The sequence below is a fragment of the Molossus molossus genome, unplaced genomic scaffold (assembly GCF_014108415.1).
Source record: "Molossus molossus isolate mMolMol1 unplaced genomic scaffold, mMolMol1.p scaffold_m16_p_26, whole genome shotgun sequence".
In the NCBI taxonomy this organism is placed as follows: domain Eukaryota; kingdom Metazoa; phylum Chordata; class Mammalia; order Chiroptera; family Molossidae; genus Molossus; species Molossus molossus.
The window spans coordinates 539,992-605,788 of record NW_023425362.1 but is presented as its reverse complement, the minus strand read 5'-3'; the positions used below and the strand labels follow the sequence as shown (position 1 = coordinate 605,788).

The 65,797-nt window shown below is 60.5% G+C and overlaps 6 protein-coding genes and 1 non-coding gene across 12 annotated transcripts in view; 4 read left to right on the top strand and 3 right to left on the bottom strand.

The window, feature by feature from the left end:
• Positions 1-1,478, top strand: part of PANX2 (pannexin 2) — a 7,363-nt gene extending 5,885 nt beyond the window's left edge. Inside the window, exon 3 of the mRNA XM_036278272.1 lies at positions 248-1,478. Within this exon, the coding sequence (XP_036134165.1) occupies positions 248-591 (344 nt within the window). The 3' untranslated portion in view covers positions 592-1,478. The remainder of the gene's footprint in view (positions 1-247) is intronic.
• Positions 1,479-4,817: 3,339 nt separating this feature from the next.
• Positions 4,818-14,762, top strand: TRABD (TraB domain containing). Of its 3 annotated transcripts, XM_036278281.1 has the most exons (10): positions 4,818-4,870; positions 10,762-10,823; positions 11,105-11,228; positions 11,525-11,691; positions 11,871-12,011; positions 12,394-12,504; positions 12,581-12,720; positions 12,998-13,170; positions 13,253-13,364; positions 13,483-14,762. In XM_036278281.1, exons 2-10 carry the CDS (start codon positions 10,791-10,793, stop codon positions 13,658-13,660), a joined length of 1,179 nt encoding a protein of 392 aa, XP_036134174.1. In that variant the 5' UTR covers positions 4,818-4,870; positions 10,762-10,790; the 3' UTR covers positions 13,661-14,762. The 3 variants fall into 3 exon arrangements, with proteins under 3 accessions (XP_036134174.1, XP_036134173.1, XP_036134172.1); XM_036278280.1 differs by lacking the exon at positions 4,818-4,870 and having other exon boundaries at positions 10,495-10,823; positions 11,105-11,213; XM_036278279.1 differs by lacking the exon at positions 4,818-4,870 and having other exon boundaries at positions 10,499-10,823.
• A 4,229-nt stretch (positions 14,763-18,991) lies between these two features.
• SELENOO (selenoprotein O) lies at positions 18,992-33,741 on the top strand. Its single transcript, XM_036278271.1, has 9 exons — positions 18,992-19,560; positions 26,521-26,724; positions 27,134-27,314; positions 27,894-28,024; positions 28,707-28,987; positions 31,271-31,421; positions 32,672-32,857; positions 32,959-33,115; positions 33,215-33,741. Exons 1-9 carry the CDS (start codon positions 18,992-18,994, stop codon positions 33,386-33,388), a joined length of 2,034 nt encoding a protein of 677 aa, XP_036134164.1. The 3' UTR covers positions 33,389-33,741.
• On the bottom strand, positions 32,851-52,922 carry TUBGCP6 (tubulin gamma complex associated protein 6). 3 transcript variants are annotated; one of them, XM_036278253.1, is made up of 26 exons: positions 52,182-52,922; positions 50,417-50,580; positions 46,370-46,580; positions 43,995-44,168; positions 42,793-42,914; positions 41,961-42,021; positions 41,740-41,849; positions 41,342-41,433; positions 41,114-41,253; positions 39,967-40,116; positions 39,467-39,548; positions 39,295-39,383; positions 39,086-39,201; positions 37,959-38,097; positions 37,594-37,665; positions 36,088-37,432; positions 35,879-35,937; positions 35,580-35,730; positions 35,312-35,492; positions 35,064-35,205; positions 34,789-34,983; positions 34,577-34,709; positions 34,274-34,487; positions 33,988-34,187; positions 33,794-33,898; positions 32,851-32,965 (listed from the first exon to the last, which is right to left on the bottom strand). In XM_036278253.1, exons 1-25 carry the CDS (start codon positions 52,920-52,922, stop codon positions 33,807-33,809), a joined length of 5,175 nt encoding a protein of 1,724 aa, XP_036134146.1. In that variant the 3' UTR covers positions 32,851-32,965; positions 33,794-33,806. The 3 variants fall into 3 exon arrangements, with proteins under 3 accessions (XP_036134146.1, XP_036134145.1, XP_036134147.1); XM_036278252.1 differs by lacking the exon at positions 32,851-32,965 and having other exon boundaries at positions 33,732-33,898; XM_036278254.1 differs by lacking the exons at positions 32,851-32,965; positions 52,182-52,922 and adding an exon at positions 52,049-52,112 and having other exon boundaries at positions 33,732-33,898.
• LOC118641203 lies at positions 47,550-47,659 on the top strand. Its single transcript, XR_004961565.1, has one exon. It is a non-coding gene; the product is annotated as a U6 spliceosomal RNA (small nuclear RNA).
• A 557-nt stretch (positions 52,923-53,479) lies between the features above and the next one.
• On the bottom strand, positions 53,480-58,722 carry HDAC10 (histone deacetylase 10). 2 transcript variants are annotated; one of them, XM_036278270.1, is made up of 20 exons: positions 58,580-58,722; positions 58,378-58,512; positions 58,064-58,160; positions 57,721-57,818; positions 57,532-57,636; positions 57,307-57,375; positions 57,000-57,126; positions 56,773-56,838; positions 56,615-56,674; positions 56,449-56,538; positions 56,243-56,349; positions 56,103-56,170; positions 55,759-56,023; positions 55,555-55,639; positions 55,072-55,163; positions 54,874-54,930; positions 54,536-54,614; positions 54,142-54,324; positions 53,898-54,057; positions 53,480-53,731 (listed from the first exon to the last, which is right to left on the bottom strand). In XM_036278270.1, exons 1-20 carry the CDS (start codon positions 58,636-58,638, stop codon positions 53,721-53,723), a joined length of 2,013 nt encoding a protein of 670 aa, XP_036134163.1. In that variant the 5' UTR covers positions 58,639-58,722; the 3' UTR covers positions 53,480-53,720. The 2 variants fall into 2 exon arrangements, with proteins under 2 accessions (XP_036134163.1, XP_036134162.1); XM_036278269.1 differs by having other exon boundaries at positions 57,307-57,636.
• A 2,595-nt stretch (positions 58,723-61,317) lies between these two features.
• Positions 61,318-65,797, bottom strand: part of MAPK12 (mitogen-activated protein kinase 12) — an 8,679-nt gene continuing 4,199 nt past the window's right edge. Inside the window, exons 7-12 of the mRNA XM_036278282.1 lie at positions 65,151-65,265; positions 64,864-64,935; positions 64,662-64,741; positions 64,506-64,584; positions 64,239-64,412; positions 61,318-61,600 (exon numbers count right to left, since the gene is read on the bottom strand). Coding sequence (XP_036134175.1) covers positions 61,521-61,600; positions 64,239-64,412; positions 64,506-64,584; positions 64,662-64,741; positions 64,864-64,935; positions 65,151-65,265 — 600 coding nt within the window. The 3' untranslated portion in view covers positions 61,318-61,520. The remainder of the gene's footprint in view (positions 61,601-64,238; positions 64,413-64,505; positions 64,585-64,661; positions 64,742-64,863; positions 64,936-65,150; positions 65,266-65,797) is intronic.

The window sequence follows — 65,797 nt, the reverse complement described above, 5'->3', positions numbered from 1 at the left end:
ACAGGAAGGTGGCTCAGGCCCTCGAGAAGGTGCTGGAAATCGGTGCTGCTGCCCCCGGGGCCGCTGTGTACTGAGGGTCTGGCCGGCCCCTGCCTGGCTGAGGAGGCTGAGGGAGAGAGGGTCAATCCCTCCTGGGACATTTCACAGCCAGGAACCCAGCTGGCCCTCAGTGGGGACGGGGAGGGGTCAGCAGGGTAAACAGAGGGACCCGCAGGGGTGTGACGTGCGTGTCCTCGGCTGTTTGCAGACACTCCGCTCCCGGAGAAGGAAAGCCTGTACCCGGCAGAGCCAGCCCGGGCCTCTCTTCCCTCTGGAGGCCCCTTCCACGTCCGCTCGCCCCCCGCCGCCCCCGCCACGGCCCCTCTGTCACCAGCCGGCCTGGGCAAGGCTGACCCCCTCACCATCCTGAGCCGCAACGCCACCCACCCGCTGCTGCACATCAGCACGCTCTATGAGGCCCGGGAGGAGGAGGACGGGGGCCCCCGAGCACCCCCAGACGTGGGGAGCCTCATCACCATCCCCCCGCCCCAGCCGATCCTCATTGCCACCTTCGACGAGCCAAGGACAGTAGTGAGTACCGTGGAGTTCTGAGGAGATAGGGCTGCCAGGGCCACCACAGGTCCCTCTGCATGACCAGGGTACGCCGCTGACCCCAGCCCCGCGTGGACACAGTCTCTGCTTCGCCCAGCACTGCCCACCCCAGCCTCTCCCGTCCGCATGCCGCGGGGCTCAGCACCTGCCCCCACCCCTCCATGGCATCGTCGGGGTGCTGGCTGGGCCGGGGGCTGGCTGTGACCCCAGCGGAGCCTCGGCCGGAAAGGCTATGAGCCACCCCCTCCCCTGCATCGGGCGCTCAGATGCGAGATGAAGAGTTTTATTTTTTTAGTTAATTTTGTCTTGGGCCCAGGATGCTGGCTGTGAGGGGGTGGTCTGTGGGGGGACAGCTTGGGTCCAAGGCATGGAAGGAAGCTGGGGACAGTGGTATCACAGGCCAGGGCACCCTCAAGGGGCCATGCTCATGGCTTGCCCCGGCAGGGACCAGGAGCCCTCGGGTCAAAGGTCAACATGCACTTTCTCCTTGTACCCCGACTACCTGTACTTTACTATGGTTACTGTAACTAGCGAGTATCTGTATTGTCAGGAGACTTAGGGTGCATTTAAAATAAAGGGTGTGTGTGTGCGTGTGTGCGTGCGAGTGTGGCCAGAGGGGGAGGGTGTCCGTGTGCAAGTGGACATGTGTGTGAGTGCGTGAGCACGTGTGTGTGAGCAGGCCCGGGTGAGCGTGCACATGTGAGACCAGGTCTGGGCGCCGGCGTGAGCGAGGAAAGGAGTCCAACGCAATAACCACGCCCCTGCCCGGGCCACAGCTCCTCCCCCCGCCCGGCCCACGCCACCTGCCCTGGAGCCCAGGGCCAGCTCGGCGGGTCTGTCCCTATTACCTCAGCCACGGCAACAACGTGACAGCGTTAACAAGGTAGCACTGAGCATATCAATAAATATTATTCTGATACCGCCTGTGTCCCGAGTGGTCCACCCTGCAGGGAGCCTGTGCTCTGGCTGAGGCCCCCCCGTGTCTGGGTGCCTCCTCACATGGGAGGGCCCACTGCTCTCCAGGTCACCTTTGGGGGTGCTGCAGGCCCACAGCAAGGCAGAAGCATGTGGCTGTCACTCACGGCTGACACATCATAGCCTGTGGGCCACAAGGGACCAGGTGAGCCCCCATGCTCACCCTCAGGAGAGAGAAGACACACGCCCAGAGGAAGCCATCTCTTGTGTCAGATGTGTGGGGACAGGGCTCTCGGGTACACTTAGGAGAACTGGGATGGCTGGCAGGACCTAGGAAGGCTTCCCAGAGGAGGCATCCTTGATGGGGTCTGGAGGTGCTAATATCATAGGGGTCCAAGACAGGGGTCTTCATCCCTAGTCCCAGGACTCAGGGGGGATAAAGCTGGTCCTGTGGGTGTACCACGGAACCACACACCTTGCAGGCCACAGCAAGTGACCCTCAGGGTCTGCAGGCAGGCAGGCGGGGCAGTGGGGCCAGAGGCCTGCGGGGGCGAGAGCAGGCAGGTGCAGGGAGGCTCTGCGGAGAGCCCCGTGTGGCAGACCTGACTGTCTGGCCTGGAAGCTTCACCCGTTCCAGCAGCCATAAGCCCGGCAGGTGGACCTTCCCAGGAGTCGGATGGCCGATCGTACAGGGACACAGGCAGGGGTTGCATCCCACTGTGTGTCTGAAATGTAGGATTTAGTATTGTTCAGGTGTGGTGAGGACAGAGATCAGGCACCAGACATCGAAACGAGTGTGTGCCCACAGTCCCCAAGAGGAGGGGCCACGCCACTGGGCTACATGGGAGGCACCGGGTAGGTCAGGAGGCGGAGGGGGCAGGAGCTTGACTGTGGTCTCAGGGAGGAACGGGGCAGGGAAGCAGGCTGAGGACAGGCTGTATGAATAATGGGGCTCCAGGCACCGGGGCTGCCCCTGATTGTCAGACACCTGGCCCCGGGTGATGAGGGCAGGTGGGGGCGGCCCCCAGGTAGAGAAGGGGCAGGGCGGGCTCTGAACAGGCTGGTTTACATTTGAAATTGCTGTTTATAGGAACTGGCTGGGCTGGCAGGGGCAAGCTCTCCCAGTCTGTGCAGCTCCAGATGACAGAGCATCTGAAAATGAAAAGGTGGGGTAAAGACACGCTGTCCCCAGAAAGCACCCACTCTCTCGTGAGCCAGGACACTCCCTGGCCCAGCGCCCGGGCCATGCTGCCGCTGCCCCTCATGTTGGCACCTCAACGTGTCCACACGCTGGCCCAGTCCTGCAGGGCGGGATGAGCCCTGGCCCCTTGGCAGCATCCTCTTGGCCCCACACTGGCACCTGGCTCCATCAAGATGCTCAAGGTCCAGGTGACCCACCCAGGGAACATGTCACGCAGGCCTCAGGCATCAGCAGTTGCCACAGGCCTCCTGCCCCTTCCTGAGTGGGCCTGGAGTCAAGCTTGATTTTCCTGACCCTCGCCATCCCCACCCTACACACTTGAAGCCCAGCTGGACCCAGCACAGCCATCCTGGCCTCCTGCCCACCCTGGCGGCTCCAGAGTGGAGATGGTCCCAGAATCCTGCAGGGGTGTGCACCACCTGATCACTGTGGCCAAAATGTTCACACACACATGGATCCAGGCAGGGCCTGGGGACACCTTTCGCTGACTCCCTAGGGCATCTTCAGTGGGATCACTCTGCCAGGCTGCCACCCGCCTGTCCCCTGGGTCAGGGCCTGGAGGACATGTCGGACCAAGTCCGGTCCAGAAGAGGCACGGCCCTTGGAGTGAATGCAGTGCCCTTGGTGTGAGCTGACCCTTGCTGAGTCAGTGTCTGCAGAAGCAAACATCTCACTGCAGATGCGGGGGTGGGGTGGGGATGCTGCCTTGCCCTGGCCAATGCAGGAGGCATCAGTGGGTTCCAGTGTTCTTTGAAGCCCTCCTGCTCCATCTCCCCACTCCTCCTCTATCCCCAGCAGGGAGGTGGGGGGGGGGGGGCACACTGTCCCGCTCTCCAAAGCGGAGAGGCTTGGGGGAAACCTTGCAGTCCACCCTATAGCCAGGCCTCTGCCTGCCCCCAGCTCAGCTCAGGGCCCCTCAACTTGCGGCAGACCCCCCAGGAGTGCCCCAGAGGATCTGGCTCACCACCTGGTAAACACTGATGCTATCCTGTGTGACGGTGGCCAGGTGTTCGGGAGGGCAGGTGACCTGTGCGTGCACAGAGCGGGTCAGAGTGAGAACCGGACAGGGAGGGCACGGGCCAGAAATGCCTGTCTGCCAAGGACAGAGGCAGCCCTGAAGCCAGCCAGGCCCCTCGGGGACCGGAAGCTGGTCCAGGGAGGCCGTAGCAGCCCGGCAGACAGCCCAGCCTGCTGGCCTGGAGGGGTCATCCCCCACATCCTCCAGGGCAGGGGGGCACCCACAGACCATGTGTGGGACCTGTGACCGCTCCAAGGCACCCGTGCGGGCCGCTCCGCAGAAGCCGGGCGCCGGCTGCCTGCTGCTGGGCTGGGCTGCACCCTCCGCCGGGCAGCCGGTCCTGCAGCTCCGGGCGCAGGAGGCCGCCGGCCGGGCCAGTCATGCCCTGGCCCGGGGTGGCTCGTCCTGGCACCGAAGCAGAGCCTCTGCGTCCTCGCTTTTCTAAAGGCAGCCGCTCGCCGTCAGCAGTGCCCGGCCGAGGGACACGGAGGGACACGGCGCTTTCTGCGGAGCCCGGGACCCGGAACCCGGGCCGCCGCCCTCCCTCCCTCCCGCCCGCCCCAACGGGGACGGGGCCCAGCGCCGTGGTCGTGGCCGCTGGTGCCTGGGGGCGCGGGACGGGGCGCCCCGCAGGCAGCGGGCCCAGGCTGCGGCCCGCCAGGTCCGCCCGGCCCGAGGGCCCCGAGCGGCCGGTCCAGCCCACGTCGGCGCGCGCCGCAGCCCGAGCCCTCGCTCCTCGCCTCCCGCGCTGGGCCGCCCCTTTCGCCCTGTGGCCGCCCTACGACATCGCCCCACTTTCCGGACGGGCGCTGCTCAGGGAGTTGAAGAGCCCTTCGCGCGGCCGTCCCGCTCGGGCGGCGGGCGGGACTCGAACTCGCGCCCTTAGCCGCCGCCTGCGTCCTGGGACCCGAGGCTCCGCGGCGGGGCGACGCTCTCCGCGCGCAGCCCCCTGGGAAGTGTAGTCCGCTGGCGCGCCCCGGGGGTGGGCAGGCCGCTCCCGGAACTGCGCTACCCGGCATGCCGCGCGCTCCGGGCCCGGCCGCCGGCCCGTCCGGCCGCCCCGCCCCGCCCCGCGGCCCCGGCCCGCCCCGTCCGGTGGGGCGACGAGCCGCATGGAGGCCGGCTGAGGAGCGCCGCCCGCCTCGGTACGCCGCGCGGGCCTGGGCGGGGCGCAGCGGGACGGCGGCGGGGGCGCAGGGTGGGGGGCGCCGCCGGGGCCGGGCGGGCCGGGCCGGGGCGCAGTCTCGCGGGGACCCGGCCCCCCGCGCGCAGACGGAGCGCAGAGGGGCTGCCATATGGCGGAGGAGCCGGACCCGGTGCAGGCTGGGCTCCGCCCGCTCCGGGGAGGCGGCCCCGCCGGCGGTAGCTCCGGTGCCACGAAGTTCGCGTCGTCCCTGCTGCGAACTCGCGGGCGCCCTCGGCCGCCTCGCGTCGGGACAGGCTCTCCGGGGCTCGGCGGGCTCCCGGGGCCCCCGGTGTCCGGGCCCCTGTGCGCTGGGCTCTCCGCGGCTCTGCCGCGCCCGCAGCCCGGTAGGGGGCGGCCGCGGTGCGGGCAGCGCGGGCAGGGTGAGTGGACAGGCCGGGCACGGTGGGCAGCGCGGGCAGGGCGAGTGGACAGGCCGGGCACGGTGGGCAGCGCGGGCAGGGCGAGTGGACAGGCCGGGCACGGTGGGCAGCGCGGGCAGGGCGAGTGGACAGGCCGGGCACGGTGGGCAGCGCGGGCAGGGCGAGTGGACAGGCCGGGCACGGTGGGCAGCGCGGGCAGGGCGAGGGGACAGGCCGGGCACGGTGGGCAGCGCGGGCAGGGCGAGTGGACAGGCCGGGCACGGTGGGCAGCGCGGGCAGGGCGAGTGGACAGGCCGGGCACGGTGGGCAGCGCGGGCAGGGTGAGTGGACAGGCCGGGCACGGTGGGCAGCGCGGGCAGGGCGAGTGGACAGGCCGGGCACGGTGGGCAGCGCGGGCAGGGTGAGTGGACAGGTTCGCGCCCGCACCGGGCCCTGCAGCCGTGGTCCGTGCGCGCACCTGCACCGACCGGTTGCGGGGGCTCAGCCCGCTGCGCTGCACCAAGAGCCGCTGGGCCTGCGGCTCAGCCTGGAGTTGGCGTGTCACCCACAGCGATTCCGGACTTGGCCACGCCTCCCTGAAGCGGGTCCTGCCAGACCCCGGGGGTGTCCAGGGGGTCTCCAGGGGCCAAGCGTGCCCAGCTTCCCGGCGTGGGGGCAGAGGGGAGGGCAGGGCTTTGAGCCGTACCCTGCTCCTCCAGCCAGTCATTTCTCTCTGCTGGTTTGTCCGGTCTGGGACCCTTGGCTTTCTGAGCAGGCCCAGAGGGTTGATCGGGAGATGAGGTTTTTCCGGAAACTGCATTGGGTGGTGCTGGTCAGCCCCTGGCTGGCACTGGGAAGCCAGGCTGGCCTCTAGGAGGCAGTTTCTGGGTTCCCTGTTGTTAGAGGGGTGAGGGGAAGAAGCACCATGAACAGCAGTTTAAACAAACGTGTCTCACCTTTCCGGAGGCTGGGAGTCCAAGATCCGGGCTCCCGCTGCTTTGGTTGCTGGGGAGGACCCTCTTCCTGGGGGCTGGCCGCCTTCTCACTGTGTCCACACGTGGCCCACCCTCTGGGATCTCTTCTCTGGGCACTAACCCCATCATGAGCCCACCCTCCTGACCTCATCTGAACCTCCTTCCAGAGGCCCCGCCCCCTAACACTGTCACGTTGGAGTTAGAGCTTCAGCACTTGAACCTGGGGCGACCGAATTCAGTCCGTAGCAATGGGGCCCAGGAGAGGGTCAATCAGGAGAATGTGTAGAGCCCTGGCCAGTTTGGCTCAGCAGTTGGAGCATTGGCCTGCGGACCGGAGAGTCCTGGGTTCGGGTCCTGCTAGGGGCACGTACCAAAAAAAAAAGAATGTGTAGACAAGCAAGCAAGAATTTATTGGCCACAGCAAAAACACACTCAGGACAGTGAAACGAGAAAGGACTTGGAAGACGCAACAGGAGAGGCTGGGCTGGGCTGCTTTGGCTCCCTGGAAGTCAGGGAAAAGGGGCCTTGGAGACAGGTGCGGGGGTGCGCCTGGGATGAGCTGCCGCTGCCCTGGCTGCAAGGCTGGAGGTCTTCCTGGAGGAAGAGCACCCTGGGACCTTTGTTTTCAGGGGTTTTAAAGGCTGGGCGTTTAGGGGAAGATCAACAGAACAGATTATTCATCAGCTTTATGCTGATGTACCAAAATGAGATTATCTCTCTTAATTTGCCCTTGCGTATGGTTAGCAAGTGGAACTTAATTGGATTTCTGCTATCTGTCTCCCTGAATGATTTAAGCTATTTACCTTCCGATTGGGGAGGAAAGTGCAAACCATTTACTCTACAGCAGTGGTTCTCAACCTTCCCAATGCCGCCACCCTTTAATACACTTCCTCATGTTGTGGGGACCCCCAACCATAAAATTATTTTCGTTGCTACTTCGTAACTGTGATTTTGCTACCGTTATGTCTTAGGTGACCCCTGTGAAAGGGTCGTTCGACCCCCACAGGGGTTGCGACCCACAGGTTGAGAACCGCTGTTCTAGACTATTCTTAATTTAGGGAGATGGGATTGACCAGGTGGCTGTAAACTGCTGTGTCGCTCTCCGCCTCAGTTTACCTGCTCCGCTTGTCCTGGAGTTGTCCCAGCTCCTTGCTATCCTGTAACAGAATAACCATCCCACGCAGGACAACGTAACGTGTTCTGATTTGTGTCCCGCGGCTACACGCCAGGGTGGGTCCCTAATACCAGTGGGGCTTCTCCTGCCTTTTGAGCCAGCGCCTTCCACGCGTACGTGATGGAACAGGTCCTCTCGGGCTGTCGGGAATTCCCACAGTTTGGAGTTTGTTTCCCAGAAGTGCGTGGGTGACTCTGCTGCTGTCGTCTGTGTGAAGTGTTATGGTTTCCGAAGCCAGAGAGTGGTGCTGTCCCCCCACAGACGAGATGGGCCTCGGAGAGCTCCTGTTTCCGTCTTCTTGTGTGCCTGCAGGGTTTTTGCCTCAGTGGGGAAAGCCCAGAGGGGTCCAGAGTTCATGGGCCAAAGTGGCATCTGTGTGTGGACAGGCAGGATGGCTAGGTGACGACTCTAATGCTCCGGCAGCAAGAGCTAAGAGCCCTAGCAGGTACAAGCGTCCTGCCCAAGGCCACGTGGCACTAAGAGGCTGGTCTGAGATCTGGCCAACCCTGTGGCCATTGCCCAAAGCACAGTTGCTGGCGGGTGGCAAACCAGCTAGCCTGTTTGCAGACACACTGGCTGCAGGCAGCCTTGCGCAGGGGGAACCCTTCTAACAGCTGTGCCCAGCACCTACCCAAGGACGGGAGTGAGGACTGAGGTATGGCAGAGGCCCTTCCTGCTGTGTGCTGGGCTCTGCTGGCGTCCGGGAACTGTGCCGGCCTGTGGAGGCTGAGCTCTGGAGCCTGGATTTGAGGGTGTCAGCCAGTGTCTGCCGGTCCTTGCAGTGTGCATTGGCTGAAGAACTGGGGGGCGGGGGGCATCAGTCCAGAGAGTTCGTGGCAGGAAACTGGGAAGGACACAGATGCTCTACCAGCAGCTGCCGGTGGGTGAGGGGAGATGGAGGCTGGGCCCCGCGGTCTGTGGGGCCAGGTCCTTTGCTCCCTCCAGGTAGCTGGGAGAGGCTGAGAGCCCAGCTGTAAATATTTGAAAATGCACGTGGTGAGCAGGGAGGGGAAGGAGGGTTGATAACCCACCTAGGTCACATCTGCGTGGATATCACCAAGGCCCAGCCGAGGGTGAGGGAGCCAGACAGAATATCAGAAGGGAGATCCTTCTCGAAATCAGGGGGTCAGGGATTCAGTGGCGAAGGAGACCCAGCTCCTGGTGCTGCAGTTGGGTGGCCTGGCCGTCACGGGGCTCAAGGCTTGGCTGTGGCCAGATGGGCTTGCCTGCCTGGCCCCCGCGAGCATTAGCTTCGTCCTGGGTTTCAGAGGGTGGGTCTGGCAGAGCTGAGCGCAGGGAAGGTGAGGCCCAGTCTGTGGGCCAGAGGCCTGGGAGGGAAGGCCCGTGGCTGTCAGCAGTTTCCCGGAGCCGTCTGCCTTCGGCAGCCTTGTGCTGCTGAGGGTAGGACTGGCCGCTGCCCTGTGCCAAGGGGCTGAGGCCGGCTGTGGACCAGCCCGGAGCCTGAGGGGGGAGCCCAGCTGGGCTCCGGCTCAGGCTCAACTTCCCGTTTCTGTTCCAGCTGGTGCTGCGTCAGGGCTTCCCTCTGAGCTGGAGGAGGCGCCGGGAGGGGCAAGGCCCAGGTGAGCTGCCCTTGACCCGGCGCCAGCAGGAGGCCGAGCCAGACAGAGCCTGCGGCCGCCCAGGCAGTTCCCAGCGAGGAGGCGGAAGCTCAGAGGGGCTGTGGGTCGCCAGGTCCCAGGGAGGCCGGGCAGAGCCTGATGTGGTTCTGTTCTTGTTTTTGCTTTTTATCTCGAAAGTTTTGAAAAGTGCAGCAATAGTGAGCCTGAGCCCTGGCCAGGTGGTTCCGGTGGTTAGAGCGTCATCCTGATACGCCAAGGTTGCGTGTTTGAGCCCTGCCCAGGGCCCATGCAAGAGTCACTCCGTGAAAATGAAGGTGTAGCCCTGGCCGGTTTGGCTCAGCGGTTAGAGCGTCGGCCTGCGGTCCAGAGACCCAGGTTCGGTTCCCGCTAAGGGCATGTACCTCGGTTGCACTTTGTCCCCGGCCCTGGTTGGTCGTGCGGGTGGCAGCCACTCGATGTGTCCCTTTCACGTCGATGTTTCTCTCTCTCTCTCTCTCTCTCTCTCCCTTTCTCTCCCTCTCTCCCCCTCCCGTTCTATCTGAACAAAAAAATGGAAAAATGTCCTCGGGTGAGGATTAAAAAAAAAATAGTGAAACCGAAGTGAACCCTGAGCATGTACTGCAGCCGCTGTGGGTCCGACCTGCACGTCCCCAGTGGCAGCTGCTGAAGCACTTCCCAGAGACCAGGTCGGCCCATCCTATGGCCACGTCTGTCGGTCAGGCTCTGAAACAAGCCACACCACGTCACAGCTAAACCCAGTGAGGACCGTCCCTTCTGTGACCGTCCAGTCACTTGTCCAGTTTCTGCGGAGGCCTCATAGCTCTGTTAAGTGTTCTCGCCAAACTTTTCCTGAATCTGTCCTGGGGCAGCAGGACCCCAGCACCTTCAGGCGCTGGTGGGGCGCTCCGTGGCCTTGGGCAGGCGCAGCGGTGTGACGGCCACGCGGACAAATGCTGTGTGCTGCTCCTCCCCCCCTCACGCCAGGGTCCACGTGGGAAGGGTCAGTGTCCAGTATACCACATCCCGTCACACACCCCTGGCCCCACATTCCAGCCCAGGAGCCTTGTTCCCTGGCTCTGGGGGCCCCGACGACCTGTGGTCTTGTGCCCGTTTTCTGTGTCCTACCCCCACCTGCATCTCCCAAGCGCCTGCTCCTTTCCGAGGGGCCGCGGGAGGGGCTGGCGCACCACCGAGGCCTTGTTGGGTTTCTAGGCTTCTTCACCTTTGTGTCTCTTCCCTTAAGCCAGAAAATAAGCCTGGGCTCCCAACAGGTGGCCACCCAGCGGGCGTCTGTGTCCACGGGACTGATGCCGCTGCACCGTGCTGCCGCGCTGGCTCAGTGGACAGCAGCCACAGCTGCGTGTCCACAGGTGTCACTAATGTGACACACAGACTCACTCCTTCCGCTTGCCTTTCTCCTTTTAGGGAGTTCTGTGGATTGTGTTTTATTCTAGTCAGAAAGGAACCTCATCTGCCCAGCCATCCTCCCTCCTGCTGGGCGGACAGGAGGAGGGCAGCGAGTCCCGCTCTCGGAGGCTCACTGGCCATGGCCGGGCTGCCAGGCTGCCCTGTCACCCACGGTGGAGTCTGGCACCCACTGGCCCGGCCCTGGGCAGCCTGGTGGCTGGCGATGTCTGGAGGGAGGCACAGTGGCACCCAGGGGTCATTCACAATGACTGAGGCCGAGCCCAACGGGCCCCTCGGCACCAAGCCTGGTGCACTGCCCGGGACTCCAGGTGAGAGGTGTGCCTGTGTCTCTTCAGGCTTGTCGGTGCCAGAGCCTCCTGCAGCCATGGAGGAGGAGGCGGAGCGGCCGTCTCTGGAGGTAAGAGGCCTGGCTGGTGTGGGGGCCGGGGCTGGGGCCCAGGAGCCTGCTTCCTGAGCAGCCTTGGTCTCAGGGCCCGGCCAGCTTCTCATTAGAGTGTGGGGTCCCAGAGGGTCCCCCCTTGGTGTGGCCTCGGGGTGCCCTGGGCAGACTGCCTGCAGAGTGATGGTCACGCAGAGTCTGCAGGAGTGGGGTGGGCAGTCGGGTCCAGTGGGCACCCGGAGCTTGGCAGCCCCAAGAAGGTGGGCACCCAGACTCAAACACGCCCCTCCCCTCTACAGGCCAACGCGGAAGCTGCTGTGACCTCAGGAGCTTCGGAGGGGGTGCCCCCCGAAGAACCCCAGAGCCTGTGCTCGTGTCCCCAAGATCACTCAGTGCTGGGCAGCAGGGGTGGGCAGCTCCCAAGTTCGTGCTGATGGGCCCTGGCTGCCCCAGGGTGTGGGGGGCTCTTGAGCGCAGGTGGGGTGAGCAGAGCGGGGGGGGGTGCTTCAGCGCTGCCCTGGGCACTGTGGGGAGGGGCTGGTCAGTCACGTGCGGGTGAGCGAGGCCCGTGGCTCTGCGCACAGCAGTGAGTGCCCTCCCCCTGCGGACGTGCCCCAAGCCGCCTGGGCCCCATGTGCACTGCAGCCCCGCCTGGCGCCCTTGTAGCACGGAGGGCCTGGTGGCTCCGTGTCCCCAAGCTGGGCCTCGTGTCCCTGCAGCTGACGTGGACGCTTTCAACCTGCTTCTGGAGATGAAGCTGAAGAGGCGGCGAGAACGACCCAAACTGCCACGCACGGTGACCGAGCTGGTGGCCGAGGACGGGAGCAGGGTGTACGTGGTGGGCACGGCCCACTTCAGCGATGACAGCAGGAAGGACGTGGTGAAGGTGACCGCTGTCTCGGCCCCAACACCTGTGCTGCTCGGGGTTCCGGTCCCGCGTCCCTGTGCGGCAGGGAGGCCTGTCCTGCAGCTTTGTCCCTTTAGTTACCAAAGAGCGGAGCTGTCCCTGCAGTAGCCAAGTCGCCCGGGGCTGCTGGGGCCTCTGGTGACGGCGTGTCCTTGCAGACGATCCGGGCGGTGCAGCCCGACGTGGTGGTGGTGGAGCTGTGCCAGTACCGCGTGTCCATGCTGAAGCTGGACGAGCGCACGCTGCTGCGCGAGGCCAAGGAGATCAGCCTGGAGAAGCTGCAGCAGGCCGTGCGGCAGGTGTGTGCGAGCAGGCCCGCGGCCTCGCGGCCTCCCGGTCAGCCTGCCCGGGCACCTGTGAGCAGGTCACTGGGGGTGGGGCTGGTCTCAGTGCTGCTGGCCCACTGCCAGCCCAGAGTGGTCCCCCAGCGTGTCTCCTGCACATGGCCCCGCACAGGCCGAGCCCAGTACACCAGCAGTGAGCGGGGAGCTCTGGTTGGGGCTGGAGGGGCTGGAGCACCCAGGGCGGAGGCCAGGCAGGCGGCCCACGCTGTAGCCCTGAAGTGGGCCTCCCCGGGAGGGTGTTCCACAAGGCCCAGGGGAGCCTCGGGGCATCCACTGTGGCCGTGGGTGCCCTGTGTGGCCCTGGCTTACGCTGGCTGGCTCGGGCCCCTCCCTGCAGAACGGGGTCATGTCTGGACTGATGCAGATGCTGCTGCTGAAGGTGTCGGCCCACATCACGGAGCAGCTAGGCATGGCCCCTGGCGGCGAGTTCAGGGAGGCCTTCAAGGAGGTGGGCCTGGGCTGGGCTGGGCAGGGGTGGGGGGGCGCCCTGGGGGTTTCCCAACCAACCCTGGCGTCTGCCCCAGGCCAGCAGGGTGCCCTTCTGCAAGTTCCACCTGGGCGACCGGCCCATCCCCGTCACCTTCAAGAGGGCCATCGCGGCTCTGTCCTTCTGGCAGAAGGTCAAGCTGGCCTGGGGCCTGTGTTTCCTGTCGGACCCTATCAGGTAGGGCTCCCTTGGCCTCCTGGCCCGGCCCAGGAATAGTGGCCAGTATCCCGGGGCGACCCACAAAAGATGGGGGAGTCTGCAGGGTCCTGGCCCACACATGGCCGAACCCCACCGCGCGGCACGTCCCTCTTTCCTGGGGCTGAGCCTCAAGCAGGCCCTTCCCAGCTCTTCCTTCCCCCTGATCCCAAACAAGGGTGCGGGGGTCCCTGCTGGCGGCCTGCCCCGCCCCCCTGGCGACCCCTCCCCCGCAGCTCGCCCCGCCCTCCCGCCCCAGCAAGGACGACGTGGAGCGCTGCAAGCAGAAGGACCTGCTGGAGCAGATGATGGCGGAGATGATCGGCGAGTTCCCCGACCTGCACCGCACCATCGTCTCGGAGCGCGACATCTACCTGACCTACATGCTGAGGCAGGCTGCCCGGCGCCTCGAGCTGCCTCGCTCCTCCGACGGTGACGGTGCCGGCAGGCCTGGTGGGGGCTCCCGGGAGCTTGTCGCTGCCTAGTGGGTGCTGATGGGCTGCTCCCCCCACAGCTGAGCCCAGGAAGTGCGTCCCCTCCGTGGTAGTGGGCGTCGTGGGCATGGGCCACGTCCCCGGCATTGAGAAGAACTGGACCACCGACCTCAACATCCAGGAGATCATGACGTGAGTGCTGCCCCTGCCCACGGCTCCCAGCACCCAGCTGGGGGGGGACGAGGGGGCACAGCCCCGCTGGACTGGGCCGCAGTCCACGAACCAGGCCCTGCCTGCCCTCCCTCCACAGCGTCCCCCCACCGTCCATCTCCGGCAGAGTGTCCCGGTTGGCCGTGAAGGTCGCCTTCTTGGGCCTGCTGGGCTACGGTCTGTACTGGATGGGGCGCCGCACAGCCAGCCTGGTCTTGTCGCTGCCCGCCACCCAGTACTGCCTGCAGAGGGCGTCCTCAGCCCGGCCAAACAAGTAGGAAGGACCAAGGGAGCCACCGCATCCGAGGGGCCACCTGTGGCCGCTCTCCTGTACCAGCTGAGGGGCACAGGGCCGGCTAACCCCCTGAGGAGCTCCTGGGCACTACCCCCATGGGGATGCAGGCCCTGACCCACCCAAATAAAGAATTATTTAACTGCTCTGAGCTCAGGCTTCCCAGCCCCACCCCACCCCCAGGGGCCTTTCAGGAGGTTCTTGGGCATCAGGACAAGGGTTGAGGGAGGGGCTGAGGTGCACTCCGCCCCTCTGCCCCCAGGCGGTGGGGTGTGCTGGGCCACTGCCAGCCAGCCCCCCCCTCACTGTGCCTTCAAGCTGGGGGCCAGCGGCAGGAGCAGTCACGGTGGGCTCTGCGGTTTGGAGGGCCAGCACCCCTGCAGCTCCGGGCTGCTCCTGGGAGCCTCCCAAAGGGCGGGTTGGCCAGACCTGTGCCAGCACCGCTCTGCCCGCAGATTGTGTGTGGGGCTTTTTAAATTTGTGAAAATTTTTACTCAGGTAATTTTAACTTAAAATAAACTGAAGCAAATGTCAGGAAATACTAGCCTTAAATCTGGTTGGGACAGAAGGTGTCTTTTCCCTGGTGTCTTGGTCCCGAGAGGGCGAGAGGGCGAGCATGCGGGCAGGTTGAGCCTCGGCCTTGGCAGTGAGTGCAGGGACACACCCCTCAGCGGACACACCACGGCACCAGGAGTGTGAGCCCGCCTCGGCCATGAGGGCCAGGCCTGCTCCCTGTGCATGGGGTGGGGGCCAGACCCGCTCACCTCCGTGGGCAGACGGCGTGTGTCCACCAGGGCTCTCCAGTTCACACGTGTGCCAGCAGGCGCCCTCCGCCCTCCTGGGCGCTCGCCTCGGGTGGTGCAGACGGAGGCCCCAGGTGGGCCAGCCCTGCACAGCCCTTCTGCCTCGGCCGTCATCCGTGTTTGTAGTCGCTTGGTTCCAGTCGTCTGTACGATGTGGTGTCCGTGTGCCCGTCTGGGCCGTGTGATTGTGTGGACTCGGTGTTTGACTAAGACAAACCTGCGGCCCTGCGCCGGGCCTGGGAGCCTTGGGCTTGGCCATGCCCTTCCTGTCACTCACAGCTTGTGTTCATGTTCCTTAGAAACGGAAATAAAAGCTAATTTTTGAAGCTTCTGTTTTATTATATGTGTGAAAATGGGATTCGAGTAACCAGGGAGGGATGCCCCCCTGGGCCACAGTGGGGAGGGGCAGCGGAGCTGGGTGGGTGGCAGGATGCTGGCAGCCCTGCCTCGGGTCCTGGGGGGCTTACTGCCATCACCTCAGGGGATACAGGTCCTGGGCCCCCAGCACCAGCCCCTCCCAAGCGTGGACCCCAGGCCAGCAAGGACACCAGCCAAGGGTAAGTGCTCGGACAGTCCCCCTGGCCCACACCCTTGGCTGCACCGCCCTGCCCTGCCCTGCTCAGCACCTCTGCCCTGGCACCTGGGGGGAGGAGGCAGGTGAGCCCAGCGTCCTGGACAATGGAAAGACCACAGGCAGCATCAAGGGTGGCTGGGGCTGTCCTTGGGCAGGCACGGAGCCAGCTGGGGACACAGCTTGGCTGGTGGGGTGGGCTCTTCCTCCATGATTTCTGCCCCCCAGGAAGCATGGCTGCCCCTCCTGGGCTGGGCCTTGCTGCTCTCCTCTGCCCCTGCCCTGGGGCAGCTCCCTGTTGCAACACAGAAGGCTGCCACGGGCCAATGGGTCTCTAGCCCTAGGTAGGTGGGGGTCTCCAAGCGCCCAAGCCAGGGTCTTCTCTCTGCAGGTCCAACTGTGCAGCTGGAACCCCGAGGTCGGGTGGGCAGAGTGGATGCTGCTGGGTAGCCTCTGACCCATCATCACCCATGGATCTGCCCCCTGCAGGCCTCTCCTTTCCCAGGAGGACCTGCCTGGGGGAAGAGCGGACGAGACCACGTTCTAGTCCAGTGTTAGGAGGGGCTGGCTGGCTGGGACAGCACCCAGACCACTGCCAGGCCAGGAGGAGGAAGGCAGTGAGCCAAGGCCAACCCTCCAAGGGCAGCAGGGGAGGTGCACACTGGACACACTGGGGAGGTGGTATCTAGGGACAGTGGGAGGAACAGAGTCTGGCCGAGGGCTGGGAGCCAGCAAACGTATGGATCCTCAGGGTCAGCCATTTCCAAGAGTAGGTGCCTGACACGGGTCCCGAGCTGAGGGGATGGTGGCTACCTGTCTGCCAGGAGCAAGATTGTATCATCTGCCGGACTGTCGCCGGGGGCCGGTGAGGGCTCTGGTTGTCACACAGAGAACACTGCCCCTTCCGTAATCCCGGCCCCTCCCGGCCCTTATCTCCCACAGGAAAGAACTGTCCTCAGGTCTGGGCAAACCACAGGCTCCCTGAGGTGTCCATACCACCTAGCCAGGAGCTGGTGCCCCTTCCAGGTGAGCAGCCTGCGGCATGGAGAGCAAGGGCTACTGTGCATGCATCACTTGTAAAAGCACATGTATCACCTGGAGAGCAAGGGCTACTGTGCATGCATCACTTGTAAAAGCACATGTATCACATGGAGAGCAAGGGCTACTGTGCATGCATCACTTGTAAAAGCACATGTATCACCTGGAGAGCAAGGGCTACTGTGCATGCATCACTTGCAAAAGCACATATATCACATGGAGAGCAAGGGCTACTGTGCATGCATCACTTGTAAAAGCACATATATCACATGGAGAGCAAGGGCTACTGTGCATGCATCACTTGTAAAAGCACATATATCACATGGAGAGCAAGGGCTACTGTGCATGCATCACTTGTAAAAGCACATGTATCATCTGGAGAGCAAGGGCTACTGTGCATGCATCACTTGTAAAAGCACATGTATCACATGGAGAGCAAGGGCTACTGTGCATGCATCACTTGCAAAAGCACATATATCACATGGAGAGCAAGGGCTACTGTGCATGCATCACTTGTAAAAGCAAGAGAGGTCACTGTCCAAGGTTGGCAGGGTCCAGCTGGGCCCAGCAGCTCCCCTCTGGAGTCCACGCTCAGACCTCACACCCGGGTGCAGACATTCGCTGAGCGTTGTGCACCATCAGGAGAGGCTGGGAGAAACCTAAACACCCGCCTTCACCAGAATGAAGAGGAAAGTGCCCAGGATACAATGTTACGTGAACAAAGGAACCCACAAAGCGGGTGTAAAGTAACACATCAAATTGTGGGCAGTGTCGTGAACGTCCACGGTTTCTGAGCATTTGAATTTGTTATAATGCAAATCTGTGTTACATTGAGAAGCAGAAAAACAAGGTTTCACTTTTTCAAATTAAGTAGAAAGTGCTTAGGGGGGCGGGCATCCTTCTCCGACAGGAGGGCCAGGCCCGCATGGTCCGTTCGGGCACAGCTGTCCTGACAGCCTGTGCTACCAGCTTCTCTGTGACCTGCACACAGGTGGTGGCTGGACAGGGGTTCAGAGTTGAGAGGGGGGCAGGGAGAAGCCTCTGGACTTTGAGAGATGCGGCAGGAGTACAAACAGGGCTTGGGAGACGTGGGAGGGCAGGAGGGTGGTGCTGCCCTTGGGTACAGGGGTGTTGCCGGGCACCTCAGGTTCTTGTCCCGGAGCCCACAGTTTTGCTCCCCATCAGGAACACCGGGCAGCGGCTGGGGGTGGGCAGGTGGCTGCCAGCTGCCTGATGGTACAATGACTGCAGCCAGGCTGACCTCAATAGGCCGTGGGGGCCGCCTCAGCTCTGCCCTGGGATTCGGGAACCACAGGCCGGTCCTGTGCCATGGTGTGCCATGGTCCCGCAAGGCCTAGGCCAAGCCCCGTCGTCGGCCACGACCCTGTCCTGTGGGTGAGGACAGGAGGGGCCGTCACACCCCTACCCCCCCAGCCTGGATGGACCCTGTGCTGTCAGTAGTACCTGCTGTGAGGGACCAGCCTGGGGAAGTCCAGGAGGCCGTGCAGCCCAACAGGTAGTCCAGAGGTAACGTCAGGCTGGGAGGCCTATGCTGACCTGCTGGAACCCTTGGCCCCCACCAGGTGTGCCCTCCAGCTGTGAGCTCAGTAGAGGTGGCCAGTGGGGCACAGAGCCAGTCCCCCAGAGTCAGAGTATGGATAAGACAGTGGGGTGAGGAGAGATGCCAAGAGGGCCAGGGCCTGGGACACAGGGGACGAGTGACCCCAGGCCCAGGCCAGGTCTGGCCGTTAGGAAGGAGGCTGGAAACGGAGCACTCTGGAAGCTGTCAGGCTGCAGGGGTTCTGGGGTGCCAAACACCTACAGGGACCTCACGACATTGTCCCCCTCCTATGGGTGGTTCCCCCATCCCACACAGAAGGTAGTATCATTGTGTCATGGAGGAGGACCCTGAAATGTTAAGGGGTTCCCAGAGGTCACACAGCAGCAGGGACAGAGCTGGTTCACAGAAGTCACGGAAGCCCACATGGGGCCCCAGAAAGTGACTCCTTGAAGTTAAGTGTAGAATTCAGCCAGGAGGGACTTTGTGAGTTTGCCAAGGGGTCTCTGGCCCAGCCCCTGTCTCAGGTTTTACTTTGAGGGTGGGGAGATACTGGGAAACCCCTCCAAGGACCAGGTGGGCTCCATGAGCACACATAAGGGAGGTCGGCTCCCTGGGGCTCCTCTGAACCCAAACCCTGACTGATTCTGCAACCTGAGCCCAACTGGTACCTGGGGCGAGCCCTTCAAGGCCAGGCTGGCCAGCCTGCCCGCGCCCACCCTACCCCCGGGAACCTATGAGGGGTTCTCTGGGCCAGGCGCTGCTCTCCCGCTGCACCAGCAACAGAAACGGGGGTGCGCTCGTTCCGCAGAGAAGCGCTGCGCGGGGGCGCGCGGGGGCGCGCGGCGACCTGGGCATGCGCAGGCGGGCACGGAGCCCCGCGCTCACGGCAGAGGGGGAGCGCGAGCGAAGGCTTCGCCCTGGGGCTCTTCCCGGCTCAGACCTGCCCCGCCGCCCCAAGGTCGGATCCGGGGAAACGCCGTCCTTCCGGCCCAGGGCTCCGCGCCGCAGAGGGCACCTGGAGCCGGACCCCAGCGTCAGCCCTCGGGGCTCTGGCTGCATTGGCAGGGGTCCCCGGGTGGGACCGCCAAGCACCTGCCGGCTGTACGGTGCCGCCCCCTGCCCGCTGCAGAGCCTCGCCGTTGCCCTGCGCGCCGGGCGGGAGCCCGCGGAGCCGAAGCGCAGGAGGGGACAGACGGACGACACACCCAATCAGAGTCGGACTTCGGCGGGCGCGGCCCGCGCAGGCGCAGCGGCGGACACCGCCTCTCCGGAGACTGGGCGGCGAGGCGCGCGGGGCGGGACTTCCTGTCGGGGCGGAGGGGTTTCCGCTGCCGCGGCGCGCGGATGGCCTCGCTCAAAGCCGTGCTCGGGACCTCGCGCCCGGCCGCCCGCGTGCTGTCGCCGCTGCTCGGTTGCCGCCCGCCGCCCGCGCTCGGCTCCGCCTCGGCCGCCGCCATGGAGCCGGCGCCCCGCTGGTTAGCGGGCCTGCGCTTCGACAACCGCGCCCTGCGCGCGCTGCCCGTGGAGACGCCGCCGCCGGACCCCGAGGGCGCCGCGGCCGCACCGCGGCTGGTGCCCGGGGCCTGCTTCAGCCGCGTGCGGCCCGCGCCCCTGCGGCAGCCGCGCCTCGTGGCGCTGTCGGAGCCCGCGCTGGCGCTGCTGGGCCTGGGCGCGCCGCCCGCCGCCGCCGCCGCCCGCGAGGAGCGCGAGGCCGAGGCCGCGCTCTTCTTCAGCGGCAACGCGCTGCTGCCGGGCGCCGAGCCCGCCGCGCACTGCTACTGCGGCCACCAGTTCGGCCAGTTCGCCGGGCAGCTGGGCGACGGCGCCGCCATGTACCTGGGCGAGGTGTGCACGGCGGCCGGCGAGCGCTGGGAGCTGCAGCTCAAGGGCACCGGCCCCACGCCCTTCTCCAGGTGGGCGCCCCTGCAGGAGTGCGCGGGGGGCGGGCTCGGCCCGCGGGGCTTGCTTTCCCCCTTTAGGGGCGAGGTGTCGCTCCGGACAGGTCGAGCCAGGGACGGAGGACCTGTGGGGAGCAGCGTCCTGGAGAAGGAAACAGCCTGTGGGGAGGCCCCGCGGCCGGGGAGGAGGTGCTGGAACCCGGCCTGCCGCTTGCCCGCGCCCCTGCCCCCTCCGGCCTCTCCGCTGGGCGGGGCGCTGCCCCACAGCGCTGGCCGCTGCCCGTGCTCTGTTCTCACAAACCGAGGACTTTGTGCCGGGAGCCGGGAGCCGTGGGACAGGCAAACTCAGCACAGGCTTCCTCTCGATGCCAGTTGGGCGGCCTGCCTCCCCCACGTGCTGAGTGCCCACCAGTGCACTCACTCGGCCCGCTGGGCCCTTGTCCCGGCCGAGATGCCGCAGGTCCGCCCCAGGGGACAGCGTTCCAGCCGCCGCTGTGCCCACCCCGCAGCCAGGTGGGCAGCGTCAGATCCCGGCCTGGCCTGACCGTGCTGGGCGCTCTTCCCACAGCTGTCTTGCTCCTTTAGTACAGACAGTGCTGACAGTCTGTTTCTTCTCCACGAAACAGTTCATGTGTTTAGTTCGTGTTCATGAAGTGCTTGTTGAGTGGCTAAGGAAATCATACTTAAGCTGGCATTCTGTGTTCAAAGGAAAACTGAGGGCATGTCTCTCCTGGCCACTCTGCTCTCCCTCCCTCCAGGTGCCCAACGGGTCACTCCGCCCCTCCCCCACCCGCCACCCCGGGCAGCTTTCTCCCAGATCCTCCGGCAGCTTTCTCCCAGATCCTCCGAATAGCTGGTTCCTCCTCATCCCTCCATCTCCAAACCAGGTCTCTGAAGTTTCCTGTGTTGAGCTCTGCACCCCCACCACCTGCCTTGACCATACGGCTCTGAGCTGTGTGCACCAGTGGCTGACAAAAGTGTTTGCTCTTGGAAGGACATGTAGGTGCTTCTCACCATGGGCCTGTCCCTCTGTGTGCTTCTGTGAACTGTGTACTTAGTGATAACTTATTTTTTCCCAGGTATGAAGACAAACCTTTGTGTGAGAGGAATCACACTTGAGGTTTAGTCAGTGTTTCCAGACCTGAAACACTAGAAAAGTGATTCCTTTAAAAGAAAGGGGTCATTTGACCTTCACTGAGGTTTGCACCCACCACCTCCATGTGTCCTGGGACCCCCAGCCTCAATAACACTTGAGACTGAAGTCCAAAGTGTCTGTGGATGGTGTAAAGCCAGCTGCTGCGGGAGTCACTGGGTGTGGGTTTTGGGGGTGGCCAGGTAGCCCGTGCTTCTGCCTCCTGCCTGCTGTGAGGGTCAGGATTTCTAGACAGGCCTCTCCTGGCAGGTGAGTTCGTCCTCGGCTGGGGCCATCCCAGTAGCTGAGCTGAGCACAGACATGGGCACGCAGGAGAAGAGACTTGTCACGTGTCCAGTCGGCTTTGGTGCAGGGTGTCCTCTGAGGCTTGTCACCCTGCTGTGTCACTCAGTTCTGGCATCTGCTTTGGGCAAGAAGACAGTCGTTTTTTGAAGATTATTTGTGCCAGATTTGAGAGGAATGTGGGCTGTACTAGTTCCTTGGGGACAACATGAGATCTAGCTGGGCTCAGTGGTAATTCCCAGGTCAGGGAGGGGTGGAGTGACATTTGAGGATGCATTGCCCTGGCACACTTCTTTGCACAGACCAGAAGGTGAGTGGAATGTAGCTGTGGACTAGGGGGTCATGCCGACCAGGGATAGGCACAGCCACCCTGCAGAGAGCCTTAGGGTGTCACTCGTACCTGGGATGAGCCACACGTGGGGGAGGCAGGAGGCCTCCAGGGCCCTGAGTGCTGTTCTGGGCCTGACATTTTTTTGCCCCTGCCTCCCTTGGCCCCGCTCCACAGGCCTGGGCCCCAGCACCCCAACCTCATGCTGGGCCCTGGTCTGGCCCCCTCCCAGCAGGGGAGCAGGCACACCCCAGGTGCCTTCGCTCAGCCTCTGTGTCCTGCCAGGTGAGATGAAGTTGAGCTCTTCGTCTTCCCACATATATGTGTCCTTTTCTTAGGGAAATCTCCAAGTCATTACAGGGGTCTTCCTGCCTGGGGGTGTCCTGGGCCAGACCTGATTCCCAGGTGCAAAGATTCCAACTCACTTTGTTGGTGTGTTCACTTGCTGGATGGGGGCTCTTGGAGGTCAGAGTGTTCAGCCCTTTGATCTTACAAGGAGGGGCTGAGGTCATGGCTCATACGGGCCAGCCTGGAAATGGCCAGTCTGTTCTAACAAGTAAAAAGCTGAAAAATTAACAATTCTTAGCTCCATAAGAGAAAAGAGGTCACAAGGCACAGCTCCACCCCTAGATTGGAGAAAAGCATAGCTTACGAGGGCAGGAACCTCTGTAAGTGATGAAGGCTCAGTGTAGACAGCTCATTAAAAACTCCAGGGGGCCAGGCTGGTGTTGGTCAGAGGTTAGAGCACCGGTCCCTGGACCAAAGGGTTGCAGGTTCAATCCCCAGCTGAGTCAGGGTCATGCAGGAGGCAGCCAGTTGATGTCTCTCTGACATCGATGTTTCTCTCTCCCCCTCCCTCCTTCCCTTTACTCTATCTAAAAATCAATGGGAAAATGTTCTCCTGTGAGGATTAACAAATAAAATTTTTAAAAGACTCCAGGGGGCCCCACACTTGTGAATTTTATTTCCCGGAGTTCTGGTAGGTGCGAGGAACCGGTTGAAGCTCTTGGGCGCTGTATTTGTATGCATATGTGTATATATGTGCTCACCTGTGCTATGTACATATGGAATTAATGATACAAGGGGTGGGAGGGAGGAATTGGGATCATTTTGTTATTTTAAGACACTCACATTGCCCATGAAGTGGTAAAGTGTTATTTGAAAGGAGACTTGAGCTAATTGTAAATGTATATTACAAAATCTAGGGTAACCACTTAAAACAAGTAAAAAAGAAAAAAGTATATATATATTGATATGAGAGAAGAGAACCAATGAAAAGAGGGAAAATGGAATCATAAAATGCTCAGTTGAGACCACAAACGGCAGAAAAGGAATGGAGACAAAAATAGGGGGAAAAGCAACAAAGAGAAAATAGTCACAGCCCTGGCCGGTTTGGCTCAGCAATTAGAGCGTTGGCCCGCGGACCAGAGAGTCCCAGGTTCAGTTCCCACTAAGGGCACGTGCCTCGGTCACAGTTTGTCCCTGGCCCCAGTTGGGGTCGTGTGGGTGGCAGCCACTGGATGTGCCTCTCACATCGATGTTTCTCTCGTGGTGGAAACTAATGCAACTATGTCCGTCTCACCTTGAACGCCAGTGGTCTAAATGAAATAAAACACAAGAGATTGATTGTCAGAGCAGATTAGAAAATAGGACCCAACTCTGTTGCCTGTGGGAAACCCATCTTAAACATAAAGGCACACAGGATTCAGAGTAAGCGGATGGAAGGAAGTGCACCGTGCCAACACTAAGCAGGAGAGCAGGCTTCAGAGCAAGGAATTACCAGGGTGGCAGGGGCGTTACATGAAGATAAGGGGTCAGTGTTCCAAGGAGACAATCCTTCGTGGGTCTTCACCTAGCAACTGCACCATAGGCAGCCCAGCCATGTGGCTCACTGGATTGAGCATCATCCCATCCGTCAAGAGGTTGCTGGTTAAATTCCCAGTCGGCACATGCCTGGGTTGTGGGCTTGATCCCCAGAAGGGGGTGTGCAGGAGGAAGCCAATTGATGTTGCTCTCTTGTCAATGTTTCTCTCAAATCAATTAAAAAATAATATGAGGCAAAAACAATAGAACTGCATGCAAGGAGAAATAGAAGGACTTGATATGTTTTGTTTTGTTTTAATCATCTGAGGACATTTTTTGCTCAAATAGAGTGGGAAGAAGAGAGAGAGAGAAACATCGACCTGAAAGGGTGTGCTGCCTCTCACACAACCCAACCAGGGCTGAGAACAAACTGCAACTGAGGTACGTGCCCTTAGCGGGAACCAAACCCAGGTCTCTCTGGACCACAGGCCATTGCTCTAACCGCTGAGCAAAACCGACCAGGGCCGATATATTATTTTGAGACTTCAAAACCCATCTATCACAAACGGTCAGGTCCAGCAGCCAGAAACTCAGTGAAAGTGTAGCAACTCCAAGCACCGCTGATCACCTGGATGGATGGACATCTACAGACTCCACCCAACAACAGTGAAATAAGATACTTGGGAGATTAAAATACATTAAGACATGGCTCAAAGAAGAAATCTAAAGAGAAATTTTAAAAAATATATTTTTATTGACTTTAGAGAGAGGAAGGGAGAGAGAGATGGAAACATTGATGAGAGAGAACATCGATTGGCTGCCTCCTGCACGCCCCCCACTGGGGATCGGGCCCACAACCTGGGCATGTGCCCTGAGTGGGAATTGAACCGTTGACCTCTTGGAGCATGGCGATGCTCAACCACTGAGCCACACCAGCCGGGCTCAAGAGAAATTTTTAAATATGTTGAACTAAAAATGAAAATGCAACTTAAAATTTGTGGGACACAGCAAAAGCAGTGATTCGAAAGAAATAGCATCAAATGCAAATGTTGGTAAATAAGATCTAAAACCAGTCATCTTTCTCCTTAGGGAACTAGAAGAACAAATAAAACCCAAAGTAAGCAGAAGAAAAATAAGAAAAATTAGAGCAGAAATCAATGAAATTGAAATAGGAAATGGAGAAAAATCAATTAAACCAAAAGATTATTTTTTAATAGTTAAAAGTATTTTATTTTATTATTATTTTTTGTCGTTAATCCTCACCCGAGGATATTTTTTCTTTGATTATTTTTTTTGGATAGAGTAGGAGGGGGAGAGAAAGAAACATTGGTTGCCTCTTGCACAACCCCACCAGTGCCAGGAATCGAACCCACAGCTGAGGTACGTGTTCTTGTCCGGAATTGAACCTGTGACTCTGGTCCACAGGCTGATGCTCTAACTGCTGAGCCACACCAGCCAGGGCCAAAAGCTAATTCTTTGAAAAGATCAATAAAATTAATAATCCTCCAGCCAGTTTAAGTGAGAAAAGAAAAGAGCACAGATTTCTAGGATCAGAAATGAAAGGGGACATCACTACAGATCCCATGGACACTGACAAGGTCATAAAAGGACGTTATGAACACCTCTGTGCCCACTAATTGGATGACGAAGGCAAAACACCAAATACTTGAAAGAGGCAATTTGCCCAAACTCAGAATGAAACACAATGTGAGTAGGCCTACATCTACTAAAGAAGTTGAACCAAGTTGTTAACCTTCAAAGCAGACTACCTTTAGGAGACATTGTACCAATTCTATGTCATCTCAGAGGATAGAAGCAGAGGAAACACTTAACTCATCACAAGGCCTGATATCAAAACTAGACAAAGAATACCAAGAAAAACTACAGACCAACATCTCATGAATACAGATGTAAAAATCTTCAACAGATTTAAGTGAATCAATCCAACAGCTTATGGGACAGTTGTGCACCACGACCCAGTGGGCTCGGGCCTGCGAGTCTGGTCCACAAGCAGAACTCAGGTGTGTGAACTGTCACACCACAGGCCACAGAAGAAAGGTCACGTGATCATCTGGGCAGCGGCAGAGGAGGCATCTGACAAAATCCAATCCTAGGAGTAGAGGGACATGTCCTCAGCGTGGTCCAGAACATCTCCAGCTAACGTCACGCTTGGTGCTGAGACACCACGCTCTCTCAGATCAGGAGCAGGGCGAGACGTCCGTCACCACTGCTTTTGGCACGGCCTTGTGCTGGGAGGTCTAGTTAGAGCAACAAGAAAAGAAATTGAAGGTATATGGACTGAGATGGAAGAAACAAAATTGTCTTTGTTTGCAGATGATTATGTAGAAAATCTCAAAGAACTGACCAAACAATGAGCTGATAAGCAGTTGTACCAGTTGTACCGAGGTTAGAAGATATAAAGTTACTATACAAAGGTCAATTACTATGTATCAACAATGAACAATTGGAACTTGAAATGAAAAAGAGTACCAACACAGAAACCTACACAGGGATGTTTATGGCAACTTTATTCATAATTTCCAAAACTTGGAAGCAACCAAGGTGCCCTTCTACAGATGATGGATAAAGAAACCGTGGTCCGCCCACGCCGTGGAATATCCGGCACTAAAAGGAAACAGGCTATGAAGTCGTGAAAAGACGGAACCGTAGTGCTCACGACTGAGTGAAAGGAGCCAGTCTGGAAAGGCTGCCACTGTGTGACGCAGATCGGTGACCCCCTGGAAAAGGTGGAAGTGTGGAGCCAATGGAAGGCTCGGGTGGGGCTCAGGGGTGGCCAGGGCACAGGGTGTTAGGGCCGGGAGACTGCACGACCGCGATGGCGGGTGTGTCCCGCATTTGTCCGGACCCACGTGCGCTCACCCATGCAAACGCTGCGTGTGCCGTGTCTCATCTGGCCCGGGGGCGGGGCTGTTTGGGGGGCTCCGGGTGCGGGAAGTCTGCACTTGCGCTCATTTTGCTGTGAGCCTAAAACTGCCCTGAAAAGTAGTCTGTTATGATTGATGACGATGATGATAACAGCGTAAAGAAGTTGGAAGCGTACACGGCTGTCCCAGGAGGTCTGAGATCCTTCCCCCACTACAAATGGTGCTGCTGTGTGTGTATTACTGTAAACATTTTTTTGTAAAATAAATACATAACAGAATTGCAGATTCTCGAGTGTGTGTGAGCAAGACAGCAGGCTGGGCTGCGTCGGGCCTGCGGGAGCCCTCGCTGTCCTTGGCCTCCGGCCTCAGGCCAGGCCCTCGGGCTGCGGCCCGACCCCGTATGGCGTCGGCTCGTCGCTTTGTGGTGTCAGAGCTGCCCTGGGTCATCTCTGAACTGCCCTCAGCCTGCTTTCTCAGCCCTGCGTTCCCCCAGAGCCGCCCGTGACCTCTTCCTCCGATTTCAGACAGGCTGACGGCCGCAAGGTGCTGCGGTCCAGCATCCGGGAGTTCCTGTGCAGCGAGGCCATGTTCCACCTGGGGGTCCCCACCACGCGGGCCGGCGCCTGCGTCACCTCGCAGTCCACGGTTGTGCGCGACATGTTTTACGACGGCAACCCCAAGCACGAGCCGTGCGCCGTCGTGCTGCGCATCGCCTCCACCTTCCTCAGGTTCGGCTCCTGCGCGGCAGCGCGCTCGCCGTCGGCCGCGGAGACGTGCTGGGTGGCTTGTCCGGGCCCCGGTGGCCCCCGGAGGAGATGGGGTGATGGAGAGACAGCAGCAAATAAGAGCAGCTGGCCCCGCAGGCACCGAAGCAGGGAGGGGTGTGGGCCTCGGGCAGCCAGTGCGGGGGAGGACAGCTGCGGTGGTCCCAGGCCTCCCCACGCACACCTGGGCCGCATGGGGCGCGACCAGAAGGGAGCCGCGTTATAAGACGGGCCGTCTGATGGTGGCTTTGTTTGGGCCATGGGGCCCCCCCACAGGCCCATCAGCCACAGGGCCAGTGGCCTGACTTTCCCTCCTCCCTTTTCCCAGGGGGCGGGTCACGGTCAACCTGCTGAAAACCCGGTCTCCCGGCAGGTTTGGGTCCTTTGAGATCTTCAAGTCTGAGGACGAGCACACGGGACGTGCAGGCCCCAGCGTGGGGCGGAACGACATCCGGATGCAGATGTTGGACTACGTGATCAGCACGTTCTACCCTGAGATCCAGGCCACTCACGCCAGCGACACTGTGCAGAGAAATGCTGCCTTCTTCCGCGAGGTGGGTCCAGAGGGCGCTAGGCCCGCCTGCCTGGGGCTGGGGCCGGGGCCGGGGCCGGGTCGGGGCTCTTTCCACGGGAAGCGGGCACCGCCGAACAGGTGTTCAGGGCCATCCTGCCCTGGTCCCTCCCAAGCCACCTGCTGCCGCACTCGGCCCCTTCCTGTCTTCGCTCACAGCTGCCAGGCCCTGGCCGGGGAGGGTAGGCCACTGGAGCCTCCTTCCTGGGCAGCCCACAGGGCAGGGTGCATCTGGCTCGGGCCTGGGCCCAGAGCAGGCTTCGCTTGGCAACTTCCTGTTTCCCGTTGGGCCTGAGTCACAGGGATGTCAGGTTTCATGATTTTCCCGGTAAAAGTCCAAACCAGCAAATATCTGGAAGAGGGAGATGACGTGTGTGGGGATCACACACGTGATGACGTGTGCGCCCTCAGACGTCAGCTCACCTGAAACACCCTCTGAAGGATCCTCGAGCATCTGCCACGTGGCGACTGTCTGGACAGGACCCTCAGAGGGCACAGCTCTCTCCAGGGAGGGAGGGTGGGGAGGCGGGGCTGGAGGAGCAACCAGGCCTGTCCTGCCCAGGTGACCCGGCGCACGGCCCGGCTGGTGGCTGAGTGGCAGTGTGTCGGCTTCTGCCACGGCGTGCTCAACACGGACAACATGAGCATTGTGGGGCTCACCATCGACTACGGGCCCTTCGGCTTCCTGGACAGGTGGGCAACACCCACTGCGCTGGGCCGGGGCGGGGCCTGCAGGCGCGTGCTGGCTGGTGTCCTCAGCAGTAGAGTCCCTGAAGTGTTTTGAGCAGAGGAAAAGCATTTAAAAGGGTGCTCCATGCCCCTTTGGCTGGTTTGGCTCAGGGTTAGAGCATCAGCTCATGGACCGAAGAGTCGCAGGTTCGATTCCGGTCAAGGGCACATACCTTGATTGCGGTTCATCCCCAGCTCTGGTCAGAGTCATGCAGGAGGCAACCAGTCTATGTGTCTCTCTCACATCAATGTTTCTCTCTCTCTCTCCCTCGCACTCTGTCTGAAGATAAGTGGAAAAATATCCTCGGGTGAGGATTTAAAAAAAAAGGATGCTCCATTCCCAGGGTAGGAATGGACTGAAGGGGCAGGTGGTGTGCAGGCAGAAGGCAGTGCAGTGCCAGCCAGGGGCAGGGCATCCAGGGACAGCGCTGAGGGCTTCTGCTTTTCTGTTCTCGAGGTGGACCCATCAGGGCTGGGGGCTCCTTGAGTGGCAGAGGTGTGTTGAGAACAGCTGCTGGGTCCTTGAGCTAAGCCCATGGGGCCGAGACCCAGGGGACAGGGCGGAACAGCAGCCGCGTGGGTGCTCTGAGCACCCCAGGCCCACAGTCCCCTGGCAGGCCCGGCAGCACCTCCTCCCCCGGTGCAGGTACGACCCCGACCACGTGTGCAATGCCTCCGACAACGCAGGCCGCTACGCGTTCAGCAAGCAGCCTGAGGTGTGCAAGTGGAACCTGCAGAAGCTGGCCGAGGCCCTGGAGCCCGAGCTGCCCCTTGAGCTGGGCGAGGCCATCCTGGCCGCGGAGTACGACACCGAGTTCCACAGGCACTACCTGCATAAGATGCGCAGGAAGCTGGGGCTCGTGCGGTCAGAGCGGGAGGAGGACGCAGTGCTGGTGGCCAAGCTCCTGGAGACGATGCACCTGACCGGTGAGTGGCGGGGGCACACACCACGGTGGGGGCTCAGTTTGCAATGCGGTGGTAAGTACATAAGGGAACTTTGCCCTTTCCACCATTTCTCAGCGTATGTTCTAGTGACATGAGGTATATCACATGGTGGTGCGGCCGTCCCCACCATTCACGTCCGGAACTTTCCACCTTCCCAGCTGAAACTCTGTCCCCAGTAAACACTGAGTCCACATAACCTGCTGGCACCTACCTTCCTGCTTGCTGTCCCTGTGACCTTGACCCCTTCGGGCCTCCTGGAAGTGAGATCCCACAGCAATTGTCCTTTTGTGTCTGGCCAGCGGCACCGAGCATCAGGTCCCCCAGGCCCACCGAGTTGGCTGAGGCGGAGAAGGGCAGTGCTGTCACCCAGGCCTGCTGTGCACTGACGTCTGCCTGTAGCCACTGAGAACAGACGTGCAGATGCCCTCAGTCCTGCACTTGGCGGGGGACCTGGGCGTGCTGACCACCTAGAGCTCTGGCTGGAGCGGGGAACTTCCTGCCCGCCACCCTCCACCCAGAGCGTGGCCTCCCTGTGGGCCTCTCACCATGCCATTGGCAGGTTCTGGTTTTAACGTTTTTACTATTTGCATCAGTTGCGATTCCCACGAGGTCTTACTCCCGGGTTCATGTCCTGTCTTAGTCGGTTTAAACCGCTGTAGTAAACAGCCATGGACAGGGCCTCAAAAAGGAGACACTGTCAGCTCTGGAGGCTGGAGGTCCTGCACAGTGGGTGATGGCCAGGCCGCTTCCTCACAGGTGGCTGTCTTCCTGCTGGGTCCTCACGGGGCAGCATAGGACAGGGTGGACCTTCGTGTCTCTCCTTACATGGACATGAGTCCCATCGCGAGGCCCCACCCTCATGACCTGACTGCTCCCGAAGACCAGGCTCCTGACCCAGTCACACTGAGGCGGAGGTTTCGTGTGTGAATGGGGGACGCAGACATCCAGTCCGTGGACTGGCCCTTGCATCCCCGGGACAGACCCTGCTTGGTCGTCGCCTCTGATCCTTTTATTAGACTGGCTTTGGTTTGCAGGTGTTCAGTTGAGAATTTGTACATCCATGTTCATCAGGTATATTGGCCTGTAGTTTTCTTTGGTATCAAGGAGGTGCCAGTCTTAAAGAATAAATCAGGAAGTGTTCCCTGTGTCTCCGAAGAGTTTGAGGATTGGTGTGAATCCTTTAAACATTTGTCAGAATTCACCAAGAAGCTGCCAGGTCCCGGGCTTTTCTTTTGGATCAGGAATTCAGTATCCTTACTCGTTACAGAACTGTTTAGCTTTCTACTTCTTCTTGAGTCAGTCTGGTAATTGGTGTGTTTCTAGGAATTTGCCCATTTCACATGAGTTATCTAATTTATTGCCATGATTGTTCATTATGTTCTCTTGTAGTCTTTGATTTCTGTATGATCAGTAACATGTTCCTTCCCACTTTGCTTTCTGGTTTTAGCTGTCTTTTTGTCAGTGCAGCTAAACATATCAATGTTGCCAGTTTTTTCAAAGAGCCGTTTGTTTCATTGATTTTTCTGTTTATTCCTGCTGTGATCTTTAGCTCCTGCTAACTTTGGTCTTGTTTTGTTCTCTTTCTAGTTCATTAGGTGTCAGTGAGGTAACTGGGTTTGAGATGTTTTGTTGCTGTGACCGACATACAGCGTTCACTTCAGGCGGCAAGAGCCCCACTTGCATGCGCAGGGTGTGCTCGAGTCTGTCGGGAATCTTAGAGCCAGTGTAGTTCTATCTTGTTTTAGTCTGTTCTGCCCATCTCTGCTTGATTGGAGTTAAATTCATTTGCTTTCTTGTTGTTAATCCTCACCTGAGGATATTTTTCCATTGATTTTTTTAGAGAGAGTGGGAAGGAGAGAAAAACTCAGTGTGAGAGACATTGATTGGTTGCCTCTTGTAGGACCCTGACTAGGGCCAGGAGTCGAACTGCAACCTTGGGTGCTGCCCCCTCTGCTGGTTGTGTCTCAGTGGCATGTGGAAACTACAGCTCCTGAGGGCCAGGGGGCTGACCCCAGTGCCTTCACTATTGTACCCTTTTTACAGATGAAGAAACTGGGGCTGGAGGCCTTGAGGGCTTGCCTGGTTCAGAGTGGTGGCTGAGCTGGGTGGCAGGTGGGTAGGGGCTGAGGAACAGGCTGGAGCAGGAGGCCCTGGCCCTGATGCAGCGTGGGGCTCGTGGGTCAGTCTTTGAGTAGACGGTGCTGCAGGAGGGAAGTGCAGGGCCTAACCTCTGCCCCCAGCACCCTGAGCAGCTGCATGTTTCAGGTGCCGACTTCACAAACACCTTCTACCTGCTGAGCTCCTTCCCAGTGGGGCCAGAGTCTCGGGGCCTGGACGATTTCCTGAGCTCACTGACTGAACAGTGCGCCTCCCTGGAGGAGCTGAGGCTCGCCTTCCGACCCCAGATGGATCCCCGGTGGGTACTCGGGTCTTGCTCCCTTGGAATTTGTTTCCAGAAAGGGAGAAACATTTAGAATAGAGCATGTTGGGGGGTGTGCACATCGGGGGATGCTGGACACCTGGGGACCCAGGCAGCTGCTCTACTCCCAGGAATTGGTATGGGGAGGCCTGGGGGCCCAGGCTGGGGGAGGGTGGGTTCTGCTCTGGGGAGGCTTCACAGACCAGCGCTCTCTGCCCAGGAAGAGCCTGTGGGCCCTTGGTTCCGCTAGGCCATGTCTTTGCACTGGCTCCCACTGGGAAGAGCGTGCAGTCCACACTCAGGACAAGACACGGGGTGTGTGGCTGTGGGTTTTTTTTTGGTTGTTGTTGTTTTTATTGACTTTTAGAGAGAAAAGAAGGGAGAGGGAGACAGAGAGAAACATCAGTGTGAGAAACATCCATCAGTTTCCTCCCACATGCACCCTGACCAGAAATCAAATCTGTCACCTTTTGGTGCACAGGACAAGGCTTCAACCAACCAAGCCCCACTGGCCAGGGTGGGTGCAGGTTTTTTGAGAGAGAGAGGAAGGGAAAGGGGGAGAGAGAAATACGGATGAGAAGCATCAACATTGATGGGCTGCTTCCTGCACGCCCTACTGGGGATCAAGCCTGCAACTCAGGCGTGTGCCCTGACCAGAAATCAAACCAACAAATTCTTGGTGCACAGGTTGATACTCCAGCAACTGAGCCTCACAAGCTGGACACAGTTGAGGGTTTTGATAAATAAGCCAACAGACTGTGGTCAGAGAGGAGTTTAACACAGCAGCGTAGGGAGCAGGCTGAGGCTCTTAGGACACAGGGAGGACCAGCTAGCAGGACCTGTCCCTGACAGCAGTGACCTTCTCCCAGAGGAATTCAGTGCTGGGTTGGGACAGAGATGGGTGCCAGGCAGCAGAGAGATGGTGACCAATCACTGGTCTTTCTGGGACCCAGGTACGCTTATGCCCTCCTAAACCACCCCAGCGGTCCACCTAAGTCTGTCTGTGGCATCTGGCCTTGGGTACAGCTGCACCCTGCCCTGTGGAGGGACTTCTCTGCTCAGCAGGGTGGAGAGCTGGTCGGTGGCCTGTATCTGCCTCATCCACTGGGGTGCAGCAGGCAGCTGAGGCCGTTTCCTCCTCCTCCAGAACAGCCATCATCACAGTGTCCAATAGTCCCAGGCTAGGGTCCACAGCCAGTGGGGAGACGCTGCAGCCTCCGGGACACTCACACCGCTCCCCTCCCTAGGCAGCTCTCCATGATGCTGATGCTGGCGCAGTCGAACCCGCAGCTCTTCGCACTCATTGGCACCCGCGCCAATGTCACGAAGGAGCTGGAGCGTGTGGAGCAGCAGTCGCGGCTGGAGCAGCTGAGCCCCGCTGAGCTGTTGAGCAGGAACAGGGGCCACTGGGCTGACTGGCTCCAGGAGTACAGGTGAGGCCAGCCAGCTGCCACGGCACCGTCTTCCCGGGAGCCGAGTGGAGGCGGGAGTGGGAACTGCAGCTGCTGCAAAGTCGGGCTCGCTGTGATTCCAGAACCAGGCTGGAGAAGGACAGGGAAGGTGACAGTGACGCTGCTGCCTGGCAGGCTGAGCGGGTGCGCACCATGCGTGCCAGCAACCCGAGATACGTCCTGCGGAACTACATCGCACAGAACGCCATCGCGGCTGCCGAGAACGGAGACTTTTCAGAGGTAAGGATGTGCTAGTCCCTCCTCTGTCCCTGGGTCCTGCAGCAGGGATAGGCCAGGGAGGGAGGGACATCCTCATCAACCCCCCTTGCTCCTCTCCAGGTGCAGCGGGTGCTGAAGCTCCTGGAGGCCCCGTTCCACAGGGAGGGGGAGGCCACCGAGGTGCTCGAGGCCCCTGAGCCTGAGGGGGCCAGCAGGGCAGCAGACAGGCGGGGCTCCTACAGCAGCAAGCCCCCGCTCTGGGCAGTGGAGCTCTGTGTGACGTGATCCTCGTAACAGCCTTGGAGGCCTCCACACCGGGAGGCCCCCAGGGCCCCAAGTCATGCTGAGTCCATGAGGCCACGTCCAGCCAGCGGAGCCACCCCACACACCCACCTCTCCATGACGACAGAGATGTCCAGTCAGCACCTGACCTGTCTCTGTCTGACACGGACTCAGCAGCCCAGCACAGTCCCGCAACCAACATACTCCCCAGAAAACGCCGCTTCACGCAAGGACAGCTCAGCAGAGGAACTGGGCCCAGGACACAGCAGCCACAACCCACCGTGGCAGCCTGGGAGGGGCCAGTGCTGCATGGCTCCTGCTTGTCATGGAGCCAGCCCCTAAATAAACCAGCAACTTTCAAGGTCCATCTATCTCGGTGTGGTCCTTCTGCCCCAGCCCAGGTGGGTGCGCGCTCACCGCAGAGCGGGCCTCAGGCGTCCTGGTAGTAGTTGTTGAAGTTGATGCGCAGCAGGAAGTCCTCCAAGTGGGGCTGGTAGCCTCGGTTCACCAGCTTGGTCACCACTGTGGGAGGGGTGGAGCGTAGCTGGGTGAGGCCCCCCTGGGCCCTCCCCTTCTGCCCCAAGCCTGCCCTCCAGTGGAAGACAGCTCACCTTTGAAAAGGAAGTGGGAGTAGTACTTGAAGGTGTTGTAGGACTGCTGCATGAGGGCAAAGTTAGGGTGCTCGGCGCCACGGGGGCCACCGGCAGGGCCCCAGGGCTGGGAGATGAGCTGGCTGCGGAACTTGAGGACCAAGCTGAAGACGCTGTGGATGATGTTCATGACAGGTGCCGCCTTCTCTGTCAGCAGGCCCCTGGGGAGCAAGGGCCGATGCTTCTGGTGGGTGGCCTGGCCTCGGGCATCCCTGACGCCCACACCTCCCCTGTGCCCCCGCCTCACCTGAAGACGGCCTTGTGCAGGTACTCGGCATGGGCACGCTGGATCTCCTCAAGGTCGCCCACTGTGGCCAGCCGGGCCCGAAACTCACACCAGGTGACGTGCAGGATCTGGCTGGCGATGTAGCCCTGGATGACCTTCACGAAGTGCTGCATCTCGTGCTTGAACAGCTGCAGCTGGCGGAACTGCACGGAGCCAGCTGCAGGGCTCACCAGGGCTGCACAGAAGGCAGAGGAGTAGCTGCCACCTAGCAGCCACAGTGACCACCACTGGAAGCTGAAGGGTGTGGGCTCAGGCGGGCCTCACCTGTGCGCTTCAGGTGGAAGCAAACGTCCTTGAGCGTCCACATCATGAGCTTCAGCTGCAGCAGGAACGAGAAGATGCCGCTGTACCGGCTCAGGCAGCTCTCGGTGATGATGATGTTGAGGGGCCAGTCAACCTGCGGGGGGCAGCTCAGTGCACCTGGCGGGACAGCCCAGACCCGCCAGCTCACCCCGTCCACACCTGACTCCACTGACCTTGTACCTGAGCTCCAGGCAGCTCAGCACGTCTGGAGCGTTGGGAACAAAGGCCTCGGGCAGGAACTTGAGCGCGAAGGAGAGGTTGGCCGCCAGCGGAGAGTCACCGTGCAGGCTGTGCTGCAGAGCTTTGCGCAGCGCTGCGTTGAGCGCCAGCGGGGTAAGCAGCTCCCCCGGCGTCTGCCCCGCGCCCAGCTGCAGGAAAGGACGCAGGTCCCAAGGCAGTCCCGTCCTGCCGCCGCCCCACAGCCCGCCCCCGTCCCCACCCTGCTCACCTTCTCAAAGAGCAGGTCACTCAAGGACTGTGCAAACTCCCCGTCCTCCATCAGCAGGAAGTGCCGCAGGGCCTCGAAGTGCGCCTCCAGCTGGAGCTCCACGAAGAAGTAGTCCACAGCAGCCTTGTTCACCAGGGAGACGCTGGCGGAGGAACCTGGGGTCAGCACTGCCAGGGGGCGGGGCCAAGCAGGGGCTGGGGGGGCAAGCAGGGGCTGGGGGGGGCAAGCAGGGGCGGGCGGGCACTCACTGCGCTGCCAGCGGCGCGGTGACAGAGTGCTTCATGAGCACCGGCAGCGGCAGCAGCTCGCTCAGCTGCACCGCGGTCTCATGCGTGGTCTCATCCGTGTCCAGGGGGCCCCGGGTGTCCTCAGGGAGGGCGAAGGCCCGAGGAAGCCCGTGGTGTAGGAGGCGAGCGACAGGAGGCTCTGCTGCAGGGTGAACACAGCCTAAAAAAAGTCTACCCCGGGGCCAGCCTCCGGGACCGCCCTTCCGCCCACCACAGCCTGCATACTCACACATGGCCTCGTAGCTATCCGGGTACTGGTCCAGTCGGTACTGTCCCACCAGGCTGGCCAGGTAGGCCTGTTCCCTGCCCTGGCGCCCGGCCACTGCACCTTCTTCCACCTTCTCGTGGAGGCCTGGGCTGCTCTGGGAGGCTGCGCCTTCCTAAGACAACCCAGCCTCAAGACACCTGTCCCTTCCCCTTATCCAAAAGAGGAAAGGCAGGTGGCTCACTGCCCATGCAAGGCCAGGTGGGGAGGGTGGCCAGCAGTGCATGCTCCCCACCCGACCCCTCAACCTCATCTGCCCTGACCTGTGAGCCTGAAGGCTGACTTGGAGAGCAGTCCTCGGGATCTCCAGTCCCCCCCGGGCCTGAGTGGCACAAACGGGTCCGGAGTGAGTGCCTGCTCTGGGGCAGCACCTCCCAAGTCCCCAGGTCGGCAGACTTCTCGCCCTCCCTTCCTCCCCGTCCTGGACCCAAAGATACCATCAGTGACAGGTCAACTCTGAGGTCCCACTGACCTGACTCCTCAGGGATGCCATCTTCCAGAGCACTGGTCCTGGCCACAGCAGACGGCTCAGGCTGGGGGCCACTCTCCTCCCTGGAGCCAGAGCCAGCCCCCTGAGCGTCGGAACTGTCTGAGGCCAGTTCTGACAGCTGTGACTCAGATTCCCCGGCAGGACTCTGTGCTCCCAGGCTGAGGCCTGACTGAGACACATGGTCAGGGGGGCTCTGAAGGGGCCTGGGTGTATCAGGCTGGGCTTCCTCTGGGACTCCTAGTATTACTTGGGACTGAGACACATGTCCATGGACATTCCACTGTGGCTGGGAGGGGGCCACATCCCACACGTTCTCCCCCACCTTGATGCTGGCATCAGACACGTGCCCGTGGACATTCCACCGTGGCCGGGAGGGGGCCACATCCCACACGTTCTCCCCCACCTTGATGCTGGCATCAGACACGTGCCCGTGGACGTTCCACCGTGGCCGGGAGGGGGCCACATCCCACACGTTCTCCCCCACCCTGATGCTGGCATCAGACACGTGTCCGTGGACGTTCCACCGTGGCCGGGAGGGGGCCACATCCCACACATTCTCCCCCACCCTGATGCTGGCATCAGACACGTGTCCGTGGACGTTCCACCGTGGCCGGGAGGGGGCCACATCCCACATGTTCTCCCCCACCCTGATGCTGGCATCAGACACGTGTCCATGAACATTCCACAGTGGCCGGGAGGGGGCTGTTCTGGAAGCGAAACTCCCAGTGAGACCACCACCCTCAGACACATGCCCACAGGACTGCTCCATGGCCTGGCTACCCCCTTCCTGCAGGGGGTTGTTCCTGGGTGGGTGTAGGTAAGGCAGAGCTACCTGCCCGTCTGGGACACAAGTATCCAGTGGCACGTGAGTGTCCCCCCACAGCTGCAGCCCCTCGCAGTCCAAGCTGCTCCTGTCACCTACAGCCTGGAGAGGCCCTGGGGTCGAGGTGACCACAGATGGCCTCAGGACAGTTCTGAAATCGTACTCCTGTGGCCCAGAGCACCCTGTGCCTGCTGCTTCTGACGAAGCCGAGGGGGGCAGATCTGAGCCGATGGTCTGCAGTGCCTCCTCCAGGACGGGGGCCATACCAGTATCCACAGGTTGCTCAGCACCCTGGCTCGTGGGCAGGAAATCTTGGATGCTGAGGCCTGCAGAGAATGGCCCTGGCCCCTCCACCTGCCCTGGCTGCGGGCCTGCTCCCAGCTCTGGAGGCTCGAGGGGCTGTGGCATCAGCTCACTGGGCCTGCATGGGCCATCCCAGGCGGCCCCGTGCCCAGAATCATAGCTGCCACCTCCATCAGGGCGCTCGGGGCCTGGAAACAAGGCCTGAAACACAAGAGCATGTTGGTCCTTCTGGTTATCTGGCTGTCCCCAAATTCAGTTCTATAACCAGCATCAAAACCCATCTGTGCTCCCTGGGCAGCACGGGTCTGGGCACCCCACTCAGCCCCACACTCCATGCCCCGGATCCTGCTCCAGCCCCTCACCTGGGAGCCTGCACTCGGCAGGACGGTCGGCGGCTGAGGGGGCTTCCCCTCGGACAGGTCCTTCAGCATGGCCTGAAATCCAGTTGGCAGGAGGTGAGGCAGCGGCTGTGCGGGGTGGAGTGGACCCGACAGCCCCAATCGCCTGGCCCAGTGTGCGCGCCCACCGGCCACAGCAGCAGCAGTGGAGACGGGCACTGCAGCGCCCTGCTCTCGGCCTACAGAAAGCTCTCACAGCCTCTCCCGAGCCACATCTCCGAGCGACTGCGGAAAGCTCTCAACCCTCCCCTAGAAGAGCACACAGGCGTGCAGGAAGCTCTGGGGGTCCCAAGCCCCTCGCAGCCCAGGGACGAGCTGGCCCGACGCACCTGAATGCGCTCCTGATCCTCCAGGAGAAAGCGAGCCCGCGCACTCGCCAGTCGGTGCCTCTGGATTTTCCACAGCGCCTTCTGCTCTCGGCGAGCTGCCTCTGCAGACAGCTTGCTATAATGGTCAACCAGCGCCTGCCTGAACCAACATCCAGAGAGAACTGGTCACCAGCCACCCCACTGTCCAGCTGCTTCCCCACAGGAATGGCTCTCCATGACAGAGGCCCGGCAGGTGGTCTGCTCAGCCTGGCACCTTCCCGAGGCCACCAGCTGGCCCCTCTGCACGCCACAGCTCCTGCAGGGGCCTCACCAGGCTGCTCAGCCTGCCCACCAGAGGCAGGCGCCCAGCCCGGGCTTGGCAGATGTCCCTGGACTGAACACCAGAATGAGTCCTTACACCGCCTGAGCAAAGGGTCCTCTAGGGGGCAGCCTCCTTCCTCAGCTGCACGGAAGGAAGGAGATAACATCTACCCACTCACGCGTACACCCATGGGCATACATCACACACCACACATATACGTGTGCACGTACACAGAGACATGCACATATGCATGCAGACGTGTGGACAGACACAGACACGTGTGCACGCACACTGGCTCCAGATCACAGCTCTACAGACAGCAGCTGAGGCTGGGACAACCAAGGCCACGAGCAGGAAGGGACAGCCGCTCCCACAAAGGCCCCCTCGAGAGGCCAGCTCTGCCCCCGGCGTAAGGGAGATGCAGGGGAGGGTGAGAGAAGCTCGACCCTGTGAGACCAAATGTCAGGTGATGTGCTGGACAGATGCCCACCTGTCTGGCTGAGAACAGGTTAAATGGAACGACCAGGAGCTGTTTAACTTAAGAGACGAAGAGCAGGCATGAGCAGTGCGTGGACCTGCCTAGGCTCCAATCCCCACAAACCCGCCACGAGCAGACATTCTGAGGGCAGCTGAGGACACCTGGACACGCCAACGGATATGTCCAGAGGTACTGAGGCCAAATGGATGCTTGGAGTAGAAACAACTACTTAAAAATTTTCCAAATAAGTAAAATGACCATCACTAAGATCAAACCAGTTACCAGGCCCCCACCGTCCCTCACCTGAGGGTCAGCCCAGCGTGACCACTCTGCCCTGGGCCACCCTACCTCGCTTTCCTCTCCAGCTGCTCCTCCAGGGCCTTCAGCCTCTTCTCCCGGTCTCGCAGTTCACGCGCATAGCTGAAGTCGTCGTCTAGCTCCTCCTGCCTGGCCGCCCGGCGTCGCTGTACAACACACCCACATGCAGCCTCACTGTTAAACCTGCCCCACGGGCCTGCCCCACATGCCTGCCCCGCCAGGGCCCGCAGCCCACCCACCTCCTGGTCCTTCACAAACTGCTCTTTCAGCCTCTGAAACTGCTCTCGCTTCCTGGCGTCCAAGGCCATCCGTTCAGACATCTGCCGATCTGCATGGAGACAGACAGTGCCATGATGAGGAGGCCCCAACAGGCGCCCTCAGAATCAGAGGGAGGACCCGAGCCACACGCACCGCTCAGCGCACTCAGGACCCTGGATGCTGCTTCTCGGGCGTGGACGATTAACTCTTGTTTAGCAATTTCCATTCGTAATTCCTGGAAAAAGACCACCAGTAAACACATCCCAACTCCGTCCCCTCTCCTGGGCTGGATGGCTACTATGCAGCTGCTCAGACCCCAGGTGGACCCCTCCAGGGACAGCGCCAAGCTGTGAGGGGGAGGTGACTTGTCCTAAACAGTAACAAGCCTGGCTCCTAGGTGGCTGGCAGGGTCTTGCCCAGCGATCTGAGGCTGAGATCCAGGCCTGAGCCAGCTGGCCCCTATGGGGATGGAGGGCCAGCTCTCTCCAGCACCCAGCCAGCTCCCGGAGGAGAGAGGGGGGAGCCCCTGCCCAGGGCATGCCCCACCCAGACACCCCCCAGAGAACGCCAGGGGCAGCACCGGCTCGCGTGCCCCACACCCAGCACCCCTTGGAGGGGGAGGGTGTGAGGGACCCCAGGGCTGTGGCTCTAACCCTCTCCTCCTTGCTGATGGAGCTGTGGCGCGCCACCCTCTCCATGCGCCCCAGGTAGATGGCACAGTCCTTCTCAATCTCCTTCAGCTCCTCCAGGGAGAAAGTCACCGAGATCCGGGGCACAGGGACGTCGGACCAGCAGAGATAATGCTGCCAAGGGAGACCCCACTGTGAGCCTGGTGACACGTGGCCTCTGCTTCCGTGCTCTGGTCACCCACATGACAGTTCATTCCTCAGCCAACGGGATGACACCCTCCAAGGCTCCGAGAACACCAGACAGGCTGCGTGGGGTCTCTGCACAGCCACAGGCCCAGGCTCCCTGCAGCAGAGGCAGGTCTGACCTCACAGATGACCTTCAGAAAAAGCTTCGAGGACCTGGAGGTCCTGGGCTCCCTCACCACAGGGCCAGGCACTGAGGGGAGCCCACACAGGACAGATTGACCCTGCTCCATGCCAGCCCCACCCTCCACAGCCCATCTCCGGGCAGCCCCTGGGATCAACTGCACAGCCCCTGCACCAGCTCTGGCCGCTCTAGTCGGTTCTCAGCCCAGCACTGGAGGGACCCCATCAGCCTCAGGCTGGGCCTGACCACTCCTCTGCCCTGACCCTGCACAGCCCCCACTGGCCCTTTGGTCTAGCCTCTGCCCACTGTCCCTGTGCCTGGAAGCCCCAAGTCCACCTGGCCAGCCACCTGCCTCTCTGCTCAGACGTCAGACAGCACCTCCTTGCAAAGGCAGCTTGTCCACCCACACCTACCGCTGCCCCCTGGGCCTGCTTGGCCACATGGATGTTGGCACAGGCTTCTGCCCAGGCCTCTGCTCCAGACACAACTCCCTGAACCAGCCTGGTCCCTCTTCTTACAGTCACACCCCACCCACCACAGGCCATGCCCCAGGACGGGGCCCACTGCCCCCTGGCCTTTGCTTTCACTCCCATCTTTGAACACGTGCCGAGACAATAGCTGCTCGTGAGACTTTCAGGGGACACTGAGGGACAAGTCACCAAGGTCCCAGCGCCAACATGCTGACCCAGACAGAAGACCAGATCTCAGGGGGACCAGGGATAGCAGATCCGGACCTTGGCTCCGAGGGAGGAGGGCAGGGCCAGGGGCAAGCACACTGCGGGAAACAGGGGGGTCCGTCCTCACCTGGGGGCAGCAGAGCTTTAGCAGGTTGATGGTCTTCCCGCAGACATAGACATCGTGAGCAATGTGCTTCAAGAACGCGGGCACACAGTCCTCCACCTCCTTGGAAATGAGCGCGTAGCCGTGGGTCCAATAAGCCCTGTCTGAGCGTGGGAAGGACACAAGGCCGGCCTGCACCCAGGCTGTGTGGACCTGCCGGCCGTGTGGGGGCCCCGCCTAGCAGCCACTTACCTCTGAAGCCCAGGTACTCATGGTTCACCTGGATCATGAACTCCCCACAGACATCTCTGAAGACCCCACTGTACACCCAGTCGTAGATGAACCTGGCAGGGAGGACCGGCCAGCATTGAGGTGGGATGGCAGCACCGGGTTGGGCGTGGCAGCCAGGTGGTGGAGGGGTTTGCCTAGGGAGCCCAGTCCAAACCCCCACTATGCCCTCCCTCTCCCCACTGAACATTCCTGACTCAGCAGGTCTGACAAGGGAATGCATCTCAACTCTGCTAAGACTGTGCAGCCCACCCCACCCACGCACAGCGCTCCGCGCCCTAACCCACCCACCCCCACCCACGCACAGCGCTCCAGGCACAGCGCTCCACGCTCCGCGCCCTAACCCACCCACCCCCACCCACCGTGTGTAGGGCTCGCAGCTGGTCTGCAGCAGGGACAGCAGCACTGGGTAGTTCTCATTACTGCAGTTATCCAAGGCCTCCTGGTAGAGGTAGGAGAGCAGCTTCACACCCTGGAGACAGCAAGGGGAGGGGCTCAATGCGTGCGCAGGGCACAGGAGACCCTGCAGCCCACCGAGGTCACGTTCAGCCACGCCCCCCTTTCTGGAGCCCGAAGAACTCACAGTGGGGAAAGCAGCCCTGGATTCCCCGCAGGCGCCTACACCACAGAGCTCAGCCAGGTATCTAGACAGAGAGGCCAGGTGAGAGATGGTAAGTAGGTGCTCAGAGCCCCCAGGCCCGGTGAGAGCAGGTGAGCAGAACCTGTCCCAGGCCCGGTGAGAGCAGGTGAGCAGAACCTGTCCCAGGCCCTTCCCTACCCATCTTCCTGCTCCAGCTTTAAAACCAGCTGCACCTCCTGGATCTCAGATCCCAGCTTCCTGCCGGATCCCCACACGGGCACCCCATGCACCTCCACCTCCTTGCAGGCTCGGCCAGGGCTCCCATCACTGAGCACTGACCCTTCCCCTGCACCTGAGTCCCTCCTGTAGCCCCACTTTACCAAGGTCGCCGCTGCCTCTGGCCTAGGTTACTGCTAAGCCCCTCAGACCCCTCACCCTCCACGCACTGTAGTCCACACAGCAGCACAGCAACCCCAACCCCACCTCCCTCACTGTGCCCTCTCTCCAGCCCTCGGGGCCTCCACACTCTTCCCCGCTGCCTGGAAGGCCTCCTCTCCCCCTGAGCCCACCTCCCCAGGGCCCCAAGCCCCTCCCTCTTCTCCAGGCAGCATCTGCTGACAGACACTTGCCTGGGTTACCTAACTGCTTCCTGAGTGCCCGGAGCCAGGTCTGTGGGCCCTTATGTGCCCTCAGGGGGAGCCCCACCACGGCAGGACAGCACCAGCACCTGATGAACTCAGCTGGTGCAAGAGCTGTCCGGACACCTGTCAGGAGGGCTGTTCTCTAGGCCCCCCCCCACCAGCCCTCCCCACTCAGCCACTGTGCTGTGGCTCACCTGAGCTGCCGGCCCAACTTCTTGAAGAGAAAGCCAATGGTGAGGAGGCTCAGAGTGGGTGGGGTGGAGAGGACACAAGCCCGGTAATACTGCAGGTACCTCCTCAGGCCGCTGGTGAAGGCCTAGTGGGCAAGGTGACTGAGAGGAGGGTGGCTGGGCAGACTCAGCCACAGAGCTCGGGGCTTGGCAGGGGGCACTGGTGCCAGGGAAAGGGCTCAGCTGCTGTCCCCTAACCCTGGGCTCCATCTCTCAAGGAACAGGCACCTGTGGGTCACACCCAGACACCCCAGCCTAGCTGGAAGCAAGGACCCAGGCCCTCTGCAGATCCTGTCCCTGCAGCCGGACCAGCACACCAGGAAACTAGAACACAGTGTGGCTCGGAGGGACTCTGGGAAGGGGGGCTGGCACTGCACATGGAGGCTAACTCTCAGCGATACATGCATGCCGGGCGGGGCCGCAGCAGCATGGTCCCAGCGCAGCTCACATCTTCACAGCATGTCTGTAAGAAATGCTCCGGCACCAGTGAGGAGACAGCTGTCCTGCCCTCATGTCCCAAACAGCAGGGTGTCTGCCTGTGTCAGTTTCCTTCTGCCCCCGTGCTCAGCCCTGTTCTCCATGGGCCAAGTCTGTACCTGGACCTCACTGTGTCACCCCGACCACCTGCCTATAACGCCAATACGTAAAGGCACTGCGCAGCCCAGTGCCACCTTCCTCCCTGAAGGCCCCTGTCCGTGCTCCCAGAATGCCCTGCTCAGCTGGATGCCTGTCCCTCCCATGAAGCCACACTCGCTGTCCTGGGGGACTGTACCCAGTGCAGGAACAACGGGAAGGCCTTCAGGGAGACCGGGTTCAGTCCCAGCTCCTGGAACTCAGCTCACCAAATAAGGGGATCCACTGTGTGAATTGCATGCAGTTTTCTGGGGACCCGGTGGGGATAGCAGAACATGCCCACCTTCACCACCTGGCCATTGCCCCAGACCCCTCAAATGTGGTCCACATCTGCCTCCACTATGGCATAGCCCAAACGTGTTTGCCCGTGAAGTGACGATGGTGGAACACTGTTCCTGGAGGGTAACCAACGAACTTCGGACGCTACGAGGAAAAGGGTCTCAGTGGTGCTGGGCGAGAGCTGAGGCCCTTTCCAGACATGTGCACAGTTCTCAGGAAGGGCTGTGACGCCCCCCAGGAGGCCGAGGCCCTACCTGGAACACGAGGCCTTTGCTGCATGAGGCGTCCAGCACAGGCTGCAGAGAGAAGTGGCTCAGGCGTGCATAGTGGGTCCCGCACTCGGCCACCTCCGAGAGAAGGCTGCTGATACTCTCGGGGGACGTTCCCGACACATGGATGCCCCGCTTCACGATGAAGGCCTGAGTCGACTGGAGAGGACAGAGGAGAGGGCACTGAGGCCAGACATCCAAGACCCTTTCTTCCCATGCACCCAACCACGGCTCTGCCCAGACAGCCCAAGGCTGAGAACCAACCCAAGACACGTGAACAGGAAGTTCCAAAGGCAAAAAGCAGGTGGCCCATAAAGCAGACCCAGCTGTCCCACCCCTAGTGGTGAAAACATACAGAAACAAGGTGTCATTTTTCACTGACCCCACTGAAGAATATGTTTAAATGTCAGGCCATCGGTGGGGAGGGTGCAGGAAGATAGGGCGCCCTCCACACCACACGAAATAACATCCAGAAGAGCTTTCTTGGGGGTGGGAGCTTTAGAAGATACCGACTCCCAGGGTCGTATGGGAGAAGTATGGACAATGCACACGGTATCTGCACAGCTCGTTCCCACCACACGGCCTGCAGCCAGAGCAAAGATAGCCCGAGGGGCGGCGACACAGCACAATGAGGCGGTGACAGCGTGTCACAGGGAGAGGCACAGCCCAAATGACCGCGTCAAAGAGAGGTGACCGCACCGCACACCTGAAGGAACTACAAAAAGCAGCGAGCTGAACCCAAAGCAGCAGGAAGGAAACAAAGATGAGCAGAGGTGAGTGCAACAGACTGGAAACAGCAGACAGAATCATGAAGCCAAAAGCTGGTTCCCTGAAGAGATCAACATCAACAAACCTTCAGCAGGGCTAAGAGAAAAAGACGACTTAAAGGAGGGACGACACAAGAGCTGGAATCGGAAAGGAAAGCGGGCAATGCGAGATGCGGCAGCCCCACCAGCGAAGTCCCCTTTGAGAAATGCTGGGGGCCCAGACAACTGACCCCATGAGTGACCGCAATCGTCCCTTCCTGCACCCTAAGCTCACCCTTATGTTTCAAACCCACCACTCAGTGGGGAGAACAGTCTTTCCAGTGAACAGGACTGGGGCATTGGGCCCCACATGTACTCGAGGGAGTGAAAACAGGACCCGAACAGGGAGTCACCGTGCCCACAGCAGCCACGGGGCAAAGGCAGCCCAAGTGTCCATCAATGGGCGAAGGATAAGCAAAACATGGTCCGTACATATATGGAGTATCGTTCACTCCTAAAGGGAAGAAAATTCTGACCTGCGCAAGAACACAGGTGAAGCTCAAGGACTGTGCTCGGTGAAATGAGCCAGACACAGAAGTCCAGCGACATGAGGCACCCAGAGGAGTCACACTCATAGGGACAGAAAGTAGATGGTGGGGCTGGGGCTGGGGCAGGGGGTCAGTGTCCACTGGGGACAGAATTTCTGGTGGGAAGACGGAAAGTTCTGGACGTGATGGTGGTAACGGCTGTGTAAGTATGAATGTGCTTAATGCCGCTGGTCTGTAACTCAACTGGCTAAGACGTTACGCTTTAAATTTTTTTTTAATTTTTATTGACTTATTTTTATTTATTTTTTAGATAGGTTTTTACTGCTTTTTCAGAGAGAGAAGGAGAAAGACCGACACGATGTTCCCTGACGAGGAACAGAGCCAGTGTCTCTCGGTGCACAGGCCCAGCCAACCAGCCAACCAGCCAGAGCGAGGTGGTGCCTGCCTTTCAAGTTATGTAACAAAGCACTGAGGCCATGAACATGGGGTTCGAGAACCGCCTGCAGAGGAGGGCCCTCCGCAGCAGCAGCCCCCGAGTGTGCCCGAGCGGCTGTGGAATGAGAACGGGAGACAGAGGCTGGGCCCTCAGCGGAAGGAGGCGGCTCCAGCAGAACCTGTGCGAAAGGCTTCATTTCCATCAACTCTCATAGATGAGGCCCAGCGAGTGCCAAGTGCTGGTGAACTCCAGCTCCTGGCCAGGGAATGTCCACAATCTGAGAAAGGCCAGCGACAGTCACCTTTCCGTGTGGCCCTTCCTGAAGGCCAGTCTGTGCTGGCCTCATGCAGGACGCTTGGGGGGAAGGGCAAGGCAATGGTGGGTCCAACCCTATGTCTCTCGTTCAGTTTGTGAAAGGACATCAGTGAGTGAGCGCTTTTAGAACTGAAACGAGAAGCACGTGGCCGCAGTGGCCTGGGGCTGATCTGCAGGCCCGCCTGGCCTGGCGCTGGGCTGGGTCTGAGGCCATCCACTCACTGCACTGGCCTCCTCCCGCCCTGTGGAGTGCCCGGGCAGGGCCAGGCACCAACCCTGCGCTGGTGCAGTGACTGAGTGCCAGCGCTGCCTTACCTGGCAGAGGGGGAAGGTGGCAGACACGACCCCAATCAAGACGTTCAGCACATCCTTCACCAGCTCGCACTCCTGTACCAAGACAGGCTTCTCGGCCTGGGGCAGGCCCCCGCCCAGCATCTGCAGCTCCCCTTGGCACAGCCGGCAGAAACTGTCGAAGGCGTCCCTTCCTGCCTCCGTGAGGTAGGGCTCCTCTCTGTGGCCAGGGGGGCTGTGGAGACAGAGCCACAGGGACCTCAACCACATGAACAAAGGGCAGGAAATGTGACTCGCTACGACAAAACCTCCAAGAAATACAGAGCAGCTGTGTATCCGACCAGCCACCAGCCTCTCAGTCAGCTCTGCGGGCTCAGCGCAGGCTTCGCTGGGTCCCGTCTGGACAGACGGGACAATTCACTGAGTCCTCACTCACCAGCACCCACTGAGTGCACACTGTGGTCCTCAGGACGACCCCTCACCCACAATGTATCTTTATGTTAAAAACAAGCACAGCCCGGCTGGTGTGGCTCAGTGGATTGAGCGTTGTCCCTTAGACTGAGAGGTCCCGGGTCAGGGCACATGCCAGGGTTGCGGGCTTGATGCCCAGTACAGGGTGTGCAGGAGGCAACCGATCGATGTTTCTTACACTGACATTTCCTTTTTTTTTTTTTAATTGATTTTTAGAGAAAGAGGAAGGGATGGGGAGAGAGACATAAGAACATCAATGAGAGAGAACACTGACTGGTTGCCTCCTGCACGCCCCCCACTGGGGATTGGGCCCACAACCTGGGCATGTGCCCGGACCAGGAATCAAACTGGTGACCTCTTGGTGTACGGACTGACACTCAACCACTGAGCCACACCAGCCGGGTTCACACTGACGTTTCTATCTCTCTCTCCCTTCCTCTCTCAAAACAAAACAAACAAACAAAAAATCAATAAAAACATTAAAAAAATAATAAAAAAAGACTGGCCCTGGACGGTTTGGCTCAGTGATTAGAGCATCAGCCTGTGGACCAATGAGTCTCGGGCTTAATTCTGGCCAAGGGCATGTACCTCAGTTGCAGTTTGTCCCTGGCCCTAGTCAGAGTTATGCGGGAGGCAAGCAGTCAATGTGTCCCTCTCATGTCAATATTTCTCTTTCTCTCTCCCTCTCTCTCCTTCCCACTCTATATGAAGATAAATAGAAAAATATCCTCGAGTGCTTGCTTCGGCAGTACATAGAGTAAAAAAATTGGAACAATACAGAAAAGATTAGCATGGCCCCTGTGTGAGGATGACATACACATTTGTGAAGCATTCCATATAAAAAGAGAAAAGAAAAATATCCTCGGGTGAGAATTGAAAGAAAAAAAAAATTTAAAAAAAAAGGCCGGCATCCTAAATAAATACTTAAAGAAAAGAAAAGAAAAGCAGCACAAGGTCTGCACGCCCAGGTGCACGCAGCATATTCACAACAGCCCAGTGGAAGCAGCCCGAGTGTCCATTCCAGATGAATGAATGTGAAAACATGGCATCCATCCAACAACAGAATATTACTCAGCCTTCAAAAGGAAGATGACGCTTGAGGACATTGTGCTCAGTGAGATAAGCCAGACACAGAAAGACAAATACTGTAGATCCCACTTCGAGGAGGTCCAACAATAGGCAGAGTCAGAAAGCAGGCGGTGGTGTGGGGTGAGGCGGGGGGGGGGGGGGGGTCCCAGGCTACACAACAGTGCAAATGTGCTCCATGCCAGCTGTGCCCTTAAAAAGTGTTAAACTTTCTGTGCTCCATGCCGCTGAGCTGTGCCCTTAAAAAGTGTTAAACTTTCTGTGACCTATTCTTTACACAAAAGGAAGGACGCACAAAGGAGGGACAGAGCAAAGTCTCATGGATTTTCTGCACAAAGCAGGCAACTGGGCCTTGCGGCTCGGGCACAGGGCGGCCGCCAGAGGCTTTGCCTCCCGTGAGTCCTGTGCTGAGAGTTCACCCAGCACAGTCACATCGTTCAAAATCAGCCAAAAACATGGGGTCTTTCAAATATTCCTTTGAAAACCATCAACCTCTACTGAAAAATATGAAAAAAACTGTCTTTTAAAATCCACTGGAAATCCCTGGCTGGTTTGGCTCAGCGCTTAGAGCACAGGCCCGCGGACCAGAGAGTCCCAGGTTCAGTTCCCACTAACGGCATGTACTTCAGTTGCAGTTTGTCCCCTGGTTGGGATCGTGCAGGTGGCAACCAATCAATGTTTCTGTCTCTCTCTCTTCCTCCCTCACTCCCTCCCACCCTACCTGAAGACAGATGCATAAAAATGTCCTCGAGTGAAGATAAAAAAAAATTTTTTTTTTTAATAAAAGCCACTGGAAAAGTAATTTCTCAATAAACAGAGCCTGGGAATATAGGCCTTTCTGAAATGTTTCTTTTCATTTTCAACCCCTGACCAACTCTTTTCTCCTCCCCTCAAAAACTCATTTTTAGGTCTAGCAAATCAAAAAGTGGCATTTATTTTTCAAAGACAAAAGTCGTTTTTCGCCTTGGCTGGTGCGGCTCAGTGGCTGAGCATTGTCCTGTGCACCAGAAGGCTGCCGGTTCATTCCTAGTCAGGGCACATGTGCAGTTTGTGGGATCTGTCCCGTCGGCAACCGATCAATGTTTCTGTCTCATATTGGTGTTTCTCTCTTTCTCCCTCTCCCTTCCGCTCTCTAAAATCAATAAAAACGTATTTTTTTTAAAAGTCACTTTCCACCCTGGCCAGTTTTTCTCAGTGGTTAGAGCGTCAGCCTGTGGTCCGGAGAGACCTGGGTTCAGTTCCCACTAGGGGCACGTACCTCGGTTGCAGTTTGTCCTGGTTGGGTTGTGCGGGTGGCAACCACTCGATGGGTCCCTTTCATGTCAACGGTTCTCTCTCTCCCTCCCTCCCTCCCACTCTATCTGAACAAAATATCAAAAGAGTGTCCTCAGGTGAGGATTTTTAAAAAAAAAGTCATTTTCCACTGGGAGGTTAACAAGCTCCAAGCTGTAGGACATTCTGTGTGGACGGTGTTGGACCCCAGCACATTTCCCTCCACCTCAGGCACGGTGCAGAGGGTTCGAGAACAGTACATCTCAGAACTCGTTCAAGTCACAACGCTCCCTGACAAAGCACCGTACTGCACTCCCTCCCATCGCTCTCAATCACCCAAGTGCAGGGGGAGCACATGGCTTCTGCCCCATTTTTGCAGGATCGCCCCAGCACCACCCTGCCCCGCAGGACTCAGAGCCAAGGGAGAAAAGCCCACCAAATCCCCACTCATCCCCACAGAGAACTCAGCCCCTCACAGAAGGAAGCAGCTTCCCCAGGATGGGTGGCGTCCTGCAGACCAGCCGCCCTCGGCAAGCGCAGGGGGTCCTCCAGAGAACAAGGCAGGGGCAGAGTTTACAGTCCCGGGGCTGTGTGTGGACAGGGAGCTCTGCTTCCGGTAGGAATGCAGCTTCCTCGATTGCCCACAGCAGGAAACGAGGAGACAGCTGGGACTAAACCGGAAACAGGTTCTCAAGATTCAGAGAGCCAACCAGAGTGAAAGGCCTCCATCCCCGTTCCAGGAGGTTTCGAGACACAGGCACGTTGCAGACTCAGAGGCCCCTGGACCGGGAGGAGCAGCGATCAAGGAAACATGCTGTGACCACAACCACCAGCCGGAGGGCACCCCCTCATCCTTCCAGATGTGAACAACAGTGGGCATGAAGTAAGTTCCCCTGTCAGCACCCAGCCCCAGCCCCGACCACACCGCCTGCCAGGCCGCCCTCAGACACCTCGGATGGGAGCCCGCAGGGTAAGGACGTTCACTCGGTGCAAGTGACTGCTCCACCTAGAAAGCGGGATCTGCAGAGCTGCTGGCACAGTGGGAACCTCCATGAAGCCCTGAGTCCTGGCCCCCAAGCATTTCTCTCAATTCCCAGAACAAAGACAAGTCTGTGCACCAGCCTGATGGAAACTTCCAGGTCCCGTCACGGCGGCTTCTGCCAGAGCCACCTGGGCTCTCTGGGTAAAGACACCTCACGAGCCAGAGGAGGGCAGTGCCTGCAGAGGCAAAGGCACACGTACCAGCCAACTTGTTCCCAGCACCTCCTCTTGCTGGCCTCATAGGTGAGCACGGCGTCCCATGGGTCGATCTCTGGGGTTGTGCCCGGCTCAGACTGGGAGTCGGGAGTCAAATTGGATGCTGACTGGAACCCCTCATCTTCAGACGGATCCACACTCTGAGGCACCTGGAGACCAGGGGGAAGGAGGAAACACCACATGTGCCTTTAGGTCTAAGTTTCACCCGTGTGATGGAAATCCCAGGACTTCTCCACACATTTACTCAAATAGGAAAGCCCTGCAGAATGTTTCCTGTTTTTCTTGAACATGTATGTACTACAGAGTATTTTTCCCTCCATTAAATCACTTAAGGAATTAATTTACTAAGATTATCAATTTCCAACTTCATACACCACGTAAGCCTCAATATAACTTACAATGAAATGCATCCAATCTGGAAATTCCATTTTAGGGAACCCAGCATGAAAATCATACTAGAGTCCGAAAAATACATGCACATCAAGATGTTTGTGACAGTCAAGCCAGCACGACTCAGTGGATTGAGCATCATCCCATGGACTGAGAGGTCCTGGTTTGATGCCCGGTAAGGTCACATGCCAGGGGTTTCAGGCTTGATCCCCAGTCGGGGGCGTGCAGGAGGCAGCTGATTGATGTTTCTCTCTCACATTGATGTTTCTAATCTCTCCCTTCCTCTCCCTCTAAAAAAAATCAATAAAAACATATTTTTTTAAAAAAATGTTCACAACAGCACTGTTTATGTTTGCAGATAACCTAAATGTCTCATAGTAAGGGAATGAGGGAGCAATGATAGTGCATGCTTTCAATAACATTCATAAAACCACAAAATATAAAGTCCAATGATGGCTTACTTAACAATGTAGGAAAAATCTCGCCCTGGCCAGTTTGGTTCAGCAGTTAGAGCATCAGCCTGCGGTCCCGAGAGACCCAGGTTCTGTTCCCGCTAAGGGCACGGCCGTCAGTTGCAGTTTATCCCGGGCCCTGGTTGGGTCATGTGAGTGGCAGCCACTCGATGCGTCCCTTTCACGTCGATGTTTCTCTCGCTTCCTCTCTCTCCCTTCCACTCTATCTGAACAAAAAAAAAAAAAATGGAAAAGTGTCCTTGGGTGAGGATTAAAAAAAACAACAAAAAATGTAGGAAAAAATCTCACTTTACAGGTGGAAAAAAGTATATAAAACTGTATGTATAGTACAAACAAATGTTTTTGCTACTGAGCACTTGAAATGTGACCAAGGAACTGGACTTTTTTTTTTTTATCCTCATTCGAGGGCATTTTTCCATTTTTTGTTCAGACAGAGTGGGAGGGAGAGAGAGGAAGAGAGAGAGAGAAACATCGATGTAAAAGGGACACTTCGAGTGGCTGCCACCTACACGATCCAACCAGGACCGGAGACAAACTGCAACTGAGGTACCTGCCCTTAGCGCAAACCAAACCCAGGTCTCTCTGGATCGCAGGTTGACGCTCTAACCGCTGAGCCAAACCGGCCAGTGCGGAACTGCACTTTTTATTTCATATTAATTAACTTAAGTTTAAGTGGCACCTCTAGAGGATGGAATAAGTGACAACAACACGCCCTGTGCGTAAGCATGAAAAGCAGCATGCTGCTTGGGCCTACCAGTGGGCAGTGGCGTCCTGGCCTCACCACAGCTCAACCACGTGTCCTGGACTCCAGAGCTGTCCCACCCCTTCCAGGTCAAAGGAGGCGTTTCCAAAGGCCCCAGGAGCGGAGGCAGGAGAGCTGCCCTCACCTTGATGGCCAGTCCAGCGAGGTCTGCGCTGTCTGGCACCGGGGGCAAGTCCAGCCGGACATCCATGTCGTATGTGCGACTGTGCACAAGGGCTCCGAAGAGCGAGACCCGGGTGTCTCTCTCGAACCTGTCTCCACAAGGGTCACCGTATGAGAAGAGCCGGGCAGTGGGCAGCCCGGTGCCCGGCGCCGCCTCCATCACCTGAAGCGCTTTCTGGATCATGTCCTGACACAAATACTCCTCTCTGGAGATCAGAGACTGAACGTCCATCTCGAACACACTCAGGTCGTAGCAGTCGTAGCCGCTGTAGGGAACGTTTCTCCCGACGTGCTTGTTGTTGAAGAAGTAGTCCCGTTTTCGGGGCAGGACCTGAGGGGGCCCACTGCCCGCCAGCTGAACCAGCAGGTCCAAGGCCGACCCCACCTCCACCAGCGGACAGCACGGGTCTGCCTCGAGCTTCTCCACAAGCTCCTCCAGACGGTCAGCCTCGGGGCCCAGGCCACCCACTCTCAAGTCAAAGGACAGCATGAGGATCTTGTTTTTCACCGGGAGACTCGAGAGGTCGGGCTGCAGCTTCGGCGTCTCCTCTCGGAAGAGATGTGCGAAAAGAGCGTTGTAGGCCACTCTCTTGAGGCTCTGCTTCGCCCTCCTGCGGCTCGGGCTGCGCTGGCCCAGGTGAGCCCTCGCAGCCGGCAGCAGGGCCTCGCACAGGTCGTCGAGCAGCTGGGTGATGCTGGCCATGCCCACCGCTGCCGGCTGCCCGGGGCCTGACGGCCGGGCGGCGGGGCCGGACTGCGGCGGAGGCTGCGACTGGAATCGTGCCGGGTCTGCGGCGGCCTGCTCCCCGCACCGGGCGCCCGCGCACCTGCCAGGCCGCAGCCTGCACCCTGTAGCGGTCACAGCACCGTGACGAGCCGCAGGAGACGCGAGCGGCCCTTACACCGCGGGCGCGCCCACTCCGCACGCTCTCTCGGGGCTGAAAAGGGGCGTCAGCGAGAGGCGCCGCGGAGGGGCGCGGGGGACGGGAGGGTGCGCTGCCTCACCGCGCGGCGGCCCGCTACCCAGGACTGACAGGGGAAAAAGCGCGCCGCTGTACGTCACTACCATGCGACCCGCAGCACCACGGGAGCGGCGCGCCGGAAGCGCGTCACAGGGAAGGCCCGCGGAGGAGGCGGAGCCAGGCGCGCAGGAGCGGGGCCTGGTGGCCGCGTAACATAGGCACTTCCGGCGTGGAGCCACGTTCGTGTGGGCACAGTAACGGAGGCGGAGTCAGACTTTCTCTTAAGCGTTTACTGATTGACGTGAAGGGAGCTTGGGCGGGGCCTTCGTACGAGGCGGGGGCGGAGGGGCTCCAGGCAGCCCCTGTGCGCACCGGGTGCCTGAGCCAGTGCCCAGGCGCCCGGAGGAGGCCGGGACATCAGGCGGCGGTGTGCTGGTTAACGTTCACCCCCCCGGCTCCTGGGGGACTGGTCTGTAGTGTCATTCCCGGGGTATAAATACTCTCCACCTGGCCGATCTCAAGCAGCTGGGTCCTGGCACTCAAGCGGGAGCTGGGAAGAGGCGCACAATCAGCTTGGCACGGCTGTGCACTGGTTCAGGGCGGCACCTCAGTCCCACGACTGAGCCTCTCCCCCCGCGGAGTCCCCACGGGGCTCTACAGCAGGACTGTCCCCCACGGCCCTAAGCATTCAGCCTGAGCCTTGTTCCCAGTCTCACCGGCCACCTGCAGCATCTTCCACTGTGGCTCTAGCTGCCTTCGCAGGTGCATCAGGGCCTGCATCTCCTCCGGGCAGGCCATGCAGAAGGGGCCCAGGCTGGGGGGGGCCTCTCCATGCAGCACCTGGGCCAGGACGCCTACAAGCTGGGGTGTGGATTCCTGGGCCAGGGGCAGAGATGAAAGCAGTGTCACTGGTCTCTCCCTGTCTCCCACCCCATGGCACATCTGCTCTGCTCAACTCACCTCATCCACAAGGGCCAAGACTCGGCACCCTACTGGTGCCCGCAACAGTGCAGCCAGGAGTGCAGCTTGGGGGTCCCGCAGGCCATGGGCCGGCCCCAGTGCCAGCAGCACCAGGTCAGGTTGGAAGCCATAGGCCAGGGGCAGCACCAGGGCCAGGAGGAAGTTCAGGAACCCACCAGTCGTCTGTGGAGGGACAGCAGCATAACCCCATCCTCTTATCCAGGGGTCACCCCTCTGTCAGCTCAGGCCACCCCACCTCCAAATATCAGGTGGGCAGCAGCCACACCAAAAGTCCCATCAGGAAGTCGGGGAGGGTAGGTGAAGGCCGGGGGCCTGGCCCTCCTGATGATGCCAGTGAGCAGCCACTGTCTGGCTCTGTGACACCACCACTCACCCCTGGCCGTGGCATGGAGACGTGGAACATGGACAGGGCAACAGCCTCCTTGCCCCTGATGTTCAGCCACAGAGTCCTCCTTTCAGGGGAGAGTGGGCACAGGGACATGTGTGCGTGTGAGTGAAACACCCCTCACCCTCCAGAGCTGGGACAACAGAAGGTGAGGTGCAGGAAAGTTCGGGGATAGGGTGCCAGAAGTGCTGACCCTCTGTGCTGGAGACCCTCCTGGCCTTGCTCCCAGGGCTGCATCAGCCCACCCAGCCATCTCCCCTGGGGACCCACGGTGATGTACCCACCCACACACAAGACTGGATATACAGGTGACCCAAAGGGCATACCCATCATCAGCAAGGTCCGATGGCCGATCCAGCTGTCCCACAGCCACACAGAGAAGCCTAGAAAAAAAGTTGGTCCAAGGACAGGCTGTACTTACACCACTAAGCATCCATTCCCAGACCCCTCCCCCTGTGGCAGCCAGGGCAGGGGTACCCATGAGCCGTGCCCTGGGAGACTCGGGCCAGCCAGCTGAGGCTCACCTCTGGGCGCCCCGGGAAAGGCTGCACCGAATGGCCACGTCCAGGATGGCAGCCGCAGCAGGGGCTGGGGTGGCTGCGATGCCGCTGCTCAACTGCAGGGCAAATAACAGCAATGAAAGACAACCCCCAAACCAGGCAAACAGACCCATCAGTCCATTCCCTTGGTCCCTGTCTTTGTGGCTGTCATCTACACACTATGAGGTCAAACTGCTCCACTTCTGAAAATAAGATGCTTAAAACCACACTTTAAATCACCACCTTCCCTTCTCTGCCAGAGAGCACTTAGTTGAGGGGACTGAGAGAAGGCTTGTGACGCTGTCCCTAGGGGCTCTTCTCGGAAGGGTCTTGGACACAAGGCAACACTCATGTCCACATCATTCTGCACCCCCACAGCCCTCCCCTGGACAGGTTACCCATCATGGGCAGGTCCTGGGCCCTAACCCCAGCTCCACAGCCACCCCCAGCCCCTCCAGGTGCCCCTACCTGCCCATCCAAAATCCTATCCAAAAGGTACAGGACCTTCCCAAGTGCACTGCCAGCCTCGTCCTTAGCCAGGGCCTCATGTAGCCTATGATGGGAAAACCAGAGGAACACATAGACATGGGGTGACACAGATCACAGGTTGAGTCACACAAGGGTACGTGGAGGACACCGCCCCACCCCTCTGCCCTGGCCCACTCTGCCCACCTGGCCCAGGCCTGCACTTCCTCCTTCGGGGCTGACCCCTCCTGATGGAGGACGTCAGGGGGCAGGACCAAAGCAGTGTCCAGTGCAGTCAGAGCAACAGCCGTGCGGACAGGGGGCGTGGGGCGGAGGTGTAGCTGGGCCAGGAGGGCACTCAGTGCCGCCGTGGCCTGGGCCGCTGCAACCTTGAATTCTGGCCCCCCAGACAACAGAGGCGAGGGCCTCCCCTCTGGCGAGTGGGTGCTGGGACTCAGGATGGGGGCAGAGTCTAGGAGGTGGTTCAAAGTCATGGCCACTTCGTGGAAGCCTGAGGTGCAACCCTACCACCCGGCCCAGGCCACACTGACCTTGCTGCTGGAGGCTTGTCCAGTGAGGGGCCTGGGCTGCCCGGACACTCTGGATGGACTCCAGGGCACTGCAGGAAGAGGCAGGAGTGGTGAGGCCTGGCCTTGCACGCCCAGCCTCCCCAGCTCCCTACCCCAAGCACCTGTGATGTGGCACCATAGGCCTAGACAAGGGCGGGGTGGGGTCACCCAGCAGGGCCTGCACCGTCATGCACACGGACTCAGAAAGCGACTCCAGGTTGTAGCCACCCTGGGAGGAGAGATGAAGGCAAAAGTGTCACGGGCAGAAGGCCCCTCCAACTGCCCCTCAGCCTCCGGCCCCTGGACCCTTCCTGCTCGCCACAGTCACCTCCAGCATGGCGCAGACACGACCCCTGGCCAGCACCTGCAGCAGCTGTGTGAGGTGGGCAAAGCACTCTGGCGTGGCCTGCATCTGCCCCTGGAACCAGAGCCAGGTGTGAAGGGGGCCTGGCCACTGGACACCACACGTCCTCCAAGTCAGGCCAGACCCTCACCTCCGGATCCCCAATCGCTGAGTCAAATCCTGCCGCGATTAGCACCAGCTCAGGATCAAACTGTAGGCGGGCCGGGTGGAGAGGGTGTGAAGGGGAGGCCCATGAGAGAGACCCTTCCCTGGACTTGCTCAGCTCTTGCAGGCCCCCCCGACAGTCACCTCAAAAGCCAGGGGGAGCAGCACGTGCAGAAAGGCGGCCATGTAGTCAGCGTCTCCCATCCCGACCTGCAGCAACGGGCGTCAGCATTGGCCCAGCCAGGCTCCGGGCCTCCACCCCCCGGACCTGGGCTCTGGGGCTGACCCTGGAAAGATGCCCTGAATGACCTTCAGGAGGCCCCGTAACCTAGGTGGGGGTCTGGATGGGGGCTGAGGGTGAAGGGTGGCACCTGGTTCCAGGGCAGGTTGACAGTGAAGCCTCGGCCTGGCCCCTGCCCGACAGCTACTGCATCAGACTCTGGCAGGTAGGGCCAGAAGCGCCCGTGCTCATAACGGTGCCAGGAGAAATAAAGGACACTGTGAATAACCAGCCAGGGTCAAAGATCAGGAGTCAGGAACCTCCACCCCATAGCTCCTTACAGAACTCTGACCCTTGAGCACACAGCTATGTCATCTGGATAGGACTTTTCCAGGCTGGGCTGTGTGCCCCAAAGAAGGGGGATTCAGGGAAGGGTTGTATCCCCACCTCCAGCTCACCTGGGGTCATCCTCAAAGATATACTGGATGCCCTGGCCATGGTGGACATCCCAGTCAACAATGAGGATCCTGGGGACAGATAGCGCTGGGCTCACTGTGGGGCAGGGCCTCCCCCTCCCGGCCAGGAGCCCAGCCCAGGACAGAAAGAAGCTGGGTAGAGGGTCTCTCAGCAACCTACTCTGCTCCACCCTTCCGTCTGGCCTGGCCCCACCTGCTGCCACACACCTCTGCAGCCCGTGTTTCTGCTGGGCATGTTTGGCCGCTATGGCCACATTATTGAACACGCAGAATCCATTGGCAGCAGCCCTCTGGCTGTGGTGCCCAGGAGGCCTGAGGGTGAGAGTAGGGCGTGGGGCCCGTCAGGGTCATCCTCTGCCAAGTGTAGGGCAGACAGGGGAGAGGGGCAGCTCTCACCTCACGAGGGCAAGCCCATTGTGCACAGCTCCGGTCAGCACTGCGTCCACCAGCTGCAGCGCAGCCCCCGCGGCCAGCCGCGCACAGTGGAAGGTGCTCTGTGGGGGCAAGGGTGAGATGAGCCTCCCACCGGCTACCCCTCACAGACTCTGCCCATGTCTGTGCCAAGCTGCAGGGCACCAAGTGTTGAATGGACTGGGCCAGGTGCCAGGTGCCAGCAGCAGCAGGTGTGTAAGGCATTGGCACATCCATGAACACAGGGACATTGGCAGGTTGGCAGCTATGGTCATGAATAGGCATGGGGATGTGGGTAGGTGAGAGGGTGTGTCCCCAGGGCACCCACCGGATGGAAGTAGACGGCATCATACTGTCCAGACAGTGCCTGGAGCTCCGCGGTGCCCAGGGACTGAGTCCTCCGCAACAGGTCCACGTACTCTGGGCTGCAGGGGGGCGGGGGACAAGGCAGAGTCACCAGCAGGAATGGGGGGCGGAGGAGAAAAAGGAACTGGACCCGGTGGGACTGCCCACCTCATTGCTCCCTCACCCACCCACCCAATGGAGAAACTGAAGTCTGTGGGGAAGAGGCACTGTTTGTGAGCTACTGGCCAGCTGGGGTGGGCTCAGGTCCTGGCCATTCGGCTGTCGGGGCCATCTGACCTGTGTACCAGGCCCAGCTCGGCCTCGGAGGCCTCTCGGGCTGTCAACCGCAGGCACCTCTGCTCCAGGCCACGCTGCTGCAGGAGTCCCATGGCGGTGGTCAGGCGCTCTGGACACTCGATCTCACACTCGGGACTGAGTGGACAGAGAGCTCAGGCTCCAGCCTCCTCCCGGTCCCCCACCTCTGCCAGGTCTCACTTACTCCTCCCAGAGCAGCCTGGCGGCAGTCATGTCTTCGTGATACACCAGAGCGGTCCTCATGGCCCAGACGCCCCGCTCGTAGGTGACCGCAACTGCCGGTCCCCACCTCGCAGCCCCAGGGAGCAGCGCAACGCCCGGGCCACAGCGGGCGGCGGGCACCCAGCCCGCGCAGGAACACGCGGAGCCGGGACAGGAGGGAGGCCTCAGGCTGCAGCCGGAGGCAGCTGGAGCGAGTGCGGGATCGGCGGTGGCACCTGGAGTCCGGCTTCCGGCTCCCTCGGGCCCGCCCCGCCCCCCGCGGCTGCAGCCCCAGCTCCACCTCCTCCGGCTCCGGGCCCGCCCCGCCCCCCGCGGCTGCAGCCCCAGCTCCACCTCCTCCGGCTCCGGGCCCGCCCCGCCCCCCGCGGCTGCAGCCCCAGCTCCACCTCCTCCGGCTCCGAGCCCGCCCCGCCCCCCGCGGCTGCAGCCTCAGCTCCACCTCCTCCGGCTCCGGGCCCGCCCCGCCCCCCGCGGCTGCAGCCCCAGCTCCACCTCCTCCGGCTCCGAGCCCGCCCCGCCCCCCGCGGCTGCAGCCTCAGCTCCACCTCCTCCGGCTCCGGGCCCGCCCCGCCCCCCGCCCCCCGCCCCCCGCGGCTGCAGCCCCAGCTCCACCTCCTCCGGCTCCGAGCCTGCCCCGCCCCCCGCGGCTGCAGCCTCAGCTCCACCTCCTCCACCTCCGGCCCCGCCCCGCCCCCCGCCCCGCTCCCCGCGGCTGCAGCCCCAGCTCCACCTCCTCCGGCTCCGAGCCCGCCCCGCCCCCCGCGGCTGCAGCCCCAGCTCCACCTCCTGCGCCTCCGGCCCCGCCCCGCCCCCCGCCCCGCTCCCCGCCCCCCGCGGCTGCTGCCCCAGCTCCACCTCCTCCGGCTCCGGGCCCGCCTCCGCCTCGTTGCCCTGCGCCCGGGACCCCGCGGACGTCTCGGAGGCCCCAACCACGGGCCCCGACACCACCAGACCGGGAAGAGCGCGACGGGCGGAGGAGCCAGGCAGGCGGAGAAGGCCCGGTCCGCTCGGGGTGCGCGCTTGGCCGGCCTGGGCTGCCCGGGGCGCAGCGCTGTCCCGGCGTCTCAGAAGCGGGTGACAGGGCCCTGGCCGGTGGGGCCAGCTGGTTGGAGCGTCCTCCCCAGTAACAAAAGGTCGCGGTCCCATTCCCGGCCGGGGCACATAACCAGGGTTCGAGTTTGATCCCCGGCAACCAGTCGGTGTTTGTTTCTCACATCCATGTTTCTCTCGCTCTCCCTCTAAAATCAGTTTTTAAACAATTTTAAAGGAGAAGGGAGTGGCAGGGTCCGATTTAAGTTCCGAAGAGCAGACCAGTCGGGTCAGGGTGGCCGCAGGACCAGAGACGCCGCCGCGTGGGGCCCAGGAAAAGCCGGTGGCGAGGGAGGGTCTGGGCGAGGGGTGAGTGACTGATGAGTGAGGGCAGCGAAGAGCGGGCACGGGCACAGAGCAAGAGGCCAGAGAAGGCCCCCGCAGCAGGCGCCTGAAACCTGGGGCCCTGAGGTGGGGGTCTGGGAGGCGGGGCCCTGGAGCCGGAGTGCCCTCAGTCCTGTTGCTGGCACCCCAGCATTGCACAGGCTCTGGGGGGCCTCCGATTGGGTCATTTGGGGTCAGGTGTCCGCCAGTTACGGTGGCGTGCTCTGATTGGCCATGCCGGGACACGTGGCCACGAAGAGCGGGTCGGCGGTGGACACCCCGTTTTGGAGAGCGAGCGGAAGGCCCTGGCAAGAGTCGGCCCCATGGCACCAAGGACCTCAGGTCCAAGAAGGCCGGTGTCCACTGTGGCAACTCGTCTTGCCCGTATTTGCTGGGTCAACTGTGCGTGTGCCCAGCCCGACTCCAGGCCGGGAGAACGGCCTGGCCCCGCTTTGGGGGCACCTACACCGGGGACAGGTGGTTTGAGTGGCACCCGATCGGCCTGCCAGCTCTCGAAGGCGTTGAATGGCCGGCAGAGGGCCCTAGGGGCTTGCCGTTGGCGCTGGGATGTGGCCGTGGGAGGGGCAGGAGGTTCCCAGAGAACAGAACCCACCCTCTCCTGAGACACTAGGACTGAAGCCTGAGGCTCCTCAAGGAGTCTAGCGTGGCCCCTCCTGCCTAGGAGGGCAGGGAGCTAAGACACCTGGGACTGAGCCCCAGGTTGGACTGAAAGCCCCATCCCCATCAGGCCCTGTCCCAAGGTCGGTCTCCAGAGTCCAAGCCATTAGAGAAAGGTCACCCCAAAAAGGGGGACAAGCCCCAATGGGGGTGTTCCAGGCTTGGGGCTCACTGGCACAGAAAGGGGAGGTGGGCACCCATTTGTGACTTGGGAAGGAGGGGCTGAGGCTCCCAGGCTGGCCTCCTTCCTCTGTCAAGCTGCAGCTCAGGCCTGGAGGTAAATGTCCAGCCAAAGAATCAGGAAGTGAAGCCAGAGTGGGAGCTCTACAAAAGGGTTTATTTCCTCCCAGCCCTGTGGTTACACCACAAGGACAATTTACATTCCGGGCTGGGGGTGCCAGAGAGTGCACACCCACACCCCCCAGGAGAGCCGTCCCTGAGTCAGCGCCTGCGCCCTTCCTGTCCTTCCTTCTCAGCCTCGAGAGCTGGGCCTCAGCACGGCCTTGATCCCAAGCCCCGCCCCACCCCACAGGCCCTGAGGCTTCTTGCTGCACCTGCTCAGGGGACCGCTGATCAGAGGCCAGCCCCAGGTCAGGCGGGTGTCCTATCCAGAAAGTCCAAATGCTCCTTCACGGTTAGGCTGTGGCGGGGGCCTGACAGCAGAGCCACAGGCTTGGGGGATGGGTTCTATGGAATGAGGAGTCTCCTGGAATGCAAGCCCCAGCCAAGGCCACAGGATTCTCCCTTCCAAGTGGGAGCGCCAGCCAGGGTCCCCAAGGCACCCCCATCACCCCCTCAGGGCCCAGGGGTCTTCACAGGGCCGTCTCCTTGGAGGCCTTGGCCCCCAGCTGCCGGGGAGGCTTGAAGCTGAGCACCTCTTTATACGTGTCACCTGGAGTGGGGTGAGAGAGATGGAGAGTCATGGGAGAAGGGACCCAATCATCCCTCAGAATCACCGACACAGAAAGGTAAATAAATAAATAACCCCCACAGTTCACACCACTTTGGACACCAGCAACCTGAGATACACGCTGGGCCCAGCCCACTGGTGCTCACTCTGACCTGCAGTGAATCCCATGGGAGTCCACTCAGGGTAGGGGTAGGGAGAGCTGCCAGTCCCAGACCACTGACCTAGGGGCCCACCACCCCAAAAACATCAGGGTCAGAGGTAATTGCTGGGGTGTGGGCATCAGGTGGGCTTCTTTGTCCCACACACGTGACTTCATCCCAGGCCACAGTCACTATCAGCCCACCCACGTTTGTCCACAGTGACTCTCCACCCTGATGGGGCTCCTGGAACCCGAAGCTGCTGCCCCTGAAGCGGCTGGGCAGGCCTCGGCCCACAGCCCGCCTTTGTGAGCACAGATGTCTGGGGAGGGGAAGTAAACCAATGTGTTCGCTCAAGCAGCTGCCCAGGGTCCCACTAGGACACACCTGTCTCTGGATCCAGAATATCTACTCAGGCTTGAATGGGAGCAATGCCAACCAACCACCTGCAGCGCCCGCCTTCCTCCCCAGGTCATGTCCCCTGAACTACGTTCCCAGAATGGAAACGAGCCAGCCAAGGGCAGGGGAAGGTCCCACCGGTGTGGCTCAGTGGTTGAGCGTCAACCCTGCACCAAGAGGTCGCCGGTTCAATTCCCGGTCAGGACACATGCCCAGGTTGTGGGCCTGATCCCCAGTGGGGAGCATGTGGGAGGCGGCCAATCGATGTTCTCTCTCATCGATGTTTCTCTCTCTCCCTCTCATTTCCTCTCTCTCTCTCTAAAATCAAAAAAGGGGAAAAAAATTTAAAAACAACAAAACAAAAAACCCTGCTCTACTCCCCTTTGAGCAGTCTGCAAATTGAGCAGGCTCTGCTCAGCCTACCCCAGCCTTTCACAGTCACCTGGCTAGTGGGGTGCAGTGTGGGGGACACGAGCACTCCACAAGCGCAGCTCAGGACACTGTGCCGTTAGAGCAGGGGGCCCGTGTGGCTCGCTCTGCCTGCAGCATGAGTGTGTTCCCTCTAACCCCAAGGCCAGGGCCATCCACACGGAGGCTTGGGTGCAGAGATCACTGCTGCGGAGCTGTCCCCCCAGGGAATCAGGAGGTGGTGAGAGTTTGCATCCTGACCCAGGGCTCAGCCACAGAAAGGCCACGTGTCCACCAAGGTCTGTAGTCAAAGCAAAGCTCTCAGCATGGTTTGTGTGGGCGGGGACCACAGAGAGGATCCTGTGGCCCCTGCGGTTTCCATAAGATCTTTTTTTAGCAACAGAAAACTTGCATCCAACTAAACCTAACTTAGATGCACAAAACACTGAACAGAGAAGTGTGGAGCCCCTGCTGGAGGCACCAAGGAACCGGGTGGTCCTCAGGGACATGGTTTGGGAACCACAATCCATCCAGCCCCACCCCTGCCCCTTTGTGCAGGACTATAGCCCTGGGTCCAAGGCACACCCAGGATGAAGCCTAGGACACAGTGGCAGCCATGTACCGTGGCCCCAGAGGTGCTGGCTGCTGCTCTCAGACATCCCTGCACCCCCAGGCTGGCCCTGCAGCCACCGAAAGACACCACACCCAGCCCTCATGGCCTGCCATTCTGAGTGCAGATGGACAAGGCCCGTTCCAGCATGGGGTGTCAGGGCCACAGCAGAGGGGGGCCTGGGGACTGACTGGGCAGGCCTCCTGGAACCCAGCTTGAGGCTAAGCAGGTGTAGTTTGATCCTCAGAAATGAGGGGAGGGGCCCCTGGTGGAAAGGTATGGCCATTGCAAAGCCTAAAGGTACAGGGCAACTACAGGGGGCCTGAACTGCCCAGAAGGACAGTAGGGGACAGGCGAGGAGGAGTGAGGGCTGGGGTGGCTGGGGTGGCCCTTATTCCACTGGCAGGAAGCGAGGGGCATGTAGTTTTCCAGGTGAAAGGGGTCATGGAAGGGACAAGGAGCAGCAAGGTCAAGTTCAAGTGTGAACAGAGGCCTGGGGACAAGTGGGTGTGGAGGGGCTCCAGGGTGGCCCGGGGCTGTGGCCTGGACAGGGAGAGGTTAGAACTGGGGCGGGGCCGGAGAGGCCAAGTGCTCACGACTGCCCTGAGCTTGCAGCTGCCTCCCTGTGATTTCCAGTGTGCTGAGCCCAGCAGGAGTCCACACCCTCCCTGCCATCCTTTTTTGTTTTTTTATCCTCACCCAAGGACATTTTTGCATTTATCTTCAGACAGAGCAGGAAGGAGAAAGTGGGGAAGAGAGAAAGAGAAACATCGATGTGAGAGAGACACATCAAGTGGTTGCCGCCCACACAGGGCCGGGGACAAACTGCAACCGAGGTACGTGCCCTCAGCGGGAACTGAACCTGGGACTCTCCAGTCCGCGGGCCGACGCTCTAACCGCTGAGCCAAATCAGCCAGGGCTCCCTGTCATCCTTTAGCTTCAGCCAGTGGTCACCTTGGCCAGGATGCCTCTGACCTTACCTGGTGAACCAGGACTCTGAGCCCTGGCAACCTGCATGGGGTTCATGGGGTCCAGCCACAGGCCCTGCCCAGAGCCCTCCACTCACGCTTCCACTCGTCCAGTGTGCGGTCCACGTCATCGAAGGATTCGTCGTACTTCTGGGCCTTGGGCTCGTCCTCCGCTTCATGCAGTGACTCGAAGTAGGGGTGGGTCAGCGCCTCGGCCGCCGTCACCCGCCGCTCCGCATCCAGCACCAGCATTTTCTCCAGGAGGTTCACAGCTACGGGGAGGGCAGGTCAGGGTGGGCGGAGAGGAGGGCCCACACCCCAGCACCTGGTCACTGGCCCCTCCGCGCCCCCAAGTCCGGCCCTACCCTGAGGGCTTGCATTGGTCAAGATGGAAGCAAAATCCTTCTTCTCCAGCTCGGGGAGGCCCTTCATGTAGTTCTTTGCCTGTGGTGGAAGGAAGGGTAAGGAGCCAGCTCCCAGCTCGCACAGGGCCCCCAGCCCACGCCCAGCTGCCCACTGACATCAGCACTCTGCAGCCTCTGTACAAAATCATCGGGAGGTGTGCCCGTCACCTTCAAGATCTCCTTCAGCTGGTCCAGGTCTTGGCCGAGCTCAGGAGCACAGTGTGGGCCAGAGAGCGGGGCTCATCCACCCACCCAGGCTGGACAGTGTGCCCAGCCCCCACCCCCACCCGGCCCCCCTGACCCCACAGGTGTAGGATACGGTCGTTGCCCTTGAACAGTATCTTCCCTGTGATCATCTCTGCCATGATGCAGCCCGCAGACCAGATGTCCACTGAGACAGAAGCCCCCTCGTTAGGGCTCTGTGTTCCAGGGGTTGGGGGAAGGACGTACAGGGGACGTGGACACAGGGGCCATCTGGCCTGCCACACCCTCCTGGCTCCCTCCCCGCCCAGCAGCCCCCAGAGAAGCAGCCACAGACGGGGTGTGGGGGTCTGGCCTGGGAGGCTGCAGCAGGGTGGCCCCATCCCTGGGCCACCTGTCTCTCACCTGTCTGTGTGTAGTGCATCCAGTTCAAGATGACCTCAGGTGCCCGGTACCACCGAGTCACTACATACCCCGTCATCTCGCTGTCTGCCTGCCTGGCCAGGCCAAAGTCCAGGATCTGCAGCCAGAATCAGGGAGGTGGGCCCTCGGAAAGTGAGGGGCCAGCCTGTGTCCAGGGGGCCCTGAGGGGACAGTACACTGGGGCTCCTGCCATCCTCCAGGGCCTGAGGTCACAGCCACGGACCCTCAGGTTTTCCCAGGGGTTTCTCTCCATGGCCAGTGCACCCAGCCCAACAGAACCTGCCCCCCCCCTCAGGGCCAGGCACCCCAAGGGGCCTCCTCGCCTTGTTCCTCCACTCCACGTCCCCTGGATCCTGGAAGGCACCTTTGGGGGGGCCTTTTGGGCCCTGCCCTGGCTCAGGCATGAGGGACTAGGGGACGCCTCCCATCCGCACCTCAAGTAGGTATGGGCGTGTGCCCAATGCCACCCCCATCAAGCGCCTCCCCAGGGCGCATCTGGCCATCAGCCGCTCGGCCACTGCTCATGGCCAGTCCCTCTGTCTGGGCCTGGGCCTGAGCCGGCCTCCCTCCAGATCCGAGGACCGAGGGCTCGGCAGGCAGATGGGCAGGGAGCCTGAGCCCCGACCCGA

Coding starts and splice junctions, on each gene's coding strand:
- TUBGCP6 (XM_036278253.1), bottom strand. CDS start 52,922: ATGGCCAGCATCACCCAGCTGCTCGACGACCTGTGCGAGGCCCTGCTG. Junction 40,117..41,113: donor TAAAGCTCTGCTGCCCCCAG/GTGAGGACGGAC, acceptor CTCCCTTGGCAG/CATTATCTCTGCTGGTCCGA. Junction 34,984..35,063: donor GTGACCTGCTCTTTGAGAAG/GTGAGCAGGGTG, acceptor CCTTTCCTGCAG/CTGGGCGCGGGGCAGACGCC.
- TRABD (XM_036278279.1), top strand. CDS start 10,545: ATGGCCGGGCTGCCAGGCTGCCCTGTCACCCACGGTGGAGTCTGGCAC. Junction 11,229..11,524: donor CAGGGGTGGGCAGCTCCCAA/GTTCGTGCTGAT, acceptor GTGTCCCTGCAG/CTGACGTGGACGCTTTCAAC. Junction 11,692..11,870: donor GCAGGAAGGACGTGGTGAAG/GTGACCGCTGTC, acceptor GTGTCCTTGCAG/ACGATCCGGGCGGTGCAGCC.
- HDAC10 (XM_036278269.1), bottom strand. CDS start 58,638: ATGAGGACCGCTCTGGTGTATCACGAAGACATGACTGCCGCCAGGCTG. Junction 57,637..57,720: donor AATGGGCTTGCCCTCGTGAG/GTGAGAGCTGCC, acceptor TCTCACCCTCAG/GCCTCCTGGGCACCACAGCC. Junction 56,539..56,614: donor CAGCGATTGGGGATCCGGAG/GTGAGGGTCTGG, acceptor CTCTGGTTCCAG/GGGCAGATGCAGGCCACGCC.